Raw genomic sequence first — 54,190 nt, 5'->3', positions numbered from 1 at the left:
GGTGGAGAACACCGCCCAACAGTAATAATAAGAGAGGGGGTTTTTCCACTTTTTTCTGGCAACACAACTGAAACCTTTTTTTACAAGGATTCATGTTACTGCATTTACCACAATACCTGCAGTAAAAATGCAAACAAAAAAACACACTATGATCATATCTGATGCATTGTCCTTGAAACTGATTGGTCCACACCAAGGGACGGCTTTCTTTTGAGCCTCGACCCAATTGGTGCTCGACCACATGACCCCAAAAGGCGTCACACAGCTCAAAGACAATGCACTATCAAAGTAATGAGGGCTCGGGGTGAGCATCTACATCATTAGACCTCCTTTGCCAGTACCAAAATGTAATAAAAGTGGAAAAACCCTTTTATTATATTTTGGTACTGGCAAAGGAGGTCTAATGATGACTGCCCCACGGTGTTAATGTTTAGAAGGTGTCTGCAATTATTTTGCAGTAGGGGGCGACGATTGCTTTGTGTTTCCCCCAGTTAAGTTATTAGCGAGTTTTCAAGTTTGTAAATGTCAGACATTGCGAGCTACTCAGGAGGAGGCGCTACAACTGTAAATGTTGTGGTGTATTCACTCTTCAACACCACCGGCGTGGGGCTAAAGTAGTGAACTATTTTGCCTTTTTATATTCTTGGTTCTTTCGGTAAAGTCACCACTTAGAAGAGAAACAATAAAATAATAAAAATACAAAACAATAAAATTATCACGACGTTTCAAATGTTCTTGCTGTGGTTTTCACACCTGACGATTGCTTGTGTTGCAGTCGAAACGACGTGAGAATTTTATTGTTTTATATTTTTATTATTTTATTGTTTCCCTTCTACGTGATGGTGACTTTACCGAAAGAACCAAGAAGATGAATCCCTGCAGTCACGAAAGCTTTAAATAAAAATTTATTTGTCTTTTGTCAACGTGACACTTTATTGCTGATTGGCCGTGTCGGGTGGTGGAGGGTTACGACACATTTATAAAGAACGTGATCTAACCCACAAACCTTTATTATGAGCACTACATTCCGTAGAACATCTGACTGTTGTATCTGTAAAGCAAAACAAATACGGTACATTTTGTGCACTGATGCAGTTTTCCGCATCGTTTAATCTGGCTTCTGCCGCACATCACGGACACAACGTTCGTGTGACGATTGTCTGAACCGGTCCTGGGCATCCCTTTGGTCGACTCGGCCTCAAATGAGTACCTGGTGCGGTGTGTCAACATCGCCACTGGGGAGACAAAGGCGGCCGGGCGTGGTGCTGGCCACCCACCCCCTCGTGTACCGTGCCGGGCTTCAATGATGCCCGCGAGCAGCACTTGACCCAACAGTCTGTTAAGGCTACACGGTGGAATTTCGTCTTGCATTGAGAGTGTGCTGCATTGCCTATACATTTTTTAAACAATGAAATGAGGCAGATGTCTTGTTACGTTTTTTTTGCAGGTGCAGTGAAGAAGCTGAGATTCGTAGCAGGCTTGAAACAAATATTCGTGGAAAAAATACAGAAATAGGTACGCAACGTTTGAGAGTGTAAATGTCCATTGCGAGTGTTAATTATTTATCGCATGTGCGACATTTTACTTCTATCAGGTGTGTACATTATTAACGTCTATTGTATATTTTCATCATGTCCAACATTCATTGATAGTCCTTTTATTAATATGATTACTTTATTATTTTCAGATAACATGACAATTGCAAGTGACAATAACAATGCGAAACATCAAGAAACGCTGGTGAGTACATTTTAATGTCGTTTTCACAATATCAGCCAGAAGAGTGGACAATATTCAACGTTACAATTGAGGTTCATACGTTTATTACCTAAGTAAAGCCCATTGGGCCAAAAAGCTCTCTTGCAAGTGTGGCTCAGATGTAAGACGACAGCAAATAATTATATTGTAACAATGTCTAAAGCCGGTCTACGTGCTATACTGTAAGAGCAGAATGTGGGAGTCAGGTGTTGTTGACTTTATAAATAGCAGACAGCGCGTGATGACATTAACATTGACAGCACTTCTAAAACAACCCCTTTTTATCACGAGCTTTGTATTAACTCACTCTGTTGCATCCTCAAATCTTGTAACTCAATGTTAACCCACTTCTCAATGTGGTATCGACCGCAAACTTGGTATACTTATGTCATACTGATGACAATACTATATTCATGTATTTAAACGTTATGTATTTAAACGTTATTTTTTATATGTTATGTTTGGGCTTGGGTCTCATTGTCAACTGACGTTGGCTGTGATTGGCCACAGGCCCCTTACTTTGTGGCGAGTTTCGGGGCCACTTCCTGGAGTCGTGGAGTTCTGGCATCACCAGCACGGCGCACATTACATTAAAGCGTGTTTTTTTTTAAGTACTTTTTTAAATATTTAAACATCTCAAACCCAAGCAGTCTTTACGGTGACTGCAAGGTTCGCGATGACCGTGTTCACTTTGCAGATCAAGGATTTGGAGTCTGAAATGGACTCGCTGAAGCGACGGCACGAGCAAGCGCGCAACAACTCAGCGGCAGAGTTGGCGGATTGCAGGGAGCAGATAAAGCACCTGAAAGAGGTTTGCGGAAAGAAGTTGACAAATGTTTTTTTTACCTCCGTTTTCAGTCTTGGTTAAAAAAACAACGCACCGAGCATAATGTGTGTGCACGTTGAACTTCTTTCGCGCCGTACGTAGCCGAGCATGATAATCGGGAGGTGCGGGGGTTGAAGGACATCAAACTAAACACAACAGTTGACGCTGAAACTAATAAGAGTGCCATTTATTTATTCAGTGAAACCTCACCCAAGCCTTGAGCTCTTTTTCTCTTTCACGTGAGAGTTCTGCTCGGAGATTGTTGGCCACGTCCCATCACCTGTGAGTGTCGTGAGTCCGGTATATTGAAACCGGAGCATCTGGCCAAAGATGCACCGCGCATACGAGTTCAATTCAGTCACAGGTTTGCGCCATCTACTTTTCGTGTATTTTATTGGCCTCCTCATCAGCAGAAGTTGGGTTCGGGGGTTTCCACAAACGATCAACGACCTTGGCCTTTCTTCGAAGGGTGCCGGATTCGCAGACAGCCAAACCCACCGCGCGCAGCGAAGAGGATGCTGCGTGTTGTCGCGTGCGAACTGTGATTTATACAAGTGTTATGGTGTAAATGACGACGCGGAAGGCAGACGTTGTCGGGGCTGACGCCAACGGTTTATTATGGGCTGTCGCCTAGCTTTTGGGGAAGGGCTAACACGGGACTTGGTGGTTAAGCTAAATCTCCCCAGGGGAAAGGTACCGGGAACCCCTACGCCCCCCCCCCCCCCCCCCAGGCTAACGGGCTCTCCCCACGGCGCTGACCAACTCGGCCAGCCGAGTCAAGTAGCCCCCCTACCCTGGGTCCCCACTTTCCTACCGCTCACGACCCCGGCTCCTCGCGAAGACCCCGAACACGTCACCGGTCCTCCCTCAAATACCCCGAGGGGACATGACGTCACTCCTCCCGAGGCGAGTGTGACATTCCGTCACCCCTTTACTCCTCAACACAAGCACGGGGGAGTCTAATGGTGCCGTAGCAGATGTTACTTTTTATACGTGGAGCGTTAACTTGCACCGATGTTAAGTAAAAAAAAAAACAGCAAATATTTTGCTTTCATGGCATTTAGTAATGAATTTCTTTCTTATCGAGTCAAAATCCCAGGCGCATAGCGTGACCGTTGGGTTTTTTTTACCCTCTTCCAGATAAATTCCCGGAGTATTTCAGCTGAGATTGAGCAAGTGAAAATCAGAGCGGAAAAAACTGCACAGTTCAAAATCACGGAAATGATTGCGATGGCGGAAGAGTACAAGGTAACGCGCGGAAGTTGGCACTTCGTGCTTTAAGCTGCTTCAAAATATCTGCAAAGTTTGTCAAAGGAAGTAACGAAGTGTCTTTTTTTCTTCTGATTGTTCATTGGCAATGGTTGGATTGAAAACGACATTGCGCATTTGTTCATAACGCTCTGCAATTGCCCCCCTTCTTAACGGCAACAATAACGTTTTAAACTTGTAACTCGCACGGCATTCGCTCACCCTATCATAGAGAGACGTAACAATGACTCGGGCACGAGGAGCTACGGACAAGCAGCACGGCAGCCACACGATGAGCCCTGAGCCGACAGTTGCCCAAGCTCTGGCTCCTCTCTGTATATCATTATAATCAGAATATTTATTTAGACTGCAGGAGGAATGCGATGAGCTATAAAGCTGTTTTTATTCTTGGTTCTTTCGGTAAAGTCACCACGTAGAAGGGAAACAATAGAATAATAAAAATATAAAACAATAAAATTCTCACGACGTTTCGACTGCAACACAAGCAATCACCGTCAGGTGTGCAAACCACAGCAATAAAATTTGAAAAAAGTGGCGTTTTTTTAACGTTAGCACCACGGAGAGCGATTTGCCAGTTTGTTCAGATGGACGAGTCCATCTGTGTTCGGAAAAGAGGAGGGGGGAGACTAAAATAATGGATGCGGTCTGAAAGCCACCGTAAGCGTGAACAATCAATTAAGACCCGAAATGGTTTTTCGAATCCTTCCAATGATTGCTAAGCCAGAATCCATCTTCAGCTATAAAGCTGTTTTTCACAAATGTACAGTAGGGGCACGGGGTCAGAACGTTACAACAACAACAAATAATAACCAAAACACGGTAGGAGTGCAAAGTATAGGAAAGGTAAACGAATAGCTTAAAAAAATATATACACAAATAAAACTAGGTAAAACCCACTGAGCTATATTTATATATTATATGCAGGTTTTATCATCCAATTAATGAGTGTTTAACCTGTACGTATGCTGAACTTCTTTCGCACTGTACGTAGCCAACCGTGTTTATCGGAGGTGTCGGGGAAGGACAACAAACTAAGCACAGAGATTAGAATATTTATTTAGGCTGGAGGAGGAATCAGATGAGCTATAAAGCTCTCTTTCACCGATGTCCAGTAGAAATTAGTTTCTCGATCTAGATTTCAAAGTTAATCGCTCTGGTGGTTTCCTAATATCAAAATGAAGAGCGTTCCAGACGGCCCCAGAAGGGCATCTGAAAGCGACGCGCGATGCCAGGGTCATTGCCCGAAAGTTTCCCTTCGTATTTTTGATGTTCCTGTTTAGGGAAGTTTTATTGACAAATGTGTTGGATTTCTGTGAATGTACATTTGCCGGTGTTTATGTTTCAATTTATTTATTTTTGGGTTTATTTACTTTTAGTAGAAAGTTTGTTAAGAATTTTGAAGCGTCGTCTTTCGTCCCTACATTGTTCGCGATATATTCACGAAATGTTTCGAAACGCAAATTGTAACCGTAGCCAAAACACACACACACACATCTATTTCCTTAGTTTTTGTGCAAGTTGGTAAATGCCGTTAAAATGTTTTGCATTTTCTTTCTTGCGATCCCCGACGTAAAGCGCCAGTGTGACCGGAATCTGGCAGCTAAAGAAAAGCAATATTGTTATATCGGCCACAAACATCAGGAAGCACTTGAAAATGTGCAAACGTCGGTAAGTTTAGCTTCTGTATCATTTGTTGGTTCCTCCGTTGGTAAATCATCGTTGAGAATGGTCACGCTCACGTTCCACCCCACCCTCACAATCCCGGTGATGTTATGGCAGGCGAGCAATGTTGCCAAGTCACACGGCAAATTAAAGACTCATCGTATGAACAGAACGGTGACATATTCTTGGTTCTTTCGGTAAAGTCACCACCACGTAGAAGGGAAACAATAAAATAATAAAAAAACATAAAACAATAAAATTCTCACGAGGTTTCGACTGCAACACAAAGCAATCATCGTCAGGTGTGAAAACCACAGCAAGAAAAATACAAAATAAATTCTTGCTGTGGTTTTCACACCTGACGATTGCTTGTGTTGCAGTCGAAACGTCCCGAGAATTCTATTGTCTTATATTTTTATTATTTTATCGCTTCCCTTCTACGTGGTGGTGGCTTTACCGAAAGAACCAAGAATATGAATCCCTGCAGTCACGGAAGCTTTCAATCAGAACGGTGTCAAATTTTGCTGAAGGAAGAGCAAGCGCCCCATTTGCACGGTCGCACACTGCACACGATTTAACCGAGAGACGGTCCGCTCAGTCGTCCTACCTATGAAATACTCGACGGATCTGCAGTTCAATTATCGTACCGATTGACTCTCGTGAAATTAGTCGACACTGAGATGCACGTAGAGACACAAAGACAGAGATCCCCCCGTGTAGCCTTAACAGACTGCTGGGGCAAGCGCTGTTAGTGAGCAACGCCTATGAAGGCCGGCACTGTGGCACACGAGGGGGTGGGTGGCCAGCACCACGCCCGACCGCCTTTTTGTCTCCCGAGTGGCGATGTTTACACACCGCACCAGGTACTCATTTGAGGCTGAGTCGACTTAGGGGAGGCCCAGGACCGGTTCAGAGAATCGTCACTGACGGTGTTGTCCGTGAGAGGGAATGGAACTCGTGTCGTGGGGTTCGTAGTGCGACGCGCTAACCGCTGTGCTACCGCTCCCCACTCTGAGATACTGAGCCACGTGACAGACACACAGATAGGGAGGCACAGAAACACGTACAGATGCACGTGAAGTTTCCTTGATAATGCAAGTAGCTTATAATGCGTGTGCCATTCATATCCCCAGTCGCGCCTGCGTTATAGAGAGGTTCTTGGTGTATGTAGACAACTCAAGTATACAATGTCAATCACCGTGACGTTTTTGTTTGTTGAAAGCAGAACAATGAAATGAGAGCAGAAATAGCAAAGTTAAAGGAAGAATTGAAGCAGAAGGTGAGTGTATGAGTGAGTGAGTGTATGAGTGAGTGAGTGCATGAGTGAGTGAGTGTATGAGTGAGTGAGTGTTTGAGTGAGTGTATGAGTGAGTGAGTGTATGAGTGAATGAGTGTATGAGTGAGTGAGTGAGTGTATGAGTGAGTGAATGTGTGAGTGAGTGAGTGTATGAGTGAATGTTTGAGTGAGTGTATGAGTGAGTGAGTGTATGAGTGAATGAGTGAGTGAGTGTATGAGTGATTGAGTGTATGAGTGAGTGGGTGTATGAGTGAGTGTATGAGTGAGTGAGTGTATGAGTGAGTGAGTGTATGAGTGAGTAAGTGAGTGTGTGAGTGAGTAAGTGAGTGTGTGAGTGAGTAAGTGAGTAAGTGTATGAGTGAGTGAATGTGTGAGTGAGTGTATGAGTGAGTGTATGAGTGAGTGAGTGTATGAGTGAGTGTATGAGTGAGTGAGTGTATGAGTGAGTGAGTGTATGAGTGAGTGAGTGTGTGAGAAAGTGAGTGAGTGTATGAGTAAGTGAGTGTGTGAGTGAGTAAGTGTATGAGTGAGTGAATGTGTGAGTGAGTGTATGAGTGAGTGAGTGTATGAGTGAGTGAGTGTATGAGTGAGTGAGTGTATGAGTGAGTGAGTGTTTGAGTGAGTGTATGAGTGAGTGAGTGTATGAGTGAGTGAGTGTATGAGTGAATGAGTGTATGAGTGAGTGTGTGAGTGAGTGTATGAGTGAGTGAGTGTATGAGTGAGTGAGTGTATGAGTGAGTGTATGAGTGAGTGTATGAGTGAGTGAGTGTATGAGTGAGTGAGTGTATGAGTGATTGAGTGTATGAGTGATTGAGTGTATGAGTGATTGAGTGTATGAGTGATTGAGTGTATGAGTGATTGAGTGTATGAGTGATTGAGTGTATGAGTGATTGAGTGTATGAGTGATTGAGTGTATGAGTGATTGAGTGTATGAGTGATTGAGTGTATGAGTGATTGAGTGTATGAGTGATTGAGTGTATGAGTGATTGAGTGTATGAGTGATTGAGTGTATGAGTGAGTGAGTGTATGAGTGAGTGAGTGTATGAGTGAGTGAGTGTATGAGTGAGTGTATGAGTGAGTGTATGAGTGAGTGAGTGTATGAGTGAGTGAGTGTGTGAGTGAGTGAGTGTGTGAGTGAGTGAGTGTGTGAGTGTGTGAGTGAGTGTGTGTGAGTGAGTGAGTGTGTGAGAGAGTGAGTGTGTGAGAGAGTGAGTGTGTGAGAGAGTGAGTGTGTGAGAGAGTGAGTGTGTGAGAGAGTGAGTGTGTGAGAGAGTGAGTGTGTGAGAGAGTGAGTGTGTGAGAGAGTGAGTGTGTGAGAGAGTGAGTGTGTGAGACAGTGTGTGAGTGAGTGAATGTGTGAGTGAGTGTATGAGTGAGTGAGTGTGAGAGAGTGAGTGTATGAGTAAGTGAGTGTGTGAGTGAGTAAGTGTGTGAGTGAGTGAATGTGTGAGTGAGTGTATGAGTGAGTGAGTGTATGAGTGAGTGAGTGTATGAGTGAGTGAGTGTATGAGTGAGTGAGTGTATGAGTGAATGAGTGTGTGAGTGAGTGAGTGTGTGAGTGAGTGTTTGAGTGAGTGAGTGTATGAGTTAGTGAGTGTGTGAGAGAGTGAGTGTATGAGTAAGTGAGTGTGTGAGTGAGTGAGTGTATGAGTGAGTGAGTGTTTGAGTGAGTGAGTGTATGAGTGAATGAGTGTATGAGTGAGTGAGTGTGTGAGTGAGTGTTTGAGTGAGTGAGTGTATGAGTGAGTGCGTGTATGAGTGAGTGAGTGTATGAGTGAGTGAGTGTATGAGTGATTGAGTGTATGAGTGAGTGAGTGTATGAGTGAGTGTATGAGTGAGTGAGTGTATGAGTGAGTGTATGAGTGAGTGAGTGAGTGTATGAGTGAGTGAGTGTGTGAGAGAGTGAGTATATGAGTAAGTGAGTGTGTGAGTGAGTAAGTGTATGAGTGAGTGAGTGTATGAGTGGGAGAGAGACCAGGGGTTAGGGCAGTTAAATAACCCCTGGTCTCTCTCCAGCTTGAGTAAACAATGTCCTTGCTGTGGTTGTCACACCTGACGATGATTTGCTTAGCGTTGCGATCAAAATGTCGGGATTGATTTATTTAAAAAAAAAATTCGCTTAAAGAGCGCGGCTCCCGCTTTGCCCACGGGACTCGCTCCGTCTAAGCGAGCCCGAGAACTTTGCCCACGGCGAAGGCGGCGACTCGATCCTCTCGCGTTCCCCCCGCAGGAGGGCGGCGTCGACGCGTCGCTCCGACCCCGAGCCGCGCCCCAGGCGGCGGTCACGGCCGGGACTTCCGCGGCGATGCCGGCGACGGGCGACGGGAACGCGCTCGCTCCCGGTTCGGCGGGGGACGAGGCGCCGCGCGAATCCTCTCGGGGGTTCCGCCGGCGTCCACGCGAGAGAGCCACGCAGGTACGTCGCGCGTTTCGTCGCGCACGGGAGCCGATCCCCGTCGCTCCCCGGGCTCGAGGGCGGTCGGCCTCTCTGGGGGCGTCCTCGCCTTCGGCCGCCTTTCCGTCGCGAGTCTCGCCAAGTCGGCTGGCTGCCGTCGTCCGTTCCGGCGAAAGTATATCCGGCCAAAGCCCGCTCGCGTTTTCTTCGCGATATCCATCTCTCCGTTTGGTACGATGATAAACATCTACGTTTTGATTTTAAGCTTTTGTTCGTATTTTTATTATTTTGTTGTTTCCCCTTCTACGTGACTTTACCGGAAAAAAAAACAAGAATAACAATAATAATGTCTCTTAAGCCACCGTCCCACAATTGCCTTCTGGGAGCGCACAGTTGTATCAACATTGTTTTGAGACAATTGAACTCTCTGGGCCTTGTGTTGACACACGACGAGTGTGTACACGTCAGCCTTGTGTACACACCTGACCGAGTGTGTACACGTCAGCCTTGTGTACACACCTGGCCCAGTGTGTACACGTCAGCCTTGTGTACACACCTGACCGAGTGTGTACACGTCAGCCTTGTGTACACACCTGACCGAGTGTGTACACGTCAGCCTTGTGTACACACCTGACCGAGTGTGTACACGTCAGCCTTGTGTACACACCTGACCGAGTGTGTACACGTCAGCCTTGTGTACACACCTGACCGAGTGTGTACACGTCAGCCTTGTGTACACACCTGACCGAGTGTGTACACGTCAGCCTTGTGTACACACCTGACCGAGTGTGTACACGTCAGCCTTGTGTACACACCTGACCGAGTGTGTACACGTCAGCCTTGTGTACACACCTGACCGAGTGTGTACACGTCAGCCTTGTGTACACACCTGACCGAGTGTGTACACGTCAGCCTTGTGTACACACCTGACCGAGTGTGTACATGTCAGCCTTGTGTACACACCTGACCGAGTGTGTACACGTCAGCCTTGTGTTGACACACGACGAGTGTGTACACGTCAGCCTTGTGTACACACCTGACCGAGTGTGTACACGTCAGCCTTGTGTACACACCTGACCGAGTGTGTACACGTCAGCCTTGTGTACACACCTGACCGAGTGTGTACACGTCAGCCTTGTATACACACCTGACCGAGTGTGTACACGTCAGCCTTTTGTACACACCTGACCGAGTGTGTACACGTCAGCACTGGGGGGGAGACATGTGACCAGGTGAGGTGCTGGCCACGGCAACCCCCCTCCTCGTGCGCTGCGCTGGCCAAGCCGGCGTGAGGTGGCTCACTCCCCCTCTCTCTCTGAAAGCCAGGAGTGGAAATTCCACATTCTTATGACGGGGCCCACAGAATCGGATTTCAACTCAACGCTTTTCGTTAACAATCCACGTGGTCTCATCTCTGCACATCTCTGCACCACATAATTGAAATTGAATTTGGATTGAGACTCATTTTTTATTGTGGAACGTTACGGGTAACAATGTATTCTGTGTTTACACATACACGCACGTAATAGATGCTTTGGCCATCAGCCTTTTGGCATTACAGACCAACATTATTCAGCAGTATTCATTCAAGCTAGCAAGATCTGGAGCAGTTTTTTTTACTTTCTTGGGTCTTATTCATCAGTCAGGCTTGTTAAATAAATCCCGCTGGGTTAAGCGACAATGTTCGGTATTTGCGATCAGCACGGCACCCCTGTAGCCTGCGAGACCTAAATGGGGGATCTTTGTCTGTGTGCCCGTGTGATCTGCAAGACTTGACCCCTGTAGCCTGCGATACCTAAATGGGGGATCTTTGTCTGTGTGCCCGTGTGATCTACAAGACTTCACCTTTGCCCGCACCAGTAACAGCGGCCAAGTTGGCTCCCGAGGGCATTCGCGAGCCCCTTGCCACGGGGGAGATGGCGAATGCAAAGCGAAAGTTACTCTATTGGTCGGACTCCGAGAGCTCTGAAGGCATGGATTTGACGGTGAGTTAATGCGACCGCTTTGATTGTAATTCTTCGGATGCCGCAATGGGACTTGATCCACTCTGGTAGGGGAAGGAGCGGCTCGCTTGACCCCAGGCATGATTCACGTCATGCCAGGTTCACTTGTGGATGTTCGTGCTGAATAGAGGCATTCCTCCTAATGTACGGCGCGCAGTCAAACCACTCAAAGCCGGACCAACTGGGGGGAGAGCCTTTCCCGTTTAGCTTCTGTATCATTTGTTGGTTCCTCCGTTGGTAAATCATCGTTGAGAATGGTCACGCTCACGTTCCACCCCACCCTCACAATCCCGGTGATGTTATGGCAGGTGAGCAATGTTGCCAAATCACACGGCAAATTAAAGACTCATTGTATGAACAGAACGGTGACATATTCTTGGTTCTTTCGGTAAAGTCACCACCACGTAGAAGGGAAACAATTAAATAATAAAAAAACATAAAACAATAAAATTCTCATGAGGTTTCGACTGCAACACAAAGCAATCATCGTCAGGTGTGAAAACCACAACAAGAAAAATAAAAAATAAATGTCTTGCTGTGGTTTTCACACCTGACGACGATTGCTTGTGTTGCAGTCGAAACGTCCCGAGAATTCTATTGTCTTATATTTTTATTATTTTATCGCTTCCCTTCTACGTGGTGGTGACTTTACCGAAAGAACCAAGAATATGAATCCCTGCAGTCACGGAAGCTTTAAATCAGAACGGTGACAAATTTTGCTGAAGGAAGAGCAAGCAACCCATTTGCACGGTCGCACACTGCACACGATTTAACCGAGAGACGGTCCGCTCAGTCGTCCTACCTATGAAATACTCGACGGATCTGCAGTTCAATTATCGTACCGATTGACTCTCGTGAAAGTAGTCGACACTGAGATGCACGTAGAGACACAAAGACAGAGATCCCCCCGTGTAGCCTTAACAGACTGCTGGGGCAAGCGCTGTTCGCGAGCAGCACCTATGAAGGCCGGCACTGTGGCACACGAGGGGGTGGGTGGCCAGCACCACGCCCGACCGCCTTTTTGTCTCCCGAGTGGCGATGTTTACACACCGCACCAGGTACTCATTTGAGGCTGAGTCGACCTAGCGGAGGCCCAGGACCGGTTCAGAGAATCGTCACTGACGGTGTTGGCCGTGAGAGGGAATGGAACTCGTGTCGTGGGGTTCGTAGCGCGACGCGCTAACCGCTGCGCCACCGCTCCCCACTCTGAGATACTGAGCCATGTGACAGACACAGATAGGGAGGCACAGAAACACGTACAGAGATGCACGTGAAGTTTCCTTGATAATGCAAGTAGCTTATAATGCGTGTGCCATTCATATCCCCAGTCGCGCCTGCGTTATAGAGAGGTTCTTGGTGTATGTAGACAACTCAAGTATACAATGTCAATCACCGTGACGTTTTTGTTTGTTGAAAGCAGAACAATGAAATGAGAGCAGAAATAGCAAAGTTAAAGGAAGAATTGAAGCAGAAGGTGAGTGTTTGAGTGAGTGAGTGTATGAGTGAGTGTTTGAGTGAGTGAGTGTATGAGTGAGTGAGTGTATGAGTGAGTGAGTGTATGAGTGAGTGAGTGTATGAGTGATTGAGTGTATGAGTGAGTGAGTGTATGAGTGAGTGTATGAGTGAGTGTATGAGTGAGTGAGTGTATGAGTGAGTGAGTGAGTGTATGAGTGAGTGAGTGTATGAGTGAGTGAGTGTGTGAGAGAGTGAGTGTATGAGTAAGTGAGTGTGTGAGTGAGTGAGTGTATGAGTGAGTGAGTGTGTGAGAGAGTGAGTGTATGAGTAAGTGAGTGTGTGAGTGAGTGAGTGTATGAGTGAGTGAGTGTTTGAGTGAGTGTATGAGTGAGTGAGTTTATGAGTGAGTAAGTGTGTGAGAGAGTGAGTGTATGAGTAAGTGAGTGTGTGAGTGAGTAAGTGTATGAGTGAGTGAATGTGTGAGTGAGTGTATGAGTGAGTGAGTGTATGAGTGAGTGAGTGTATGAGTGAGTGAGTGTATGAGTGAGTGAGTGTATGAGTGAGTGTATGAGTGAGTGAGTGTATGAGTGAGTGAGTGTATGAGTGATTGAGTGTATGAGTGATTGAGTGTATGAGTGAGTGTATGAGTGTATGAGTGAGTGAGTGTATGAGTGAGTGAGTGTATGAGTGAGTGAGTGTATGAGTGAGTGAGTGTAAGAGTGGGAGAGAGACCAGGGGTTAGGGCAGTTAAACAACCCCTGGTCTCTCTCCCGCTTGAGTAAACAATGTCCTTGCTGTGGTTGTCACACCTGACGATGATTTGCTTAGCGTTGCGATGGAAACGTCGGGATTGATTTATTTAAAAAAAAAATTCCGCTTAAAGAGCGCGGCTCCCGCTTTGCCCACGGGACTCGCTCCGTCTAAGCGAGCCCGAGAACTTTGCCCGCGGCGAAGGCGGTGACTCGATCCTCTCGCGTTCCCCCCGCAGGAGGGCGGCGTTGACGCGTCGTCCCGACCCCGAGCCGCGCCCCAGGCGGCGGTCACGGCCGGGACTTCCGCGGTGACGCCGGCGACGGGCGACGGGAACGCGCTCGCTCCCGGTTCGGCGGGGGACGAGGCGCCGCGCGAATCCTCTCGGGGGTTCCGCCGGCGTCCACGCGAGAGAGCCACGCAGGTACGTCGCGCGTTTCGTCGCGCACGGGAGCCGATCCCCGTCGCTCCCGGGCTCGACGGCGGTCGGCCTCTCTGGGGGCGTCCTCGCCTTCGGCCGCCGTTCCGTCGCGAGTCTCGCCAAGTCGGCTGGCTGCCGTCGTCCGTTCTGGCGGAAGTATATCCGGCCAAAGCCCGCTCGCGTTCTCTTCGCGATATCCATCTCTCCGTTTGGTACGATGATAAACATCTACGTTTTGATTTGAAGCTTTTGTTTCGTATTTTTATTATTTTGTTGTTTCCCCTTCTACGTGACTTTACCGGAAAAAAAACCAAGAATAACAATAATAACATCTCTTAAGCCACCGTCCCACAATTGCCTTCTGGGAGCGCACAGTTGTATCAACATTGTTTTGAGACAATTGAACTCTCTGGGCCTTGTGTTGACACACGGCGAGTGTGTACACGTCAGCCTTGTGTACACACCTGACCGAGTGTGTGCACGTCAGCCTTGTGTACACACCTGACCGAGTGTGTACAGGTCAGCCTTGTGTACACACCTGACCGAGTGTGTACACGTCAGCCTTGTGTACACACCTGGCCCAGTGTGTACACGTCAGCCTTGTGTACACACCTGACCGAGTGTGTACACGTCAGCCTTGTGTACACACCTGACCGAGTGTGTACATGTCAGCCTTGTGTACACACCTGACCGAGTGTGTACACGTCAGCCTTGTGTACACACCTGACCGAGTGTGTACACGTCAGCCTTGTGTACACACCTGACCGAGTGTGTACACGTCAGCCTTGTGTACACACCTGACCGAGTGTGTACACGTCAGCCTTTTGTACACACCTGACCGAGTGTGTACACGTCAGCCTTGTGTACACACCTGACCGAGTGTGTACACGTCAGCCTTGTGTACACACCTGACCGAGTGTGTACACGTCAGCCTTGTGTACACACCTGACCGAGTGTGTACACGTCAGCCTTGTGTACACACCTGACCGAGTGTGTACACGTCAGCCTTGTGTACACACCTGACCGAGTGTGTACACGTCAGCCTTGTGTACACACCTGACCGAGTGTGTACACGTCAGCCTTGTGTACACACCTGACAGAGTGTGTACACGTCAGCACTGGGGGGGAGACATGTGACCAGGTGAGGTGCTGGCCACGGCAACCCCCCTCCTCGTGCGCTGCGCTGGCCAAGCCGGCGTGAGGTGGCTCACTCCCCCTCTCTCTCTGAAAGCCAGGAGTGGAAATTCCACATTCTTATGACGGGGCCCACAGAATCGGATTTCAACTCAACGCTTTTCGTTAACAATCCACGTGGTCTCATCTCTGCACATCTCTGCACCACATAATTGAAATTGATTTTGTATTGAGACTCATTTTTTATTGTGGAACGTTACGGGTAACAATGTATTCTGTGTTTACACATACACGCACGTAATAGATGCTTTGGCCATCAGCCTTTTGGCATTACAGACCAATATTATTCAGCAGTATTCATTCAAGCTAGCAAGATCTGGAGCAGTTTTTTTTACTTTCTTGGGTCTTATTCATCAGTCAGGCTTGTTAAATAAATCCCGCTGGGTTAAGCGACGATGTTCGGTGTTTGCGATCAGCACGGCACCCCTGTAGCCTGCGAGACCTAAATGGGGGATCTTTGTCTGTGTGCCCGTGTGATCTGCAAGACTTCACCTTTGCCCGCACCAGTAACAGCGGCCAAGTCGGCTCCCGAGGGCATTCGCGAGCCCCTTGCCACGGGGGAGATGGCGAATGCAAAGCGAAAGTTACTCTATTGGTCGGACTCCGAGAGCTCTGAAGGCATGGATTTGACGGTGAGTTAATGCGACCGCTTTGATTGTAATTCTTCGGACGCCGCAATGGGACTTGATCCACTCTGGTAGGGGAAGGAGCGGCTCGCTTGACCCCAGGGATGATTCGCGTCATGCCAGGTTCACTTGTGGATGTTCGTGCTGAATAGAGGCATTCCTCCTAATGTACGGCGCGCAGTCAAACCACTCAAAGCCGGACCAACTGGGGGGAGAGCCTTTCCCGTTATTGGGGGCTGACTGGCATGCCGCAGATAATTAAATATTTGCTATAATCTAATGAAAATAATTGCTTAATAATTGCATGGCTGTGTAACTGGAATCTTAAGGCATTCATTTGACAATTGGCACTAAAAGATCAATTTTAAATGAAAAACACAAACAAAATCTCTCCTCTGCAGTTTAATGTGAGTCTCCATCACCATGAATCGGAATAAAAGGCCGCGGTCACTGGATGCGTGAAGGTGGAATAAACATCGTGGCGAGCTTGGAGCATTTGTTAAATAACCGTAGGATGGATGTGCCAGAGACGGAGCGCTCACAAAGCATGCCCGTGACCAGGGGACGGGTTTCTGAATTCCCAAAAATCTCAACGTGCAACACCTCGACGAAGATTTATATTTGCTCGTGCGTTGCGCGCACGGGAACTGATTTTTTTTGTAAAGTAAATTATTATTTTAAAAAAATTCAGGAAGCCTTTTGGCTTACGCCGTATTCCAGCAAGGCCGAATAATTTTTGTTTAATTGCAGGATCTATGCATGTGCACGATTTATCTTCATCGATATTTATGAATGTACGTTAGGTGGATGAACAACTCCTAGAGAGTGCGTCTGGCGCGATGCCATCCAAGCGAAGTGACAAGGCCAGGGCAGCAGGCAAGGTGAGGGTCTCCGACGTCTTCCTCACGTAGATGTCGAGGTTTCGCTGACGCAGCACCAATGGTGCCTGCACTCGACCAGGTTAAACCTGAACTGTTTATGGACCAGTCACATGCTAATTCCTCACGTTAACATCATGCTAATCTCCCAGTTACATGCTCATCCCTCACACTAACATCATGCTAATCTCCCAGTTAATGCTAATCCCTCACATTAACATCGTGCTAATCTCCCAGTTACATGCTAATTCCTCACATTAACATCATGCTAATGTAGTGGGGTAGATAATGTGCATAGGAATTGGCCATATACAGTACATACAGACAGACAAGGAGAACGGGTCACACGAGGTCGAACAGGTGGTCGAGTCGCGAGTGGCGTAAACAAACCCAAGTAATTAAGGGAGTCGTGGCACGAGGGCTGTGATTGGTCGAGAGACTGTTAGCTTAAGTGGTAGCGTCTGAATGTCTGATGAAGGGGACAGGTGCGGGCTGGCGGGAAACGGCCAGCGAGCCACGTGGCAATTAATTAAGGCTAATGCGAGAGGGGATAAAACGCGAGGTGGTTTGAACGGAGGGGAGTTGCTGTTGGAGAGTTGCTGTTGGAGAGTTGCTGTTGGAGAGTTGCTGTTGGAGAGTTGCTGCTGGGGAGTTGTTGCTGGAGAGTTGTTGCTGGGCAGTTGTTGACGAGAGGTGAAGAGATACGAAGAAGACAGCTGGAAATGTTAGGGAAGAATAGATAGAGAGCCAGACCCCAAAGACAGTAAATAGCGATAGGGAGAGTCAGCGTTAGCGGAGATAGATAGAGTCACTGTGTGTGAATAGATGGAAGTCACTGCGTGTGAAGAGATAGCGGCGATACTGTGTGTGAGGAGATAGAAGACGAACCACTGTGTGTGGAAGGGAAGATACTGTGTGTGAAGAGATAGGCGAAGAAACACTGTGTGTGGAAGGTGATGCACGGACGATGCTGAAGTAAATCGGAGTGTCCGAGTTGGCGGAGCATGGAGAGAATTACTGTGTGTACGGAACGATGGAATAAAAGTGACGGAGGAAAAAGAGACGGTTGTCGTACGAGTGAATTCACGGCACTACACTAATCTCCCAGTTACATGCTAATCCCTCACACTAACATCATGCTAATCTCCCAGTTACATGCTAATTCCTCACATTAACATCCTGCTAATCTCCTAGTTACATGCTAATCCCTCACATTAACATCCTGCTAATCTCCTAGTTACATGCTAATCCCTCACATTAACATCGTGCTAATCTCCCAGTTACATGCTAATTCCTCACATTAACATCATGCTAATGTAGTGGGGTAGATAATGTGCATAGGAATTGGCCATATACAGTACATACAGACAGACAAGGAGAACGGGTCACACGAGGTCGAACAGGTGGTCGAGTCGCGAGTGGCGTAAACAAACCCAAGTAATTAAGGGAGTCGTGGCACGAGGGCTGTGATTGGTCGAGAGACTGTTAGCTTAAGTGTTAGCGTCTGAATGTCTGATGAAGGGGACAGGTGCGGGCTGGCGGGAAACGGCCAGCGAGCCACGTGGCAATTAATTAAGGCTAATGCGAGAGGGGATAAAACGCGAGGTGGTTTGAACGGAGGGGAGTTGCTGTTGGAGAGTTGCTGTTGGAGAGTTGCTGTTGGAGAGTTGCTGCTGGGGAGTTGTTGCTGGAGAGTTGTTGCTGGGCAGTTGTTGACGAGAGGTGAAGAGATACGAAGAAGACAGCTGGAAATGTTAGGGAAGAATAGATAGAGAGCCAGACCCCAAAGACAGTAAATAGCGATAGGGAGAGTCAGCGTTAGCGGAGATAGATAGAGTCACTGTGTGTGAATAGATGGAAGTCACTGCGTGTGAAGAGATAGCGGCGATACTGTGTGTGAGGAGATAGAAGACGAACCACTGTGTGTGGAAGGGAAGATACTGTGTGTGAAGAGATAGGCGAAGAAACACTGTGTGTGGAAGGTGATGCACGGACGATGCTGAAGTAAATCGGAGTGTCCGAGTTGGCGGAGCATGGAGAGAATTACTGTGTGTACGGAACGATGGAATAAAAGTGACGGAGGAAAAAGAGACGGTTGTCGTACGAGTGAATTCACGGCACTACACTAATCTCCCAGTTACATGCTAATCCCTCACACTAACATCATGCTAATCTCCCAGTTACATGCTAATTCCTCACATTAACATCCTGCTAATCTCCTAGTTACATGCTAATCCCTCACATTAACATCATGCTAATCTCCCAGTTACATGCTAATTCCTCACATTAACATCATGCTAATCTCCCAGTTACATGCTAATTCCTCACATTAACATCATGCTAATCTCCCTGTTACATGCTAATTCCTCACACTAACATCATGCTAATCTCCCAGTTACATGCTAATTCCTCACATTAACATCCTGCTAATCTCCTAGTTACATGCTAATCCCTCACATTAACATCATGCTAATCTCCCTGTTACATGCTAATTCCTCACATTAACATCATGCTAATCTCCTAGTTACATGCTAATTCCTCACATTAACATCCTGCTAATCTCCCAGTTACATGCTAATCCCTCACATTAACATTATGCTAATCTCCCAGTTACATGCTAATTCCTCACATTAACATCATGCTAATCTCCCAGTTACATGCTAATCCCTCACACTAACATCATGCTAATCTCCCAGTTACATGCTAATTTCTCACACTAACATCATGCTAATCTCCCAGTTACATGCTAATTTCTCACATTAACATCATGCTAATCTCCCAGTTACATGCTAATTCCTCACATTAACATCCTGCTAATCTCCTAGTTACATGCTAATCCCTCACATTAACATCATGCTAATCTCCCAGTTACATGCTAATTCCTCACATTAACATCATGCTAATCTCCCAGTTACATGCTAATTCCTCACATTAACATCATGCTAATCTCCCTGTTACATGCTAATTCCTCACACTAACATCATGCTAATCTCCCAGTTACATGCTAATTCCTCACATTAACATCCTGCTAATCTCCTAGTTACATGCTAATCCCTCACATTAACATCATGCTAATCTCCCTGTTACATGCTAATTCCTCACATTAACATCATGCTAATCTCCCAGTTACATGCTAATCCCTCACATTAACATTATGCTAATCTCCCAGTTACATGCTAATTCCTGACATTAACATCATGCTAATCTCCCAGTTACATGCTAATCCCTCACACTAACATCATGCTAATCTCCCAGTTACATGCTAATTTCTCACACTAACATCATGCTAATCTCCCAGTTACATGCTAATTTCTCACATTAACATCATGCCAATCTCCCAGTTACATGCTAATTCATCACATTAACATCCTGCTAATCTCTCAGTTACATGCTAATTCCTCACACTAACATCCTGCTAATCTCCCAGTTACATGCTAATTCCTCACACTAACATCATGCTAATCTCCCAGTTACATGCTCATTCCTCACATTAACATCCTGCTAATCTCTCACATTAACTTAGCTACTTCAATGATAAATTCCTCTGTTGATATGTAAACTCCTTTGTCAAGGGGCTCTGCTCCTCCCACCCAGCTTAAAAGACGCTGCCAAGCTTAGCGGTGTTCACTGGAGCGCTGTCGTCCAGACAGTTATGTTCCTTCACCTGAGGATGGCTGCTTGTGTTGTGGCCGAAACGTCGCCCCCCCTCCCCCCCCCCTGAATGAGCTGTTTTAATGAATGGGATTGATTACTTCAAGTGACTTGATTTTTAATGGAAACAATTTCCTCAACTGAATAACTGTAACCGGGGCCTTGAAACGACTCAGGCAGCTTTGAAACGTGGCTGTGCCAAGTGCAGCAGCTACGTCATTGAGGCATTTGTGGAATGAAATTGGTCGTGGCTGCAGTGCACGCGGTGTGCAAGATGTGGTTGGAGGAGGTGAACCTAGAAATTGATTTGACCTCTGAAGATGCCCAAGTTTATTTGTGCTAATCACTGTTTACATTTTCCTCAGAACCTTTTTGATGCCGAGGGGTCAGGTGACTCCGATGACGATGACACGGACACAATCCGAGTGAGGCTTTACCACTACACTTTAAATTCTTGCAAAATTGTTTGTGGCAGATGCTAAATATACCTTGTGGGGTCTGCTAACGATATCAGGTGTTGCTATGAAGTTGTCAAGGATATGCCTGTATAGTATTGGATTAATAATCTTGGTTCTTTCGGTAAAAATAAAACAATACGAAAATTATTGTTTTATTTGTATTATTTTATTATTTCCCTTCTACGTGACTACTGAAAGAACCAAGAAGATGTTTTTGGTTGTTCCATCATATCTGCCGGGTTCTAGACTATTTAATTTCCTAGTTAATTCCCCCCCCCCCCGCATCCCCAGCGTTTGGTTTTGTTGCTGCATTGGCATTGTTGCTACATTGGCATTGTTTGATACATTGGCATTGTTGCTACATTGGCATTGCTGCTACATTGGCATTGTTGCTGCATTGGCATTGTTGCTGCATTGGCATTGCTGCTACATTGGCATTGTTGTTGCATTGTTGCTATATTGGCATTGTTGTTGCATTGTTGCTACATTGGCATTGTTGCTACATTGACATTGTTGCTACATTGGCATTGTTGCTACATTGACATTGTTGCTACATTGGCATTGTTGCTACATTGGTTTTGTTGCTACATTGGCATTGTTGCTACATTGGCATTGTTGCTACATTGGCATTGTTGCTACATTGGCATTGTTGCTACATTGGCATTGTTGCTACATTGGCATTGTTGATCCATTGTTGCTACATTGGCATTGTTGCTACATTGGCATTGTTGCTACATTGTTGCTGCATTGGCATTGTTGCTACATTGGCATTGTTGCTGCATTGGCATTGCTGCTACATTGGCATTGTTGCTACATTGGCATTGTTGCTACATTGGCATTGTTGCTACATTGGCATTGCTGCTACATTGGCATTGTTGCTACATTGGCATTGTTGATACATTGGCATTGTTGTTACATTGGCATTGTTGCTGCATTGGCATTGTTGTTACATTGGCATTGTTGCTGCATTGGTATTGTTGCTGCATTGGCATTGTTGCTGCATTGCATTCTTGTTGCATTGTTGCTACATTGGCATTGTTGCTACATTGTTGCTACATTGTTGCTACATTGTTGCTGCATTGTTGCTACATTGTTGCTACATTGGCACTCGTGCACCGCCCGTGCTTCTGGTGTTGTTGCTACACTTGGGCTATGCCTCCCATCCCCAAACCTTCACAAACACTTTGCCTTTAGAGGCTGACCCCTTTGCCTGATGATGACCGCTTTGTGTCGCGATCGAAACGTCGTGGTTTAATTTATTTTAACCTTTATTTTAATTTTCTTTACCTACGTGACTTTACCGAAAGAGCCAGAGTGTGTGGATCCTTTGCAGTCACGACAACTTCCAATCTAGAATGAGTGCGCTTCGCTTGCAATCCGGCTTGATCTCCCTGGGCGCTGCGGTTTCAACAATGCCCACGACGTAACGCACTTTTGTCTCTCACTCCAAAAGATCATTGTTGCTCTCCAGCAACGTTTCACGCGGCAAGCCGCTTCTTAGAGCTGCCGTCTGTGGCCAGTTCGCCGCTCTAAAAGAAGCTCATCGTTCAATGGGCCTTACCTGCTGAGATTAAAAAAAAATTTGGTTTTCATTTATTTTTATTTTATTGATTTTTTTTACCTACGTGACTTTACCGAAAAAAACAAAGAGTAAGATCAAAATGGTTTAGTTTTTTTTGTTTATATTGTTTTATTCATTTTTTTAACCTCTCCTATACTTTGCACTCCTATTGTGGTGTTCTTGTATTGTTTGCTGTTGTGACGTCTGACATGGCCTTCTTACCGGTGTAGAAATGTTAACGGCCTCACCTGGCATACAGGAGGTCGTGGATTCCATGCCCACTCTGACGCCTGCTGTATATTTGGAGCTTGCGTGTTCTCCACGTGGTTGCGTGGATTTTTCTCCAGGTCCTCCGATTGTTCCCTACACATTTAAAAACGTGGCTTTTTAGAGTATTTGGCTGCTATACATTTCCACGTGATAAGCCACTTGGTCGAGCTATCATTTGTGGCCAGGTCACTTCTGAACGAGAGCTATACAGCTCAGTGGGCCTTACCTGGTAAAATAAAAAAAATAGTTAATAGTACCGGACATCTGTGAAAAACGGCTTCATAGCTCATCGGATTCCTCCAATATAAATACAACTTCTCATTCTGGATAAATGGGTGCGCCATTTAATCGATCGGCTGGTTGTGTGTGGTGGGGTCAAGTTGCGGCTACTCCCACCATCTTCCAAGACGTCGTGGACAGTGCCGCTCACCCTCTGTAGAACTCCTTCCAAGACGTCGTGGACAGCGCCGCTCACCCCCTGTAGAACTCATTCTGCCTGCAGTGTGGCATGAGCCAGCAATTGCAGCTCTGCACCGTCACTTCTATTGTCCACTTATCTCATTGCATTGCTTCTAGGCGTCTCATTCCCAGTCCGCGTATTGCAGCGTCACTTCTATTGTCTACTTATCTCATTGCATTGCTTCTAGGTGGTCGCTCTCATTCCTAGTCCGCGTATTGCAGCGTCAATGCCAGTCACCCGATTGGTCACCCACCCATTCAAGCCAACAATTTTGACCGATCTTTAAATGGGCCCACTCTTGTCAGATCTCAGACACTAAGCAGGAATTAGCCGGTGCAATACTTGCATGGGAGACTGCCGGGGACTACCAGGCTTGGCCTACGAGGTGGTCAGGAGATGGCAGCATAGCAATGGATTCTTGAATCTATCAGTGTGGAGCTTTTGAGTGCTCCCCCCCCCCCCTTTTATGTAAATGCTGTTTAATGTTTACAATAATATTGTGTTCGTGTCACATGTTTGGTGCCCTCGTTTTCACGCTTCTACATTCTCGTTTTTGTGGCATGGAGACTCCCATCAGCCGTAATCATTCCACTTTCCGGACGGAGGCCTCCCCGCGCAATCGCCACCTCTCTCGCGATCCTGCAGATCTATAATGATCCACACTTAGCGCCTGTGCACGCGGGGCTCAATTCATCGCTCCATCTCCTCGGTTGTCGCCGCCTCGGTCGAGTATCTTCCGTTGGATGCCACTCCGGTCCGTTTTTTCCTTGGCCATCGTCCCATCGTCCCTCTCCTGCCCAAGGTGGCTTCTCTCAACAGTTTGAACGATGTCACGAAACCCCCGTGTGTATTATCTGACCCTCGTGTTGTCCGTGCAGTACGTGTGTTGAACTACTTTCGCACCACCGTGCGTAGCCACGAACCCTGTGTACATTATCTGACCCTCGTGTTGTCCGTGCGTGTGTGTGTACGTGCGTGCGTACGTGCGTGTGTACGTGTTGAACTACTTTGGCACCACCGTGCGTAGCCAACTGTGCTAATCGAAGGTGCGGGTGGATGGACAACGAAAACGTTGTTCCTTTCACCATCTCTCAGTGTAATCCCAAGGGAGCATCTCGCCGTGGTTCTTTGTGAGCGCCTCTGCGTTTGCGTCCCGCATCTTTGTGACTGTTGACGATGGCGGTGTTGTTGTGGCGTCTTCGATGTGTTCATTTGTCACAGGCGAGCGAGATCTCAAGAAAAGCTGCGTCGAGAAGAAAGGTCAAACGAGGGAGGATGATCTCTGCGTTACCTCCCAGCAAGCCTCCTGCAATAGAGTGCGGCAACATCTTTGACTGGTTTTAGGATCCAGATGTCTACGCTTTTGAACCTGAGGATTAAGTCAGAGTGTTTTTTTGAGCGACGTTGTTTTAACGTTGTTTTAACGTTGTTTTGCGTTCAATGTTCTTGGCGAAATGGTGGCCAGGGTGGAGACTTTTAGCCACCGCGGTTAAAATATTTTGGGTGTTCAGTTTTAAGTAAGTGTTTTTTCTGTTGATTTAAAGCTTTCGTGACTGCAGGGATTCATATTCTTGGTTCTTTCGGTAAAGTCACCACGTAGAAGGGAAACAATAAAATAATAAAAATATAAAACAATAAAATTATCACGACGTTTCGACTGCAACACAAAGCAATCGTCATCAGGTGTGAAAACCACAGCAAGAAAATTTGAAAAAAATTTATTGCTGTGGTTTTCACACCTGATGATGATTGATTGTGTTGCAGTCGAAACGCCGTGAGAATTTTGTTTTATATATTTTTATTATTTTACTGTTTCCCTTCTACGCGGTGGTGACTTTACCGAAAGAACCAAGAATAATAAAAGTGTTTCTCACCAATTTTCAGAGAGGAGGGGGGAGACACTTTCGCCTATAAGTTTGAGTTGGGCGGCCACACATTTGAAACCACAGCTGGGGTTGACAGCAGCATGATGATGATGGGGGGGGGTGTTTTCACATTTGTGTATTGTCGGGGGGGGGCGCACGTCAGAGGGCCGCGCTAAAGGCCCATCAGTGGCCGCTAGTGGCTTGCGGGCCTTGCAATGAAGAGCGAACTGTGTGTAGGTCGACTTTTGAAGGCTACGCCATTCAAGACGTGAAACAACAAGCTGGGTAATTCGGAATAGGCAACACATGGTTCACGTCAGTAGCAATGAACTGGCCATAAACTGTTTAATAAACACGCTTGACAGAACAGGAGCAGTATAACGTCACTGGCGGGCGTGGACTTTCGTGGTATTATATAAGTTGCGATTGTAAAGTAAATGTTCATTTTGTTCTGTTCGTTGCTGTAATATCGCTTCATCGAGTGCCGTCTCGTAAGGGCGACGTCAAGTGTACGCTCGAAATTAAAGCGCTTAAAATCTGCGAGTAATTCCGTGCCCTTTTTTTTGATTGTTCGACGTGAGGAAATACGTTGGGAAAGGTCGCGAGTTCGTGAAACCCCGTCGCGAGTGTCAACTCGGCCCTTCGCAACTTTCGGCGTTGTTGACATCACCGGTTTCGATGAGGTCGGAGCTGCACGTGGCTGAGCTCCGGAAAATCGATCCCCTAGGTCGTCTTCAGCCTCGAGTGAAGGACCGGAGGGGGGCGGTGCGTGAACAAACATTTTAAACTCGACGCGACGACCTGACCCCCCCCTTCTTAAACGGACGGGCGCGAAAAAAAAGCGCCGTTTAGAGTCGGTGACGTTCGCGAACATCGCGGTACAAGGGGCGCGCGCTGTGACCGCGATACTGAGAAACGTTTATTTTTTTATTTTTCCGGGTACACATGTATATAACAAAAACAGAGAAGCGATAACTCAACGCGTGGAACACTTACAGCAGCAGCTAAATGCTCACGAAAAATAAACATCCCGTAGAGACGTTGTTTCTAAATGCGGAGCGGGGGAAAACACCGGAGCACCAGGAGAAAACTCGCACTGCCATGGGGAGACGCGCAAACTCCAAATACAGCAGCAGCAGGAGGCCGTGTCAAGGTGAACCCACGACCTCCTGCGTACCAGGAGGTCGTGGGTTCATCTCCTAGCCACCGTGACTAGCAGTCTCTGCCTACCCCGCAAGGGTGAGAGCACGGTGGTACGGCATTACGGTACGGGATTGCTCTGCTGCTTGTGCGGTACATCGTGTGGACCGTACGATGTGTTGTTGTTCCTTGACGAGTGTCACGGTGGTGTCCTTCCTCAGCAGCGCAAGTGATCAATCAAGCTAAAGTTTTTAATTTATAATAATTAAACTACGCCCTTGATAATCAAACGACGCTCTTGTCCTCAAGGGTGGATTAAAAACAGAACTGAAACATCAGCAGCAGCAGGACGTGAGGTGGGTGTGGTGGTAGTGGTGGGTGTGGTGATAGTGGTGGTAGTGGTGGGTGTGGTGGTAGTGGTGGTAGTGGTGATAGTGGTGGTAGTGGTAGTAGTAGTGGTAGTAGTGGTGATAGTGGTAGTAGTGGTGGTAGTGGTGGGTGTGGTGGTAATAGTGGTAGTAGTGGTGATAGTGGTAGTAGTGGTGGTAGTGGTGGGTGTGGTGGTAGTGGTGGGTGTGGTGGTAGTGGTGGGTGTGGTGGTAGTGGTGGTAGTGGTGGGTGTGGTGGTAGTGGTGGTAGTGGTGATAGTGATGGTAGTAGTAGTGGTAGTAGTGGTGGTAGTGGTAGTAGTAGTGGTGAGTGTAGTGGTAGTAGTGGTAATAGTGGTGGTGGTAGTAGTAGTGGTGAGTGTAGTTGTAGTGGTAATAGTGGTAGTAGTGGTGGTAGTAGTGGTGAGTGTAATAGTAGTGGTAGTAGTGGTGATAGTGGTAGTAGTGGTGGTAGTGGTAGTAGTAGTGGTGAGTGTAGTGGTAGTGGTAATAGTGGTAGTAGTGGTGAGTGTAATAGTAGTGGTAGTAGTGGTGATAGTGGTAGTAGTGGTGGTAGTGGTGATAGTGGTAGTAGTAGTGGTGAGTGTAGTGGTGATAGTGGTGGTAGTGGTAGTTGCAGTGGTAGTAGTGAGTGTAGTAGTAGTGGTGATAGTGGTAGTAGTGGTAGTGGTGGATGTTCTCAGTCTGAGTCGCCAGCGTACAAGTCCGCCAGCTTGTGGAAGTCCGACAGATTGTGGAAGAAGTTCGGCCCCCACGTGTCCAGGACTCCGTGGCTGTGGTCGGCGTCCCACGGTGAGGAGCCGCTCAGTGAGGAGCTCAGTGAGGAGTTCAGTGAGGAGCTCAGTGAGCTCGCGAGCTCAGTGAGCCGGCCTCGGAGCCGGAGCCCTCGTACGCGAAGACGGCCAGCGAGTCGTACGGAGGTGACATCTCATCGGCATCGGCCGCACGCAAACTCTGCAGGCGCAGCGGTGGTGGTTCAAGTGAGTGGTGTGTGATGGTGGTGATGGTGGTGATGTTCAGGTGAGTGGTGTGTGATGGTGATGGTGTTCAAGTGGGTGGTGTGTGATGGTGATGGTGGTGATGTTCAAGCGAGTGGTGTGTGATGGTGTTCAAGTGAGTGGTGTGTGATGGTGGTGATGTTCCAGTGAGTGGTGTGTGATGGTGTTCAAGTGAGTGTTGTGATGGTGATGGTTCAAGTGAGTGGTGTGTGATGGTGGTTCAAGTGAGTGGTGTGTGATGATGGTGATGGTGTTCAAGTGAGTGGTGTGTGATGGTGGTGATGGTGGTGATGGTGTTCAAGTGAGTGGTGTGTGATGGTGATGATGTTCAAGTGAGTGTTGTGATGGTGGTGATGTTCAAGTGAGTGGTGTGTGATGGTGTTCAAGTGAGTGTTGTGATGGTGGTGATGGTGATGGTTCAAGTGAGTGGTGTGTGATGGTGGTTCAAGTGAGTGGTGTGTGATGGTGGTGATGGTGTTCAAGTGAGTGGTGTGTGATGGTGATTGTGGTGATGGTGTTCAAGTGAGTGGTGTGTGACGGTGGTGATGGTGTTCAAGTGAGTGGTGTGTGATGGTGGTGATGGTGTTCAAGTGAGTGGTGTGTGATGGTGATGATGTTCAAGTGAGTGTTGTGATGGTGATGTTCAAGTGAGTGGTGTGATGATGGTGGTGATGGTGTTCAACCCCCTACCTCCTCACGGTGCCGGACGGGCAACTCTGTCGTGGACAGTGCTGTGGGGGGAGGACCAATTCCGATTGGTTCCTCCCCTCATGGCGTCTGTGACCACCACAGGGGCTAAACAGGGGCTCTGGATGGGTAGAGGGGCTGGTAACCCCTCCACCTTCAAAAAATTACCGCGAAACTATGACTTAAACTTAAATATATGTAGAGGTGTTAACTACGCGCTGTTGCGTAACCTGCATTGCCACCGGGGCAGTGCAGCATTACCCCTGGGTACAACGGTTGGGGTCAGTGGAGGTGAAACGGATCGTAGCCAGGGTTTAGTACGAACCAATCAGACGGTTCCACGTGGGAATGTATGATTGGTTCTACCTGGCCACGAAGGGGTATAAGACGGGTGACCCAACGGATCTCGGGGAGTTCTCTCCCTGCACGAAGACAGAAGACTAGGCTGAAGCCTAGCTAGGACCCTGGACCAGCCTCCCAGCCCTTCTAAGGGCTAAGGCTCGGCATACCCAGTGGTCAGGACCCACCGGGCCAGCGGTGGGTCAGATAGCCTCCCCTAGGTCCTAGCCGGAGGACTAGGATAGCGGTAGACGTGTGAGTCCCGCCACGTCCGGAGGTTGTACCTCCTTAGGTATCAAGGAGGTTAGCGGTAGACGTGTGAGTCCCGCCAAGTCCGGAGGCTGTACCTCCTTAGGTATCAAGGAGGTTAGCAGTAGACGTGTGAGTCCCGCCAAGTCCAGAGGCTGTACCTCCCTAGGGTATCGGATGAGGGGACCGAATATCCCTCTGTGTGTGTTAAGCATTGTATAAGGAAATAATACAATAAACAGTGTGCCTCCTTAAGAAGTCTGCTCGTCCTTACAACACTACAACTGGTGTCAGGAGTGGTTGGAAATGGAAACCAGAAGTTCAGCCCACGCGCGGAGCCAGAACGAAGATAACGCTGTCTCACCTGCAAGCACCGCCAGCTCCACTGAAAATGCTGCCGCGTTGACGGCCGCCCAGCCACCGGTTGAGCAGCCGGTCGCTCCCCCTGCAATGGGGAACGGACTCAGGGCAGCACACGGCCGTCTCGCTCAACTCCTACATGCCGCGGCCTCCATTCTCGAGATCAACTTGGAGGTCGCGGGCAGGCCGAGTCAACCGCCGGCAGACGTTCCCGCCATCGGCCGGGGCGGACATTTTGATTTTCCCGCCGGAGAACCACGTGATCCCGCCGGAAGCGGAAGCCAGGGGCATCCTGGGAACGCGGGGGGCCAATCAAAACCCACAACGTCATCAGCATGCGACGCTGCGAATTCAAGTTCCTCAGCAGACGCCGCGTCATCACTGTACCGACACGGTACAGTAGACTCTATCGGCCGGGAAATCGCCGATCTCCGGCTCGAGACGGTGCAAGCTGAGGAGGAGACGACGTCCGCCCTCCAACAATGCCTGCCCATCTTCCGGGAATTCACATCTGAAGGGGGCGACTGGGCGGTGTTCCTGCGTCGCTTCCTGAGCCACCAAGAGACGGTGGGCTGGTCGGACGCACAGGCGCTCCGAGCGCTACCAGCCACTCTGGACGATGACGCTCTCGCCTCGCTCCTCACCATCCCCAGGCATAAAAGGGCGACTCTTCAATCGGCCCTACGACGGATGTCCGACGTCTACGGGCCTCCATCCGACGTCCACAGCCGATTTTACGACAGGCGACGCCGCCCTAAAGAGTCTCCGTTGGCATTCCGGACCGCTCTACTGGCGATGGCAAGAGTGGGTTACCCTCGCATGGACGACGAGGCCATCGACGCCATCATTCTCCAGAAGATGCTGGAGCTGGCGCGCGAGCTGCGCATCGTCATCCAAGTGGTGGATGACGACAGTATGTGCTCGCTACGAGCCGCTCGGTGCATCCACGCACATCTGCTGCTCCACACGGAATCGACCATCGCCGCCTCGGCTTCGACGTCGGAGCCTGCTAGCAGGGACGCCGAGTTCTCCCCCGACCGGGCCTTCATGGCGACCAGGTCAACGGGCCGGCGATCGTCCGACCACGCTGGTCGCCGCAACGACCAGCAGCGGGGACGGCCTTCTCCACGCGGCGACGTGACGTGCTTCAACTGTGGCCAACGAGGCCACATCTCCTCTGACTGCCGTGCACCTCGACAACGCCCCTCCGCATCCCGGGGCCAGGACTACAGGACGTCCACGGCATCGCGGCAAAACCAGGCAAGTCGCGACGCCTCTCACGCTCGGCCCTCATTCACACCATACACACCGCAACGCACCATAAGAAGGGCTCGCGATTCGGCGTGTGATGGGGGGTATTCTGGCGTTTGTTCGCGGCCACTCAGACCTGGGCAGTGGTCTGAGTTGGCCCATAGGGTGGTCGCGGCGACGGCAGGTTCGTCCGTGGTTGTCGGATCAATCGAGGGTGTGGAATTTCGCGTGTTAGTCGATACTGGCGCGTCAGCTACGATCATTTCGGATTTGATTCACAATATACTGCCCGTACGATGCCGCCCCTTGGAACGGGTTTCTATCCCGTGTTTCGCCACTAATGGCAGTTCGCTGGGCATTATCGGGCAAATTCGGGCGCAAATTTCGATTGGAGACATTAAATTGGCAGGGCCTATTTTGGTCTCTTCTTCCCTTGCCGTGCCGTGTTTGTTAGGCACTGATTTTCTCGCGAAAATGCCTATTAAGATCCTTGTAGACCAAGGCTGCATCAAACTCCCGTCGGGTCGGCGGATGGCGTTCTTGCCCACACCCTCACATCCGCGCATGGCTAGTGCCTCGGTGCAGGCGTTTGTCGCGAGCACAGTCCGCATTCCACCAGGGACACAAATGCTCGTGCCCTTGCAACTTAAAAAAACGCTAGCCCGGAGGCCTCGGCACATGGCATTTTGCTGAGGCCTTCAAACGCAGCTGCTAAGGGGTTAGATTTGGTGGCTGCACAGACCCTCGTAGCAGCCGACAGGGAGATGTTCTTGCAGGTTTTGAATGTCGGATTGTCCACAACCGTCATTCCACAAGGAACTGTGCTCGCTGACGCGACCCCAGTGCCGTTGGGGACCGGAGTCGTGGGACACGTGCATGACACGCCGCAGGTCCCACCTCCTTCCGAATCGGATGAGAGATGGTTGGACGCGCTTTGCACAGACACGGGTGATCTGTCTCATTCGCAGCGAATTAAATTGCGCGCTCTTCTGCGAGAATTTTCCGATATCTTCAGTAAATCTAAATTTGATATTGGCTGTACCAAGCTGCTGCGTCACCACATTGATACTGGTGACGCTGCCCCGATTCGACAAAACCCATTTCGGCTTAGCCCGGCGGAGAAACAGCATGTTAAATCGGCTGTGGATGACATGCTGGAGGCCGATATAATTTCTCCCTCCACTAGTCCCTGGGGTGCTCCAATAGTGCTGTTCAAAAAGCACGATGGCAGTCTCCGTTTTTGCGTTGATTTTCGGCGCCTAAATAAAATCTCGGTAGCGGACGCCTACCCTCTCCCTCGTATAGACGAGTCATTGGATGCCCTGGCAGGGGCGCACTATTTCTCCACCTTGGACCTTCTGTCGGGGTTTTGGCAACTCCCCCTCGACGAAGCGTCAAAACCTAAGACTGCTTTTCGGACACCACAGGGCCTTTTCGAGTTTAATAGATTGCCCATGGGTCTCCACTCGGCCCCAGGACGTTCCAGAGGCGCATGGAGCTGGTCCTCGCTGGGCTCCAGTGGGACTCATGTCTCATTTATCTTGACGACGTCATCGTCTTTAACCGCACGTTCGGCGAACACATCGAACGGTTGAGTGCTGTCTTCTTGAAAATGCGGGCCGCTAACTTGAAATTCCGGCCGCAGAAGTGTCATCTTCTGTGTGAGTCTGTGCGCTATCTGGGCCACATAGTTAGCCGCTTGGGCATCTCTACCGACCCTGAAAAAACCAAATGTGTTCAACATTGGCCGACCCCTACATCTGCGGGCAATGTTCATAGTTTTATTGGTTTTGCGTCGTACTACCGCCGGTTTGTTGCTGGCTTCGCGACGATTGCCAAGCCGCTCCACGCCCTTACGTCAAAAGGGGTGGCGTTTCATTGGGGGGACGCAGAACAGGCCGCTTTCGACTCCTTGCGGAACGCGCTCGTAGCGGCACCGTCCCTTGCGTACCCCGATTTTTCCGTGCCATTCGTGTTGGACACCGACACTAGCAATACGGGGATTGGGGGTGTTCTGTCCCAAAAAGTTGATGGCATTGAAAGGGTTGTTGCCTATGGTAGCAGAGTCTTGTCTCTTGCTGAACAAAGATACTGTGTGACCAGACGTGAGCTGCTGGCCATTGTTTTTTTTATTCAACAATACAGGCCGTACCTGTATGGTCATCATTTTACCGTGCGATCTGATCATTCGGCTTTACAGTACGCTCTGCGGGTTGACCAACCGTCCGGGCTGCTTTCTCGGTGGCTCGAAGTCCTTCAGGAGTACGATTTCAATGTCACTTACCGTAGGGGTGCACAACACACAAATGCCGATGCGTTGTCTCGCCTCCCGCTGGCTCAAAAATGTGCATGTTTTTTGGGCTCGGGCCGTTGTAAGCCGCCACTGCCTGCGCACGTCACGCCTCTCACAACGGTGTCAGCCGCGCTTCCCGCCGCCTCAGCGCCGATGTCGGATCATGCAGATCCAATGGCCAGTGACGATTTGCTGGGGCTAACTTTGGCCGAATGGGGTCGGCACCAGAGTGATGACATGTCGTTACTGAGGTTGCGTCGCCACGCGAATAATGCGGCTCCAAGACAGGGCAAATTTAATTCATTCGTCATGAAGCACGGCTTGTTGATGCATTGGGATGCTGACTTGTGTCAACATAAAATCGTCGTGCCGTCCGCCTTGCGATGCAAAGCCGTATGGGCGGCGCATGAGCGTTTATTGCATCTGGGTGTTCATAAGACCATTGGGTTGTTGCGGTTGCAATTTTTCTGGCCGGGCATGCTGCGCGACGTCACTGACATTTTGCTGGGATGCACCCATTGCGCGCAACGTAAACCGCCGGCTAAACCGGCATGTCCACCCCTGCAACCCATTTCGGTCTCTCGTATAAATGAGTTGGTGGCTCTCGATATTTTGGGCCCTTTTCCTACTACGCCACGGGGTAATAAGTACCTTCTGGTTGGGGTAGAGTATTTTACGCGGTGGCCTATGGCCTGAGCCCTCCCCAACCAGTCGGCGGCGGCCGTTGTGGACGCCTTTGTTCAGGGCTACGTCCTGGACAAGGGCGCATCAGAACGGTTGCTGACCGATCAGGAAAGAAATTTTTCGGGAGCCTTGCTGAATGATGTGTGCCGCCTGTTGGGCACTAAGAAAGTGCGCACTTCGCCCTACCATCCCCAGACCGACGGCATGGTGGAGCACCTTCATAGAACTCTCACCGCTATGTTATGCCATCAAGTCGATGAATCCCACCGCGATTGGGACTTGCAGGTTCCGGGGGTCCTCGCCGCATACCGTATGGCACCTCACGCGGCGACGGGATTTTCCCCGTTCTTTCTAATGTACGGCAGGGATGCCTTTCCTCCCGCCGACGTTCGGCTGGAAATCAAACAGCCACCGCAAAAGTCAAAGCTCGTTGACCACTTGCGATTCAGCCTCCGTAAGTTGGCCGAGGCACGGGAGGCCGCCATTGAAAATTCTGCTTCCCGCCAACGGGCGAATTTGCGACTGCGTGACCCTCGGACGTACACGCATCCGTGGGCACCGGGAGACAGGGCATGGCTCCACTGCCCCCAGGTGCCGGTGTCCACGTCGGCCAAACTCCTCAGACCATGGTGAGGCCCGGTTGAGGTAGTGGAAGTCCTGCGTCCCCAATGTGTTAAAATTCGCTGGGGACGGCGTCGCTGGTGCGTTCACCCCTCTCGGTTGAAACCCTTCGTCACGCCACGCGTCCCTCCACAACACACACGACACGGGGGCCGAGTGTGCGACGCGTCCGACGAGCCAGATGTTGCCCCATTGGTGCCTAATCCACAGCGCAGGCGTGTCATTCCTCCTGCAGATGACGCGGGAGTGACGGCTCCATGCAGGCCACGTTCGACCTCAATGGACCGTGGAGCAGCAGGTGTCTGTGTGGAGATGCCTAAAGGCCCACCGGATGCTCTTGCTCATCCTCCTCCTTCCCTTGTGCCGCCGACAAAGCCTGCCATCCCCTACGATGGTCCCGCGAAACACACGCGCGCGAAATCTCGCCGGTTGTTATGATGTTCTTTGGCATGTCTAGTGCCTTGTACATACGTTATGTTGTTAAGGGGGGCATTTATAGGAGTTTTATTGTTCTTGTTTTTGTTGTTCGTGAGGCACACTCACAATTCTTCTACCGTTGGTAATTTCGGAGTTTCCCATTGTTGCAGCCAGGACGGCTGGAGCTTCCGAAGGAGGAGGTGATGTAGAGGTGTTAACTACGCGCTGTTGCGTAACCTGCATTGCCACCAGGGCAGTGCAGCATTACCCCTGGGTACAACGGTTGGGGTCAGTCGAGGTGAAACGGATCGTAGCCAGGGTTTAGTACGAACCAATCAGACGGTTCCACGTGGGAATGTATGATTGGTTCTACCTGGCCACGAAGGAGTATAAGACAGGTGACCCAACGGACCTCGGGGAGTTCTTTCCCTGCACGAAGACAGAAGACTAGGCTGAAGCCTAGCTAGGACCCTGGACCAGCCTCCCAGCCCTTTTAAGGGCTAAGGCTCGGCATACCCAGTGGTCAGGACCCACCGGGCCAGCGGTGGGTCAGATAGCCTCCCCTAGGTCCTAGCCGGAGGACTAGGATAGCGGTAGACGTGTGAGTCCCGCCAAGTCCGGAGGTTGTACCTCCTTAGGTATCAAGGAGGTTAGCGGTAGACGTGTGAGTCCCGCCAAGTGCGGAGGCTGTACCTCCTTAGGTATCAAGGAGGTTAGTGGTAGACGTGTGAGTCCTGCCAAGTCCGGAGGCTGTACCTCCCTAGGGTATCGGGTGAGGGGACCGAATATCCCTCTGTGTGTGTTAAGCATTGTATAAGGAAATAATACAATAAACAGAGTGTGCCTCCTAAAGAAGTCTGCTCATCCTTGCAACACTACATATGTAACAAATAAGCTTGTGCCGGAGGCCCCGGGGGGACAGGCGTCTATGACGTTTCCTGGCCAAACCCCAATTGGCGGAGCCAGGAGATTGAATCTCAACCCTCGGGGCTCCGCCAGAAACAACGAAAAGCCACTACGGATGGCCACGTGAAATATTTGAACGCTCACTGCGGAGGAGAGGCTACCACTCCTCTGTCGGGAGCTGGATCGGTACCGCCTGGATCTCTGTGGCATTTAGGAGGTCCGGTGTATCGGTTCTGGCTCCTGCCACCTTGAGGGGTGGACAGTTCTCTACTCGGGGCAGGAGACTGCCAAACAGGGTGTGGCTCTTATTTTGAACAAAAAAATGAAGGGGGCGTGGGAGCGTGGCGGTGAGGTGTGGGAAGCTGTAAACCCCAGGCTACTTTGGGCTCGCCTTCCCATCAATCGGAGGCGAGGATTGGTGGTCGTGGTTACTTATGCCCCCACCGAAGACGAACATCCGTGGAGGGATGCAGGCAAAGCCGATGAGTCAGATGCCTTCTATGGCCTCCTGTCACAGGTGCTGGCCAAAGTGGCCCCTCGGGATAGAGTCATCTTGTTGGGTGACTTCAATGCCCGAGTTGGTCATGATGCTGTCACCTGGCCTGGAGTGATTGGAGGGCATAGGCCGGATCAGCTTAATAACAACGGTAGGAGGCTGCTAGATTTTTGTGCAGCCCATGGACTTGTAATTACCAACACGCTGTTCCGGCATCGGCGCATCCACACAACATCATGGATGCATGCCGGGTCCAAGCAAGAACATCTGCTGGACTACATAGTGCCGGACCAGCGGATGCGAGCCCATGTCCTTGACACCAGGCCCTACCGTGGAGCTGATCTGCTCTCTGACCATCGACTTGTCATCTGTAAGATGCGCTGCCCATTCTTCCGCTCCGGTAGTGGGTGTACATCCAGGACCCCATTCCAACCAAAAGTGGCCTGGTCTCGGTTATCTGATGAAAGTTGCAAGCGAGAATTTAATCATCGCCTGCGGCTGGGGTTGGCATCGTCCCCCACTCCTCCTGATGTCGAGGGTAAATAGGCGAGGTTTAGAACTGTGACTCATGCGGCTGCAATGTCTGCTTTGGGTACGTGGTCAGGACCTCCCCAGAGACCCTGGCTGACAGAGGAGGTGTTCAGGATGGTTGAGAAAAAACGACAGGCCCACTGTCATCGGCTACAGAATCCCACGTCAGAGAATGAGGAGGCTTACCGCAACCTTCGCTCGGAGGTTCGGAGAGCCGTGAGGCGCTGCAAGGATGAGTGGTGGTCGCGGGTTGCTGAGGAGATGGAGTCTGCCTCAGTGGCCCGCGATCACAAATCTCTATTTAACTCCATCAAAAAAGTAACCTGCAGTGCCACACCTATTACCATCATTACGGGAAAAAACGGTGATCCAATCTCCGACCCCCAGGAACAGGTTTGCAGATTTGCTGAGCATTTCTGTGAGGTCCTGGGGGAGGGAAAATCCCTCAGGCAGGAAAACATCGTGGCACAAAGTGAGGATGACCCTGCTGAGGCTGCGGTGCCTCAAATATTGGAAGAAGTCACCCCCTGTGAGTGGCTGGCTGAAGTGCCATCTGTTCAGGAAGTAATGAGGGCGATCCGGAGTCTGAGACCAGGAAAGGCAACGGGCAAAGATGATCTCCCAAGCGAAATGCTGAGGGAAGGTGGAGTTTGTGCACAGACTGCCCTATATGACATCATAACAACAGTCTGGACCACTGGACGGGTTCCGCAGGATTGGAAGGATGCCCTGGTGGTCCCCCTCTTTAAGAAGGGGGACCGCACAGACTGTAACAACTACAGGGGCATCTCACTCCTCAGTGTGCCGGGAAAGGTCCTGGCAAGGATTATTCAACATCGCCTTGCTAGGTACGCTGAGGAGAGGCTTGCGGAGCCCCAATGCGGTTTCAGGAAAGGGCGGTCCTGCACAGATGCCATATTCTCTGTCCGTCTGCTACAGCAGAGGTGTAGGGAATTCCAGCAAGACCTACATCTCTGCTTTATTGACCTGGTCAAGGCCTATGATACCATCAATAGGCCTGGGCTCTGGGTTGTTCTTCGTGCTTTTGGAGTACCTGACCCTCTGCTCACAATCATTAAGGACCTTCATGATGGTGAGCGGGCCCGGGTAAAACTACGTGGCCGGGAGTTCGAACCTTTCCCTGTACACCTTGGGGTGCGACAGGGATGTCCTCTGGCTCCCACATTATTTAACATCTATTTCGACCACGTAGTTCGTGAAGCCTTCAATAGCTGTACCGGGGGAATCTCCATATGGTACAGATATAATGGGAGGCTGATCGATGCCCGGGTGCGGTCAAGGGATGGCTCCCTATTGCTCAACCACGTTATGTATGCTGATGATTTGGTAATAGCTGCTCATTCAGAGGAGGAGTTGGAGACGCTGCTGCTGAGACTGGAGCGTGCCACTAAGAGATGGGGCCTTACCATCAGCCCCACCAAAACTAAGCACCTGCCTGGGTATTTTGTACCATCGGACACTCCACCCCCACAACTCCCAATCGGTGACGGGGCAGTTGTGGAGAGATTGGAGAGTTTCCCATACCTGGGAAGTGTGCTTATGACCGGCTACAGTTTAACAGCAGAGGTCTCACTCCGAATCAGTCGAGCAGCTACCTGTTCATCGGTTGCGTAACGCTGTGTGGACGCTACCTGGTCTGTCGCTCCACACTAAGCTTCAGGTCTTCTCGGCCACGGTCATTCCCTCCCTTCTCTACGCTTGCGAAACGTGGACCCCCCTAATGGGACATCTTCGCCGGTTAGAAACATTTAGGCTGGCCTGCCTACGATCCATCCTGGGTTTAACCAGACTGGATTGTGTGAGGAGCTCACAAATTCTTGAAAGATCTGGGCAAGGTCCCATCGGTGAGCTCCTCCGTCGGGCAAGGCTGCGATGGCTGGGTCATGTAGCCCGCATGCCCAGCCACCGCATGCCGAAACAGCTTTTGTTCGGCCGGATCGAGGGGTTTTGACTTTAACATAGCCATTCCTGTGACCAGTCACAAGCTAATCCCTCAGCTATTTGATATGTAAACACCTTTGTCAAGGTGCCTCACTTCTCCCAACCAGCTTAAAGTCGCTACGAATCTTAACAGCGTTCATTGAAGCTCTGTGGATGTGTAGGCCTTTACTTTAACATCTATTTCTGTGACCAGTCACAAGCTAATCCCTTAGCTATTTCAATGCTAAATTACTAGTTGCTTCTGTGGATGTGTAGGTTTTGACTTTAACATAGCCATTCCTGTGACCAGTCAAAAGCTAATCCCTCAGCTATTTGCACAAGCTAACCCCTTTGTCAAGATGTCTCACCTCTCCCAACCAGCTAAAAGTCGCTACGAATCTTAACAGCGTTCATTGAAGCTCTGTGGATGTGTAGGCCTTAACTTTAACATCTATTTCTGTGACCAGTCACAAGCTAATCCCTTAGCTGTTTAATGCTAAATTACTAGTTGCTTCTGTGGATGTGTAGGTTTTGACTTTAACATAGCCATTCCTGTGACCAGTCACAAGCTAATCCCTCAGCTATTTGATATGTAAACACCTTTGTCAAGGTGCCTCACTTCTCCCAACCAGCTTAAAGTCGCTACAAATCTTAACATCGTTCATTGAAGCTCTGTCGTCCCGACAGGTCTGTACCTTTCACCTGTGGCCGAAACGTCATGAGAATGTTATGTGTTATTTTATTATTTTATTCTGATTCTACGTGAACTTACCGAAAGAACCAAAGAAGACGACAATGATGACGACGTTGATGATGACGACGATGACGACAATGATGACAATGACGACGATGACGACGACGTTCATAATGACGATGACGGCGATGACGACGACAACAATGACGATGACGACGTCGATAATGACAATGACGACGACGTTGATGATGACGACGATGACGACAATGATGATGACAATGACGACGACGACGACGCCGAGCGCCATCTCCCGAGCGGTGCATTCCCCCCCCCCCCCCGGCAGCACTCACCGTCGACCTGGCGGAGCGTCCAGTCGGCGTCGCCGCCGCCGCCGGGCGCCAGCCGGAAGCGGAAGGGGCGGCCGTTGGGGTCCTCGTCAGCGTCCGAGGCGACGACGGCGACGCCAGTGCGGGGACACGCGGCGGTCCCACGCGGCCACACGGCGGCCGTGGGGGCGTTGTCGTTGACGTCGCTCAGCAGCAACTCCAGCGTGGCGGTGCCGCTCGCGACAGGGGAGCCTGCTCACACACACGCACACATACACACGTACACACACACACGTACACACACACAAACGTACACACACGTACACACACACATGTATACACACATACACACACACATGTACACACACACGTACACACACGCACACACACGCACACGTACACACACGTACACACACACAAGTACACACACACGTACACACACACACACACGTACACACACACGTACACACACGCACACACACACACACAAGTACACACACACGTACACACACGCACGCACACAAACGCACGTACACACACACACACGTACACGCGGCCACACGGCAGCCGTGGGGGCGTTGTCGTTGACATCGCTCAGCAGCAACTCCAGCGTGGCAGTGCCGCTCGCGACGGGGGAGCCTGCTCCACCGTCGCAACGTGCGCACGCACGCACACACACACACACACACGTACACACACACACGCACACACACACATGTACACACACACGCGCACACACGTACACACATGTATACACACACACGCACGTACACACACGTACACACACGTACACACACGCATTTACACACACGTACGTACACACACACACACGCACGTACACACACACACGCACACACACGCACGCACACCACACGTACACATGCACACACCACACACGTACGTACACCCACACGCACGCACACAGGCACACACACACACACACGTACGCACACACGTACACACACACGTACGCACACACACACACACGTACACACACACGTACACACGTACGCACACACGTACACACACACACGTACGCACACGTACACACACACACACGTACACACACACACGCATGTACACACACACACGCACGCACACATGTACACACACGTATACACACACACGCACGTACACACACGTACACACACACACGTACACACACACGCAGGTACACACACGTACGTACACACACACGCACGCACACACACGTACACACACACACGCACGCACACACACACGCACGCACAACACACGTACACACGCCACACACCACACACGTACGTACACACACACGCACGCCCACACACGTACACACACACGTACACACATAAAATGTAGTGAAGGTGGGTCACTAGGGGGCGTAGCGTTGGTTACACAGAGGGGAATTGTGGGTGCAGTAGCCCTCTCTGCCAGCAGGGCATGCAATGTCATGGAACGGGACCTAGGGGGCGTAGTGCTGGTGGCTGTCAGAGGACGTAGCAGCCTGGCTGGCTTGCAGGGCACGTGATAGGCCAAAGGTGACAGATGGGACACGTGGGGCACGGCCCAGACACCTTCTGGTAGGTTTCAGAAGGGGGCGTGGCCGAGGGCGTGGCCAGGCCACGCCGGGGGCCATAAAAGGGAGGTCCCGAGGCCGGGTCGGGGCCGTCTGCTGGAGTGGAGTCCTCGCTGCCGCGCCTTCCCCTGGGTCCTCGCTCTTCACACTCGGCATTGTGGGTCAGGCAGCATGCTGAGCGTCCTGACCCGTCTGCAGTGATCCCATGTGTGAACAGAGTGTCTAAAAGTGTAGAACAAACGTGTGTGTGTGTGCCTCCTACTACCAGCATCTCAGAAGTGACCCTCTACACACGTACACACACACACGTACACACACACGCGCACGCAGCGACGGCAAGCGTGGCTGTGAGCGAGGGCGTGGCCGCGGGCCCCGCTCCCCTGTAACCCCGCACCGTCGTCAGTCGCCAGGAACGTGGCTGTGTAGACGTTGCGCTGCACAAGAGGCGACTCGCGGTCAAGCTCCGCCGCCGTGCTCACCGCGCCACCGGCCGCGTCGATGTCAAGCCAGTCGCCCGGCACCCGCAGCTTGCGGTAGCTGCACGCACGCACAAAGATCCCCCAGGTAGCCTCGACGGACTGTCGCGGCGAGTGCTGTTAGTGGCGAGTAGGCAGACACCTATACACAGACGAAGATTCCCTACCGTGTAGCCTCAACAGGATGTAGGGGCAAGTGCTGTTAGCGAGTAAAGTGTAGTGTATAGTGTAGTGTATAGTAGTGTAGTGTAAAGTAGTGTATAGTGTATAGTAGTGTATAGTGTCGTGTATAGTAGTGTAGTGTATAGTGTAGTGTGAAGTGTAGTGTGTAGTGTATAATATTGTATAGTGTTGTCTAGTGTCACGCCATGAACAGACTGTGGTAACTTACCTGCAGTAGCAGACATACATCAGCAGGGGGTGGTATGTGGGCTGCTAGGGTTCCCCAGACCCCAAGAGGGGGTGGGCTGGGGGAATATTCCAGGATCCCCCAGAACATTCTGGAAGGGAGGAGTGGCCAGGGGCGGAGAGACCCTGGAGGGTTATAAAAGCCGGACCCTTGAACGGGTTCGGCAGTCATCCCCAAGCCGAAGACTGAAGACCGCCGGGCTTAGAGTAGGACCCTGGGAACCCCCAGACCCGACGTCCTTGTGAGGGCAGGGACTTAGTGGGACAGTGGTTGGACCCTGGGAAACCCCAGACCCTACGTCCTTGTAAGGGCCGAGACTTAGTAGGACAGTGGTTGGACCCTGGGTACCCCCAGACCCGACGTCCTTGTGAGGGCAGGGACTTAGTGGGACAGTGGTCGGACCCTGGGTACCCCCAGACCCGACGTCCTTGTGAAGGCAGGGACTTAGTGGGACAGTGGTCGGACCCTGGGTACCCCCAGACCCGACGTCCTTGTCAGGGCAGGGACTGAGTGGGACAGTGGTCGGACCCTGGGTACCCCCAGACCCGACGTCCTTGTGAGGGCAGGGACTTAGTGGGACAGTGGTCGGACCCTGGGAACCCCCAGACCCTACGTCCTTGTAAGGGCCGGGACTTAGTAGGACAGTGGTCAGACCCTGGGTACCGCCAGACCCGACGTCCTTGTGAGGGCAGGGACTTAGTGGGACAGTGGTCGGACCCTGGGTACCCCCAGACCCGACGTCCTTGTGAGGGCAGGGACTTAGTGGGACAGTGGTCGGACCCTGGGTACCCCCAGACCCGACGTTCTTGTCAGGGCAGGGACTGAGTGGGACAGTGGTCGGACCCTGGGTACCCCCAGACCCGACGTCCTTGTGAGGGCAGGGACTTAGTGGGACAGTGGTCGGACCCTGGGAACCCCCAGACCCTACGTCCTTGTAAGGGCCGGGACTTAGTAGGACAGTGGTCAGACCCTGGGTACCGCCAGACCCGACGTCCTTGTGAGGGCAGGGACTTAGTGGGACAGTGGTCGGACCCTGGGTACCCCCAGACCCGACGTCCTTGTGAGGGCAGGGACTTAGTGGGACAGTGGTCGGACCCTGGGTACCCCCAGACCCGACGTTGTCAGGGCAGGGACTGAGTGGGACAGTGGTCGGACCCTGGGTACCCCCAGACTCGACGTCCTTGTCAGGGCAGGGACTGAGTGGGACAGTGGTCGGACCCTAGGTACCTCCAGACCCGCTGTCCTTCTAAGGTCCGGGACTGAGTGGGACAGTGGCCAGGACCCGAGGACCTTGGCTGGGTCGGGTCAGGATAGCCTCCCCTAGGGCCCCTAGCCAGAGGGCTGAGAGTGGTCCCAGTGTTCGGAGGCACGATAGCCCGGAGGCCAAACCTCCCCAAGCAGCGGGTGAAAGGGGCCGTTACCCCTCAGTGTTAGGGACCTTGTATTGAGTTATTGTCAAATAAAAGTGTTGCCTCAAGTACCGGCTCTCCCTCGTCTTTGGGCTCACTACACTCGTACAGCACTAACCAGTAGTGTATTGGAGAGCAAATCCACGACATTTCCTATCTGAGTACCGTGACATTTCACCAGTAATTACGACAACGACACCCAGCTTCATCAGGCGACAGCCACATTGGCGGAGAAGTCTTCCTCCTGTTTAGGTTGTTGTGGTTGTTGTTGTGGTTGTTGTTGTGGTTGTTTTGCTTGTTGTTTTGGTTGTTGTGGTTGTTGTGGTTGTTGTTGTGGTTGTTGTTTTGGTTGTTATCCGCTTGGCGGAGAGTTGTCCTCACCGCAGGCTCTGCTTCTGTGCGGTGTCCGGGTCCCGTGCCACCAGCGTGGTGACGGCACTGCCCAGGGCGAGTCCTTCGGCCAGCATCACCTGCTGTAGCCGCGGCTCAAACAGCGGAGCCTCGTTCTCATCCTCAACACTCACCTGCCGGGGAGAGACGCGGCGCACGGGGAGAGACACGGGGAAAAACATGGAGATAGGTACGGGGAGAGACACGGGGAGAGATGCGGGGAGAGACGCGCACGGGGAGAGACACGGGGAAAAACAAGGAGATAGGAACGGGGAGAGACACGGGGAAAAACATGGAGATAGGTATGGGGAGAGACGCGGGGAAAAACATGGAGATAGGTACGGGGAGAAACACGGGGAAAAAATGGAGATAGGGACGAGGAGAGACACGGGGAAAAACATGGAGATAGGTACGGGGAGAGACACGGGGAAAAACATGGAGATAGATACGGGGAGAGACACGGGGAGAGATGCGCGGAGAGACGCGCACGGGGAGAGACATGGGGAAAAACATGGATATAGGAACGGGGAGAGACACGGAGAAAAACATGGAGATAGGTACGGGGAGAGACGCGGGGAAAAATATGGAGATAGGTACGGGGAGAGACACGGGGAAAAACATGGAGATAGGCACGGGGAGAGACACAGGGAAAAACATGGATATAGGTACGGGGAGAGACACGGGGAAAAACATGGAGATAGGTACAGGGAGAGACATGGGGAAAAACATGGAGATAGGTACGGGGAGAGACACAGGGAAAAACATGGAGATAGGTATGGGGAGAGACACGGGGAGAGATGCGGGGAGAGATGCGGGGAGAGATGCGGGGAGAGACGCGCACGGGGAGAGACACAGGGAAAACATGGAGATAGGCACGGGGAGAGACACAGGGAAAACATGGAGATAGGTACGGGGAGAGACGCGGGTAAAAACATGGAGATAGGTACGGGGAGAGACACGGGGAGAGATGCGGGGAGAGATGCGGGGAGAGATGCGGGGAGAGACACGGGGAGAGGTCGGGGGTGGCGGCTTTTCCGCAGGAATCTTTGTTTGTGGCGGGAGAATCCGAACAGCTGTGAAGCTCTTGAGCAGCTCGCAGGTGTCCAGAGCCGGGTGCGGGTGGCACGGGAAGACCGTGGGGGGGCCGTGCGTGGGCCATGTGGGGGCCGTGGGGGTCACTCACCGTGACGGTGGCGGTACTCTCTGGAGGGGGCCGCATGGTTTTCACGAGCGGCTCCTCGTTATCCACGAAGACGATGAGTTGGTATGACGATGACGTCTCAAAGTCTAAGGGCTGCGGCGTACACGCACACGTACACACACACGTACACACGTACACACACACGTACACACGTACACACACACACGTACACACGTACACCCACACGTACACACACACACGTACACACGAACACGTACACACACACGTACACACGTACACACGCACACGTACACACACACGTACACACACACACGTACGTACACACGCACACGTACACACACACGTACACACGCACGTACACACGTACACACACGTTCACACACACGCACGCACACGTACAAAAGGCAAAGATCCCCCGTATAGCCTTAGCAGACCGTTTGGCCAAGTGTTGTTAGCGAGCACCTATGAAGGCTGGAATGGCACACGTGGGGGTGGGGAGCCAGCACCACGCCCGTCCGCCTTTGTCTCCCCAGTGCTGGCGACGTTGACGTTCGGACACCGTGCCCCCCCCCCTCACCCCCCACTGGACGTCTGTGAAAAAATACCTCCCTAGCTGCCTCCATCTTCTCCCTCTCAATCCTCCCCTCCCTCCCCTCCTTCCCCTTCCTTCCCTCCCCCACTTCCTTCCATCCCCCTCTCCCCTCCCCATCCTCCCCTCCCTCCCCTCCCCTCCCTCCTTTCACCCCCTCCCCTCCCTCCCACGCGTTACCTTGACAACGACGATCCTGCCATTGTTGGTGCCGGGGTCGGTCTCCACGACAAACAGGTCGCCGGGGTCTCCCGCCCCCCACTCCCCCCCCCCTGCCCCCCCCCGCGGAGGGAATAGTGGACACGCCAAGCCGCCGTGCCGGCCTCGTCCGAGTCGATCACTGAGAGGGGCGGCATCGTCACCGGCACCCCCACGGCGTTCTCACGGACCGTGCCGAACCACTACGGCGATGAAGATGCCGAGAGAAGGGGGCGGACAGGGGGGGTGACGTTGTTGTTGTTGTATACCGCCTATGGTGCAGTGTTGAGTCTATGGTGCAGTGTTGAGTCTATGGTGCAGTGTTGAGTCTATGGTGCAGTGTTGAGTCTATGGAGCAGTGTTGAGTCTATGGTGCAGTGTTGAGTCTATGGTGCAGTGTTGAGTCTATCATGCAGTGTTGAGTCTATGGTGCAGTGTTAAGTCTATGGAGCAGTGTTGAGTCTATGGTGCAGTGTTGAGTCTATGGTGCAGTGTTGAGTCTATCATGCAGTGTTGAGTCTATGGTGCAGTGTTGAGTCTATGGTGCAGTGTTGAGTCTATGGTGCAATGTTGAGTCTATGGTGCAGTGTTGAGTCTATGGGGCAGTGTTGAGTCTAAGGGCAGTGTTGAGTCTATGGGCAGTGTTGAGTCTATGATGCAATGTTGAGTCTATGGTGCAGTGTTGAGTCTATGGTGCAGTGTTGAGTCTAGAGTGCAGTGTTGAGTCTATGGTGCAGTGTTGAGTCTATGGGCAGTGTTGAGTCTATGGTGCAGTGTTGAGTCTATTGTGCAGTGTTGAGTCTAAGGGCAGTGTTGAGTCTATGGTGCAGTGTTGAGTCTATGGTGCAGTGTTTAGTCTATGGAGCAGTGCTGAGTCTATGGTGCAGTGTTGAGTCTATGGAGCAGTGTTGAGTCTATGGTGCAGTGTTGAGTCTATGGTGCAGTGTTGAGTCTATGGTGCAATGTTGAGTCTATGGTGCAATGTTGAGTCTATGGTGCAGTGTTGAGTCTATGGTGCAGTGTTGAGTCTATGGGGTAGTGTTGAGTCTAAGGGCAGTGTGAGTCTATGGGCAGTGTTGAGTCTATGGTGCAATGTTGAGTCTATGGTGCAGTGTTGAGTCTATGGTGCAGTGTTAAGTCTATAGTGCAGTGTTGAGTCTATGGTGCAGTGTTGAGTCTATGGGCAGTGTTGAGTCTATGGTGCAGTGTTGAGTCTATTGTGCAGTGTTGAGTCTAAGGGCAGTGTTGAGTCTATGGTGCAGTGTTTAGTCTATGGAGCAGTGCTGAGTCTATGGTGCAGTGTTGAGTCTATGGAGCAGTGTTGAGTCTATGGTGCAGTGTTGAGTCTATGGTGCAGTGTTGAGTCTATGAGCAGTGTTGAGTCTAAGGGCAGTGTTGAGTCTATGGGCAGTGTTGAGTCTATGATGCAATGTTGAGTCTATGGTGCAGTGTTGAGTCTATGGTGCAGTGTTGAGTCTAGAGTGCAGTGTTGAGTCTATGGTGCAGTGTTGAGTCTATGGGCAGTGTTGAGTCTATGGTGCAGTGTTGAGTCTATTGTGCAGTGTTGAGTCTAAGGGCAGTGTTGAGTCTATGGTGCAGTGTTGAGTCTATGTGCAGTGTTTAGTCTATGGAGCAGTGCTGAGTCTATGGTGCAGTGTTGAGTCTATGGAGCAGTGTTGAGTCTATGGTGCAGTGTTGAGTCTATGGTGCAGTGTTGAGTCTATGGTGCAATGTTGAGTCTATGGTGCAATGTTGAGTCTATGGTGCAGTGTTGAGTCTATGGTGCAGTGTTGAGTCTATGGGGTAGTGTTGAGTCTAAGGGCAGTGTGAGTCTATGGGCAGTGTTGAGTCTATGGTGCAATGTTGAGTCTATGGTGCAGTGTTGAGTCTATGGTGCAGTGTTAAGTCTATAGTGCAGTGTTGAGTCTATGGTGCAGTGTTGAGTCTATGGGCAGTGTTGAGTCTATGGTGCAGTGTTGAGTCTATTGTGCAGTGTTGAGTCTAAGGGCAGTGTTGAGTCTATGGTGCAGTGTTTAGTCTATGGAGCAGTGCTGAGTCTATGGTGCAGTGTTGAGTCTATGGAGCAGTTTTGAGTCTATGGTGCAGTGTTGAGTCTATGGTGCAGTGTTGAGTCTATGAGCAGTGTTGAGTCTATGGTGCAGTGTTGAGTCTATTGTGCAGTGTTGAGTCTAAGGGCAGTGTTGAGTCTATGGTGCAGTGTTGAGTCTATGGTGCAGTGTTTAGTCTATGGAGCAGTGCTGAGTCTATGGTGCAGTGTTGAGTCTATGGAGCAGTGTTGAGTCTATGGTGCAGTGTTGAGTCTATCATGCAGTGTTGAGTCTATGGTGCAGTGTTGAGTCTATGGTGCAGTGTTGAGTCTATGGTGCAATGTTGAGTCTATGGTGCAGTGTTGAGTCTATGGGGCAGTGTTGAGTCTAAGGGCAGTGTTGAGTCTATGGCCAGTGTTGAGTCTATGATGCAATGTTGAGTCTATGGTGCAGTGTTGAGTCTATGGTGCAGTGTTGAGTCTAGAGTGCAGTGTTGAGTCTATGGTGCAGTGTTGAGTCTATGGGCAGTGTTGAGTCTATGGTGCAGTGTTGAGTCTATTGTGCAGTGTTGAGTCTAAGGGCAGTGTTGAGTCTATGGTGCAGTGTTGAGTCTATGGTGCAGTGTTTAGTCTATGGAGCAGTGCTGAGTCTATGGTGCAGTGTTGAGTCTATGGAGCAGTGTTGAGTCTATGGTGCAGTGTTGAGTCTATGGTGCAGTGTTGAGTCTATGGTGCAATGTTGAGTCTATGGTGCAATGTTGAGTCTATGGTGCAGTGTTGAGTCTATGGTGCAGTGTTGAGTCTATGGGGTAGTGTTGAGTCTAAGGGCAGTGTGAGTCTATGGGCAGTGTTGAGTCTATGGTGCAATGTTGAGTCTATGGTGCAGTGTTGAGTCTATGGTGCAGTGTTAAGTCTATAGTGCAGTGTTGAGTCTATGGTGCAGTGTTGAGTCTATGGGCAGTGTTGAGTCTATGGTGCAGTGTTGAGTCTATTGTGCAGTGTTGAGTCTAAGGGCAGTGTTGAGTCTATGGTGCAGTGTTTAGTCTATGGAGCAGTGCTGAGTCTATGGTGCAGTGTTGAGTCTATGGAGCAGTGTTGAGTCTATGGTGCAGTGTTGAGTCTATGGTGCAGTGTTGAGTCTATGAGCAGTGTTGAGTCTAAGGGCAGTGTTGAGTCTATGGGCAGTGTTGAGTCTATGATGCAATGTTGAGTCTATGGTGCAGTGTTGAGTCTATGGTGCAGTGTTGAGTCTAGAGTGCAGTGTTGAGTCTATGGTGCAGTGTTGAGTCTATGGACAGTGTTGAGTCTATGGTGCAGTGTTGAGTCTATTGTGCAGTGTTGAGTCTAAGGGCAGTGTTGAGTCTATGGTGCAGTGTTGAGTCTATGGTGCAGTGTTTAGTCTATGGAGCAGTGCTGAGTCTATGGTGCAGTGTTGAGTCTATGGAGCAGTGTTGAGTCTATGGTGCAGTGTTGAGTCTATGGTGCAGTGTTGAGTCTATGGTGCAATGTTGAGTCTATGGTGCAATGTTGAGTCTATGGTGCAGTGTTGAGTCTATGGTGCAGTGTTGAGTCTATGGGGTAGTGTTGAGTCTAAGGGCAGTGTGAGTCTATGGGCAGTGTTGAGTCTATGGTGCAATGTTGAGTCTATGGTGCAGTGTTGAGTCTATGGTGCAGTGTTAAGTCTATAGTGCAGTGTTGAGTCTATGGTGCAGTGTTGAGTCTATGGGCAGTGTTGAGTCTATGGTGCAGTGTTGAGTCTATTGTGCAGTGTTGAGTCTAAGGGCAGTGTTGAGTCTATGGTGCAGTGTTTAGTCTATGGAGCAGTGCTGAGTCTATGGTGCAGTGTTGAGTCTATGGAGCAGTTTTGAGTCTATGGTGCAGTGTTGAGTCTATGGTGCAGTGTTGAGTCTATGAGCAGTGTTGAGTCTATGGTGCAGTGTTGAGTCTATTGTGCAGTGTTGAGTCTAAGGGCAGTGTTGAGTCTATGGTGCAGTGTTGAGTCTATGGTGCAGTGTTTAGTCTATGGAGCAGTGCTGAGTCTATGGTGCAGTGTTGAGTCTATGGAGCAGTGTTGAGTCTATGGTGCAGTGTTGAGTCTATGGTGCAGTGTTGAGTCTATGGTGCAGTGTTGAGTCTATTGTGCAGTGTTGAGTCTATGGTGCAGTGTTGAGTCTATGGTGCAGTGTTGAGTCTATGGTGCAGTGTTGAGTCTATGGTGCAGTGTTGAGTCTATGGTGCAGTGCTGAGTCTATGGTGCAGTGTTGAGTCTATGGGCAGTGTTGAGTCTATGGTGCAGTGTTGAGTCTATCGTGCAGTGTTGAGTCTAAGGGCAGTGTTGAGTCTATGGTGCAGTGTTGAGTCTATGGTGCAGTGTTGAGTCTATGGTGCAGTGTTGAGTCTATGGTACAGTGTTTGGTCTATGGTGCAGTGTTGAGTCTATGGTGCAGTGTTGAGTCTATGGTGCAGTGTTGAGTCTATGGTGCAGTGTTGAGGTTGGGTGGTGGTGACGGTGTGAGTGTGGGTGGTGTGTGGTGGTGGCAGTGGTGGTGCCGGCGTGCCGTACGGTTCTTCTCGTGAACTCGGGGGCGATGTCATTGATGTCGGTGATGGTGACGATGGCGGTGGCCGTGGTCGAGAGTCCGATGTTGGCGTCTCCCTCCATGTCCGAAGCCATCACCACCAGCGAAAAGTGCGTCACTCTCTACACAGAGCGGACACTCCCACACCGTCACCCCCCGGCACACGCACGGAGTGGGTTTGTAGCGCAGAGCGGTAACCGCTATACATGGCGTGCACAGAGAGACAGAGACACACACACACAGACACACACACACACACAGACATCAGCATACATAACGTGGTTGAGCATTCGGGAGCCATCCCTTGACCGCACCCGGGCGTCGATCAGCCTCCCATTATATCTGTACCATATGGAGATTCCTCCGGTACAGCTATTGAAGGCTTCACGAACTACGTGGTCAAAATAGATGTTAAATAATGTGGGAGCTAGAGGACATCCCTGTCCCACCCCAAGGTTAAAAGGGAATGGCTCTGACTGCCGGCCACGTAGTTTTACCCAGGCCCGCTCACCATCATGAAGGTCCTTAATGATCGTGAGCAGAGGGTCAGGTACTCCAAAAGCACGAAGAACAACCCAGAGCCCAGGCCTACTGATGGTATCATAGGCCTTGACCAGGTCAATTATGCAGAGATGTAGGTCTTTTTGGAATCCCTACAACTCTGCTGTAGCAGACGGACAGAAAATATGGCATCTGTGCAGGACCGCCCTTTCCTGAAACCGCATTGGGGCTCCGCAAGCCTCTCCTCAGCGTGCCTGGCAAGGCGATGTTGAATAATCCTTGCCAGGACCTTTTCTGGCACACTGAGGAGTGAGAACCCGTCCAGTGGTCCAGACTGTTGTTATGATGTCATATAGGGCAGTCTGTGCACAAACGCCGCCCTCCCTCAGCATTTCGCTTGGGAGATCATCTCTGCCCGCTGCCTTTCCTGGTCTCAGACTCCGGATCGCCTTCAGTACTTCCTCAACAGATGGCACCTCAGCCAGCCACTCACAGGGGGTGACTTGTTCCAAAATTTGAGGCACCACAGCCTCAGCAGGGTCATCCTCACTTTGTGCCACGATGTTTTCCTGGCTGAGGGATTTTCCCTCCCCCAGGACATCACAGAAATGCTCAGCAAATCTGCAAACCTGTTCCTGGGGGTCAGAGATTGGATCACCGTTTTTTCCCCTAATGATGGTAATACGTGTGGCGCTGCAGATTACTTTTTTGGAGTTAAATAGAGACACACACACACACAGACACACACACAGACACACACACACAGTAGAGACAAACACACAGACACACACATACACACACACACAGACACACACAGACACACACAGACACACCTCACACAGACAAATACACACTAGAGACAAACACACACACACATAGACACAGATACACACACACAGACACACACACACACAGACACACACACACACAGACAAACACACACTAGAGACAAACACAGACACAGACACACACATAGACATAGACACAGACACACACAGACACACACACACAGACACACACAGATACACACACACAGACACACACAGACGTGATACCCACCTCTCGGTCCAGCCGGACAGTATTGGTGATGATGCCTGTGAATCTGTCGATGGTGAACACGCGGTGTGCAGTCATCATGGGAACCTGCAACACTATATGGTAGCGAATCGCTCCGTTGAGCGTCAAGGGGTCATCCATGTCACTCGCCACCACCCTCATCACGAAAGTGCCTGACACGGCCGGAGGGAGGGGAAGGAGTGAGTGTTTGTGAGTGTATCTGTGTGTATGTGTGTCTGTGTGTGTGTCTGTGTGTGTGTGTGAGTGTGTGAGTGAGTGAGTGTGTGAGTGTGAGTGTATGAGTGTGTGTGTATGCGTGAGTGTGTGTATCTGTGTGTATGTGGGGAGCGGTAGTGTAGCGATTAGCGCGCTGCGCTAATCGCTACACTAGGTCGACTCAGCCTCAAATGAGTACCTGGTGCGGTGTGTAAACATCGTCACTAGGGAGACAAAGGCGGTCGGGCGTGGTGCTGGCCACCCACCCCCTCGTGTACCGTTCCAGCCTTCATAGGTGCTCGCTAACAGCACTTGCCCCTACAGTCTGTTACAGGCTATACGGGGGATCTTTGTGTGTATGTGTGAGTGTGTGTATCTGTGTGTATGTGAGTGTGTGAGTGAGTGTGTGAGTGAGTGTGAGTGTGTAAGTGTGTATGTGTGAGTGTGTATGTGTGTGTGTGAGTGTTTGAGTGTGTATGTGTGAGTGTGTATGTGTGTGAGTGTGTGAGTGAGTGTGTGAGTGAGTGTGTGAGTGTGAGTGTATGTGTGTGTATGTGAGTGAGTGTGTATGTGTGTATGTGTGAGTGTGTGTATCTGTGTGTATGTGTGAGTGTATGTGAGTGTGTGAGTGAGTGTGAGTGAGTGTGTAAGTGTGTATGTGTGTATGTGTGAGTGTGTATGTGTGAGTGTTTGAGTGTGTATGTGTGAGTGAGGGTGTATGTGTGAACGAGTGTGTGAGTGTGTGAGTGTGTATGTGTGAGTGTGTATGTGTGTGTGTGTGAGTGTGTATGTGTGTGTGTGAGTGTGTATGTGTGTATGTGCCGGATGGGCAACTCTGTCGTGGACAGTGCTGTGGGGGGAGGTCCAATTTCGATTGGCTCCTCCCCTCATGGCGTCTGAGTCCACCACAGGGGCTAAACGTGGGCTCTGGACGGGTGCGAGGGGCTGGTAACCCCTCCACCTTCAATGAATTACCACTAAACTACGACTGAAATATATAACTAATAAGCTTGTGCCGGAGGCCCCGGGGGGCCAGGCGTCTATGACGTCTCCTGGCCAAACCCCAATTGGCGGAACCAGGAGATTGAATATCTACCCTCGGGGCTCCTCCAGAAACAACGAAAAACCACTACGGGTGGCCACGTGGAATGGTCGAACGCTCAATGTGGAGGAGAGGCTGCCACTCCTCTGTCGGGAGCTGGGCCGGTACCGCCTGGATCTATGTGGCATTCAGGAGGTCCGGTGGACCGGTTCTGGCTCCTGCCACTATGAGGGTTGGACAGTCCTCTACTCGGGGCACCAGACTGCCAAACAACAGGGTGTGGCTATTCTTTTGAACAAAAGAATGAAGGGGGCGTGGGAGCGTGGCGGTGAGGTGTGAGAAGCTGTAAGCCCCAGGCTACTTTGGGCTCGCCTTCCCATCAACCGGAGGCTAGGAATGGTGGTCGTTGTTACTTATGCCCCCACCGAAGATGAACATCCGTGGAGGGATGCAGGCAAAGCCGATGAGTCAGATGCCTTCTATGACCTCCTGTCACAGGTGCTGGCTAAAGTGGCCCCACGGGATAGAGTCATCATGTCTGGTGACTTCAATGCCCGAGTTGGTCATGATACTGGCACCTGGTCTGGAGTGATTGGAGGGCATGGGCCAGATCAGCTCAATAACAACGGTAGGAGGCTGCTAGATTTTTGTGCAGCCCATGGGCTTGTAATTACCAACACGCTGTTCCGGCATCGGCGCATCCACACAACATCATGGATGCATGCCGGGTCCAAGCAAGAACAGCTGCTGGACTACATAGTAACGGACGAGCGGATGCGAGCCCATGTCCTTGACACCAGGACCTACCGTGGAGCTGATCTGCCCTCTGACCATCGACTAGTCATCTGTAAGATGCGCCTGCCATTCTACCACTCCGGAGGTGGGTGTACACCCAGGACCCCATTCCGACCTAAAGTGGCCTGGTCTCAGTTATCTGATGAAAGTTGCAAGCGAGAATTTCATCATCGCTTGCGGCTGGGATTGGCATCGTTCCCGACTCCTCCTGATGTCGAGGGTAAATGGGCGAGGTTTAGGACTGTGACTCATGCAGCTGCAATGGCTGCTTTGGGTACGCGGTCCAGACCTCCCCAGAGATCCTGGCTGACAGAGGAGGTGTTCAGGATGGTTGAGAAAAAGCGAGAGGCCCACTGTCATCGGCTACAGAATCCCACTTCAGAGAATGAGGCTTACCGCAGCCTTCGCTCGGAGGTTCGGAGAGCCGTGAGGCGCTGCAAGGATGGGTGGTGGTCGCGGGTTGCTGAGGAGATGGAGTCTGCCTCAGTGGCCCGTGATCACAAATCTCTATTTAACTCCATCAAAAAAGTAACCTGCAGCGCCACACCTATTACCATCATTAGGGGAAAAAACGGTGATCCAATCTCCGACCCCCAGGAACAGGTTTGCAGATTTGCTGAGCATTTCTGTGAGGTCCTGGGG

At 50.6% G+C, this 54,190-nt stretch overlaps 2 protein-coding genes across 5 annotated transcripts; one reads left to right on the top strand and one right to left on the bottom strand.

Moving 5' to 3' along the window:
• The first annotated feature begins 1,430 nt into the window (after positions 1-1,430).
• On the top strand, positions 1,431-24,943 carry LOC142918219 (uncharacterized). Of its 4 annotated transcripts, none has more exons than XM_076062352.1 (14): positions 1,431-1,515; positions 1,688-1,740; positions 2,456-2,569; positions 3,725-3,832; positions 5,429-5,521; positions 6,741-6,794; positions 9,043-9,228; positions 11,046-11,192; positions 12,631-12,684; positions 13,654-13,839; positions 15,516-15,662; positions 16,460-16,537; positions 20,551-20,610; positions 24,156-24,943. In XM_076062352.1, the coding sequence occupies exons 2-14, from the start codon at positions 1,693-1,695 to the stop codon at positions 24,276-24,278; spliced, it is 1,398 nt and encodes a 465-aa protein (XP_075918467.1). In that variant the 5' UTR covers positions 1,431-1,515; positions 1,688-1,692; the 3' UTR covers positions 24,279-24,943. The 4 variants fall into 4 exon arrangements, with proteins under 4 accessions (XP_075918467.1, XP_075918466.1, XP_075918468.1 ...); XM_076062351.1 differs by having other exon boundaries at positions 6,738-6,794; XM_076062353.1 differs by lacking the exon at positions 5,429-5,521.
• A 10,145-nt stretch (positions 24,944-35,088) lies between these two features.
• On the bottom strand, positions 35,089-52,089 carry LOC142918235 (cadherin-13-like). The gene is made up of 6 exons (XM_076062370.1): positions 51,499-52,089; positions 44,547-44,657; positions 43,355-43,497; positions 41,074-41,216; positions 39,146-39,373; positions 35,089-35,102 (listed from the first exon to the last, which is right to left on the bottom strand). Exons 1-6 carry the CDS (start codon positions 51,655-51,657, stop codon positions 35,089-35,091), a joined length of 798 nt encoding a protein of 265 aa, XP_075918485.1. The 5' UTR covers positions 51,658-52,089.
• Between the last annotated feature and the right edge of the window lie 2,101 nt (positions 52,090-54,190).

This window comes from Petromyzon marinus, unplaced genomic scaffold, assembly GCF_048934315.1.
Source record: "Petromyzon marinus isolate PM22_M1 ecotype Great Lakes invasive population unplaced genomic scaffold, UKy_Petmar_22M1.pri1.0 PM_G_Scaffold_58, whole genome shotgun sequence".
NCBI classification, from domain to species: Eukaryota; Metazoa; Chordata; class Hyperoartia; order Petromyzontiformes; family Petromyzontidae; genus Petromyzon; species Petromyzon marinus.
This window is presented reverse-complemented; position numbering and strand designations above follow the sequence as displayed.

Coding starts and splice junctions, on each gene's coding strand:
- LOC142918219 (XM_076062351.1), top strand. CDS start 1,693: ATGACAATTGCAAGTGACAATAACAATGCGAAACATCAAGAAACGCTG. Junction 13,840..15,515: donor CACGCGAGAGAGCCACGCAG/GTACGTCGCGCG, acceptor GTGATCTGCAAG/ACTTCACCTTTGCCCGCACC. Junction 15,663..16,459: donor CTGAAGGCATGGATTTGACG/GTGAGTTAATGC, acceptor AATGTACGTTAG/GTGGATGAACAACTCCTAGA.
- LOC142918235 (XM_076062370.1), bottom strand. CDS start 51,657: ATGAGGGTGGTGGCGAGTGACATGGATGACCCCTTGACGCTCAACGGA. Junction 43,498..44,546: donor AGAGTACCGCCACCGTCACG/GTGAGTGACCCC, acceptor TCTCCCCGGCAG/GTGAGTGTTGAGGATGAGAA. Junction 39,374..41,073: donor GTTCCTGGCGACTGACGACG/GTGCGGGGTTAC, acceptor GTGTGTGAGCAG/GCTCCCCTGTCGCGAGCGGC.